The 61,795-nt window shown below is 47.2% G+C and overlaps 3 protein-coding genes across 9 annotated transcripts; 2 read left to right on the plus strand and 1 right to left on the minus strand.

Annotated features, from left to right (window-relative positions):
* Positions 1-12,533: 12,533 nt before the first annotated feature.
* On the minus strand, positions 12,534-29,929 carry GUK1 (guanylate kinase 1). 2 transcript variants are annotated; one of them, XM_083406806.1, is made up of 8 exons: positions 29,780-29,929; positions 20,175-20,292; positions 18,810-18,851; positions 17,633-17,729; positions 16,153-16,291; positions 14,850-14,934; positions 13,527-13,612; positions 12,534-12,719 (listed from the first exon to the last, which is right to left on the minus strand). In XM_083406806.1, the coding sequence occupies exons 2-8, from the start codon at positions 20,206-20,208 to the stop codon at positions 12,684-12,686; spliced, it is 519 nt and encodes a 172-aa protein (XP_083262932.1). In that variant the 5' UTR covers positions 20,209-20,292; positions 29,780-29,929; the 3' UTR covers positions 12,534-12,683. The 2 variants fall into 2 exon arrangements, with proteins under 2 accessions (XP_083262932.1, XP_083262931.1); XM_083406805.1 differs by having other exon boundaries at positions 20,179-20,292; positions 29,780-29,919.
* Positions 29,930-29,950: 21 nt separating this feature from the next.
* MRPL55 (mitochondrial ribosomal protein L55) lies at positions 29,951-38,564 on the plus strand. Of its 5 annotated transcripts, none has more exons than XM_083406836.1 (4): positions 29,951-30,046; positions 31,815-31,979; positions 35,431-35,632; positions 38,317-38,564. In XM_083406836.1, exons 2-4 carry the CDS (start codon positions 31,954-31,956, stop codon positions 38,464-38,466), a joined length of 378 nt encoding a protein of 125 aa, XP_083262962.1. In that variant the 5' UTR covers positions 29,951-30,046; positions 31,815-31,953; the 3' UTR covers positions 38,467-38,564. The 5 variants fall into 5 exon arrangements, with proteins under 5 accessions (XP_083262962.1, XP_083262965.1, XP_083262963.1 ...); XM_083406839.1 differs by having other exon boundaries at positions 31,820-31,979; XM_083406837.1 differs by having other exon boundaries at positions 29,964-30,046; positions 31,801-31,979.
* A 9,176-nt stretch (positions 38,565-47,740) lies between these two features.
* LOC310661015 (multiple myeloma tumor-associated protein 2) lies at positions 47,741-60,529 on the plus strand. Of its 2 annotated transcripts, none has more exons than XM_083406739.1 (9): positions 47,741-47,800; positions 49,999-50,196; positions 50,822-50,972; positions 51,218-51,263; positions 52,928-53,010; positions 55,767-55,839; positions 56,408-56,487; positions 57,557-57,709; positions 60,031-60,529. In XM_083406739.1, the coding sequence occupies exons 2-9, from the start codon at positions 50,103-50,105 to the stop codon at positions 60,371-60,373; spliced, it is 1,023 nt and encodes a 340-aa protein (XP_083262865.1). In that variant the 5' UTR covers positions 47,741-47,800; positions 49,999-50,102; the 3' UTR covers positions 60,374-60,529. The 2 variants fall into 2 exon arrangements, with proteins under 2 accessions (XP_083262865.1, XP_083262864.1); XM_083406738.1 differs by having other exon boundaries at positions 47,790-47,928.
* The last annotated feature ends 1,266 nt before the right edge of the window (positions 60,530-61,795 follow it).

Raw genomic sequence — 61,795 nt, forward strand, 5'->3', positions numbered from 1 at the left:
GGCTACTAAAACAGAAGCGATTGCAGCTGGGATAGAGGATAGGGGTAACAAAACGGAAGAACGACAACCTGGGCAGGTAACAACAGGTGCTTCCCCAGGGACTCCTCACAGTAACAGATTCCACTCCGTGAAAGAGAGCTAGGCTTTCAAACTATTGGTGCTGCCTTTAGAAACATCCTAGAAACATTAGGATCTCAGCTGTGTTCTTAACTAGAAGGGGGCATTTTGATCCTGTTGTTGTTTATTGATTTCACGCATCGCTGTATACAGAAAGTCTCAAAGTGGCACTGTGGTCTAAACCAGAGAGCCTAGGACTTGCCGATCGAAAGGTCGGCAGGTTGAATCCCCGCGATGGGGTGAGCTCCTGTTGCTCGGTCCCAGCTCCTGCCAACCTAGCAGTTCGAAAGCACATCAAGTGCAAGTAGATAAATAGGTACCACTCTGGCGGGAAGGTAAACGGCGTTTCCGTGCGCTGCTCTGGTTCGCCAGAAGTGGCTTAGTCATGCTGGCCACATGACCCGGAAAAACTGTCTGCAGACAAACGCCAGCTCCCTTGGCCTATAGAGCGAGATGAGCACACAACCCCAGAGTCGTCCGCGACTGGACCTAATGGTCAGGGGTACCTTTACCTTTTACCTTTAAAATGCAAAAGCAGGCAGAATAAATTAAAAAACAAAGAACACAACACAAGGAACAAAATTCCCTAAAGTACTCATGCACCAATGCTGTAAGAAAGGACCATCACAATATGAGGTGTATACCGTATTTTTTGCTCTATAAGACTCACTTTTTCCCTCCTAAAAAGTAAGGGGAAATGTGTGTGCGTCTTATGGAACGAATGCAGGCTGCACAGCTATCCCAGAAGCCAGAACAGGAAGAGGGATTGCTGCTTTCACTGCGCAGCGATTCCTCTTGCTGTTCTGGCTTCTGAGATTCAGAATATTTTTTTTCTTGTTTTCCTCCTCTAAAAACTAGGTGCATCTTGTGGTCTGGTGCGTCTTATAGAGCAAAAAATACAGTAAGTGGTTTGCTGGGCGAGGAACACAAGGCTAGCCACGAGGCTGGGTGATGGTTGCCCATCAGGAGAGGGAGAGCTTGAGGTGGCAGAGAAGTGGTGCACTAGCAGAGAGCCCATGTGGCACTCCTAATTCATTTGCACTACCCAGACTATGGGCTGCCTGGCAAACAGCTTCTGATAAGAAAGGTGCCACCCCAGAGGCTCATTTTGACTCATACTTTGGTATGGTTTCAGCAAGTCAAACCCTGGCTGAGCTGGAATGTCTTAGGCAAAGCAGGCAAGGATGACTCCAGGTGTGTTTCCTTTGGGAGAGCATTCCACCGACAGGAAGGAAGTCCATTCTCTCATTGCCACCCATCTCACCCCTGTCAGAGGAGGCTCATGCAGAAGAGCCTAGCTGCACTAGTTCTCAGTCTCGTTCTGGGCCCAGTTGTTATCATCATAATTAATATTGTGAATTGCACTTAGAATGATAGAACTGTAGAGTTGGAAGGGACCACAAGGATCATTTAGTGCAGCCCCCCTGCAATGCAGGTGTGCTGGTCCTGGGGGCTAACCGAGAGGTGAGGTCCGAGTCCAGTCCGAGGTCAATGGTGCAACATGAAGGCAGTCCGTAGAAGTCGAAGCTGGGTCCAAGGCAGGGAGTCGGGCGAGGTCAGGAGCTCCGGCAGGAAAGCAGGTCAGGGATCAGGCAGGAACTAGCAACCAACAATGTTGCTCCCGCAACCTGGGACTGGGGCTGGCTGGCTTTTATCTGCCCCAAGGCATAGGGCAGCCCCAGTCCACAGGTGCCTCGCCTCTCCTGGCCTGGAGGCAAGCACTCCTCCTGCGGGAACTTAGTTCCCTCCGCCTCTCTGCCCTGAGCCTCTGCAGCTCAGGAGAGGCTGGAGGGTTACTGGACCCAGAGGCAACCTCAGCTTCCTCTGACGGGGCTGAGAGTGGAGCACCTGCAGGCAATGGGTCCTCCATCACCTCAGGGGCCAGATCAGACTCACCTGATGCCTGCACCTGAGGATCCAGCACAGGTGAGGACCCTTCAGGCTCAGGCCCCAGCCCCGGCTCAGCTGGTTCTGGAGGCAGGGAATCCTGTGCAGGCTGGGATTCCTCAGGTTCAGCCTCCGAATCCGATTCCCAGGCCTTCACAGCAGGACTCCTTTGCCCAACATGGGGCTCGAACCCACAACCCTGAGATTAAGAGTCGCCTGCTCTACTGACTGAGCCACATGTTGGTCATTTGTTGTCCAAGGTTTCAAAACATTACACACACACACACAAGCTCCATGACAGAACAGCCCCGGGGAGTTTACAGTATCAACAGTAACAACAAAACAGTATCAGCTCAGCTGGTATTGGGGGTTAGTTTTTATCTGGTACCAAAGAGATGTCAGTGAAGGTGCCAAGCAGACTTTGCAGGGGTGGATGACGGGGAGCCACAACTGAAAAGGCCCTTTCTGTTTTCATCACCATCCAAGCCTCCCTCAGAGGGGTGACTCAGAGAAGGGCCTCAGATTAAATTCCAAGTGCCTGCTCAAAGCCCTAAAGAGCTTGGGACCAGGTTAGCTGAAAGATCACTTCCTCCCGCATATACCTGTCTGAATCTTAAGATCCTCTTTGGAAGCCTTGCTCCAGTTGCCCCACCAAAGTCAAGTGAGGCTGCCAGGGTCTTCTCAGTAGTGGCGCCCCTGTTATCAACTAGCTTCTCTGGAAAGGATTTCCTGATGCCCTCTTTAAGGTTCTTTCCTGTGACACCTGAAGACCCAGGCTTTTAAACTGAATTTCGAACTGACTTTGAGCTATTGTGGCCCAACATGGTTTTAACCAGAGCTGTGTGATATTTGTGGTGTTGTCTCAGGGCTCTTTGAGACAACCTATTTGTTGAGCATTTGTCTCAATTCACTTGCCCAAAGCTTACATGGAGGTTCGATGATGTGCAATGTTTATATGAAGCACGGGTTTTGCTTTGTCCGTGGGGAAGTTAAAACATCAGTGAGCAGCCATCATGCGTTCATCCTTACATGCCTTTCCCTCATTCATTCATTCATTCATTCATCCACACTTTTCAATGCATTTCAAACTGCAGAAGGTCCAGGTTTTGCAGATTTTAATATATATTATATATATGCTTTATTCCACTTTAATTGCACAAACTTAATTTTTTGGTATGTTACTGAACCGCTCCTGCAAAATGCTGACAGTCTGGGGGCTTCCATTGTTCCAATACAGTACCGTGGTACCTCGGGTTAAGTACTTAATTTGTTCCAGAGGTCCGTTCTTAACCTAAAACTGTTCTTAACCTGAAGCACCACTTTAGCTAATGGGGCCTCCTGCTGCCGCCGCACCGCCGGAGCCCAATTTCTGTTCTTATCCTGAAGCAAAGTTCTTAACCTAAAGCATTATTTCTGGGTCTGTAATTGGAAGCATATGTAACCTGAAGCGTATGTATCCCGAGGTACCACTGTATGTGCAAAGCATCATGTGCGTTTAGAGAGTGATTTAAATAAGCAAACCTCTCACCTTCTGATACAGTTGTTGTCAGGGGTGGAGGGCAGGTTTACTGCAAGACATACATGCCCTCTTTCTTTTTCCTTTCTCCTCCTTTGAGGAGGCTGCATTTTAATTGTTTTAATGTTGTATTTTAATCTTGTTTTTAAGTTGTATTCATTCAACTCATTTTTATTATTGGTTGTTAGCTGCCCTGAGCCCGGCCTTGGCTGGGGAGGGCGGGGTATTAATAATAATAATAATAATAATAATAATAATAATAATAATAACACCCTTGTTCTTCCTCCCTCTTTTGTCTACTCCAGGGCTGGGGGACCCTCAGGCAGGGGTCCCAAATGCCAAACTTCTCCACCTGGTCCTTGGAGTTCCCCCTCGGCCACACGCCTGGCCCAGGCCACAGCCCCTCGCTGACTCTGATAAGTCTCATGCTTGCCTGGAAAGAGGAGACGGAGGGGCATGTGTGAGGATTAGACAGCTTTGTGGTCATCCTCTTGCTTATCCCTAATATCTGGTAATAAGAGAGATAGGCTCCCTATTAGGATACCTTAGCCAACCCCTTCTCCTCTCCCCGCCGCCTCAACCAACATTGCCATTCTGGATTGTCTTTCCAATATTCAAAACATTGCATTCCTCAGCCGGGATGCAGTCATCCCAGAGCAAAACAGAACATTTTGTCTCTTTCTTGTAAGCCTTCCTCGCTGAAGATGTGATATTTAGGAGCTGATGAGCTGGTCCTTCACCCTGCAGTCGTTTGCTGCCAAAGGCTGTTTGCTGTTCTCGGCAACATGAGATCATTGGGGGAAACCAGCTATGTCATGCCAGCAAGGGGAAAGGTGACCTCTGACCTTGCCTCGGGGGCTTGAACACCAGGGCAGGCTTGTCTCTTGTGCTCACCCGAGATTTCAGCGATGGTGGGGTGTTTGGGGTTTTTTTAAAGCAAATTCTAAAATAAGCCGACTTCCTTGCGTCTGCCTAAAAGCTTCTTGGCTGCTCAAGGCATGTGCCTGTAAGTGCTTCCCAATTTTTTATTTTTATTTTAAGACGGATATTAGCAAGAACATGCCGCTAGTCCTGATCGTGCAAGCACTAATGAACCCATGTGCCAGAAGTAAGAACAGACATGGCGCAGGCACAGCGGAAAACCCCGGAGTGTTGTGACCTCGAATTCCTCTTCTTCCGGGGATGAGGCAAGGACTCAGAGGCAGGAGGGGTCAGCCCCAGAAGCACTTCTACCAGAGGAGCCTGGGGTGGCAATGTCAGGGAAGGTCCGTAGCTTAGTGACAGATCATCTGCTTTGCATGCAGGAGGTTCCAAGTTCAATTCCCAGCATCTCCAGGTACGGCTGAGACAGACTGCCTACCTGAGATCCTGGAGAGCAGCTGCCAGATATGGAGCAAGATGGTCCATTAATAATAATAATAATAATAATAATAATAATAATAATAATAATAAATTTATTTATATCCTGCCCTCCCCAGCCGAAGCCGGGCTCAGGGCGGTTAACAACAATAAAATAGTACAACATTCTAAAACCATTTCATTATAAAATTTTGTTGTTGTTTAGTCGTTCAGTCGTGTCCGACTCTTCATGACCCCATGGACCAGAGCACGCCAGGCACTTCTGTCTTCCACTGCCACCCGCAGTTTGGTCAGATTCATGTTTGTAGCTTCGAGAACACAGTCTAACCATCTCGTCCTCTGTCGTCCCCTTCTCCTTGTGCCTTCCATCTTTCCCAACATCAGGGTCTTTTCCAGGGAGTCTTCTCTTCTCATGAGGTGGCCAAAGTATTAGAGCCTCAGCTTCACGATCTGTCCTTCCAGTGAGCACTCAGGGCTGATTTCCTTAAGAATGGATGCGTTTGATCTTCTTGCAGCCCATGGGACTCTCAAGAGTCTCCTCCAGCACCATAATTCAAAAGCATCAATTCTTCGGCGATCAGCCTTCTTTATGGTCCAGCTCTCACTTCCATACATCACTACTGGGAAAACCATAGCTTTTACTATACGGACCTTTGCTGGCAAGGTGATGTCTCTACTTTTTAGAATGCTATCTAGGTTTGCCATTGCTTTCCTCCCAAGAAGCAGGCGTCTCTTAATTTCGTGGCTGCTGTCACCATCTGCAGTGATCATGGAACCCAAGAAAGTAAAATCTCTCACTGCTTCCATTTCCTCCCCTTCTATTTGCCAGGAGGTGATGGGACCAGTGGCCATGATCTTCGTTTTTTTGATGTTGAGCTTCAGACCATATTTTGTGCTCTCCTCTTTCACCCTCAATAAAAGGTTTTTTAATTCCTCCTCACTTTCTGCCATCAAGGTTGTGTCATCTGCATATCTGAGGTTGTTGATATTTCTTCCGGCAATCTTAATTCCGGCTAGGGATTCATCCAGCCCAGCCTTTCACATGATGAATTCTGCATATAAGTTAAATAAGCAGGGAGACAAAATACAGCCTTGTCGTACTCCTTTCCCAATTTTGAACCAATCAGTTGTTCCATATCCAGTTCTAACTGTAGCTTCTTGTCCCACATAGAGATTTCTCAGGAGAATTAATAAAATTAATTCAACTCAAATTGATGGCAACCATTAGGCTAAAGTTCTGTGAAGGAGGGAGTTAGGCTGTGCCCTGACCAAAGGCCAGGCGGAACAGCTCTGTCTTGCAGGCCCTGCAGAGAGATGTCAAGTCCTGCAGGGCCCTAGTCTCTTGGGACAGAGCGTTCCACCAGATTGGAGCCACAGCCGAAAAAGCCCTGGCTCTGGTTGAGGCCAGCCTAACCTCTCTGTGGCCTGGGACCTTCAGGATGTTTTTGTTTGAAGACCGTAAGTTCCTCTGTGGGACATACCAGGAGAGGCGGTCCCGTAGGTACGAGGGTCCTAGGCCGTATAGGGCTTTAAAGGTTAAAACCAGCACCTTAAACCTGATCCTGTACCCTACCGGGAGCCAGTGCAGCTGGTATAGCACTGGGTGAATGTCAGTGGTATAGCACCGGGTGAATTTCATTTGCTTTAGAAAATGTGCACCCCTGTTTGTAATGGAACTTATAAGCAATGTACAAAAAAAATAAAAATAAGGTTATATCATATTCCAAAATCTGGAAGTAAGAATTGTTGGAGGAAATGTGGAGTGATGGGAACATACAGTCATATGTGGTGGGATTGTCCGTTAGTTAATGAATTCTGGAAACAGATTGGTATAGAAATATCGGGGACTGTGGGTAGGAAGGTGGAAATATCTAAATTAATGGTTCTTATTAGCCTGAGTAGCACCGAGTTAGAAACAAAAGAAGAATGTAAATGGGTAAAACTGATGGTAATTGCAGCCAGACAGGTTATAGCGAGTAATTGGAAAAATGCAGAAGAGCTAGGGGTAAACCAAGGGAGGAAAAACTGAATAATATAATAATCTTAGAATATCTAACTGTGAGGCTACATAAAATGAAAGGGTTTAAGTCAGTGAGGATGAGGAATGGTTTGAGAAGATATTGAATTATTTGGGCAGGTTTGAACAATTTGGGGCAATTAAAACGTTAAAAGTTAAATAAACCTTGTGGAGGGAGGAGTGTTAAGGTATATAGAATTGTACACATGGTTGCTTTGAATATGTTATTATTGATTATGTATACCCAATGTATCAGCCGCCTGGGGTGGGGAGGTTCACTGTTTGTTTTCACTGTTTGTGTTTTGGTTGTTGGTAAAAAAATAAAAAAAAAAATAAAAAATAATTAAAAAAAAATAATTAAAATTAACCATAAAAGAATACAGTGGTGCCTCGCAAGACGAAAAGAATCCGTTCCGCGAGTCTCTTCGTCTTGCGGGTTTTTTCGTCTAGCGAAGCAAGCCCATTAGCGGATTAGTGCTATTAGCGGTTTAGCGGCTATTAGCGGTTTAGCGGCTATTAGCGGCTATTAAAGGTTTAAGGGATTAGCGGATTAGGTGCTAAAAGGCTATTAGCGGCTTAGATCAGCTGATAAGCGGCTTAGATCAGCTGTTAAGTGGCTTAGGGGCTTGGGAAAAAGGCTGGGAGGGGGGGGAAAACCCCAGGAATCGCAAGACATTTTCATCTTGCGAAGCAAGCCCATAGCAAATTCGTTTTGCAAAGCACCTCCAAAACGGAAAACCCTTTCGTCTAGCGGGTTTTCCGTCTTGCGAGGCATTCGTCTTGCGGGGCACCACTGTATTGAAACACGTGGATAGGCTTGCCAAACAAATACATCCCAAGTGCAAGCTGGAAGATGCCTGCCTCATGTCAATATGCAGGGAGTTCCAGAGTTACTTACAACTGCAGGATGAGTATTATGTTGCACCTGGAACACAGTGCCAATTCTGTAGATCCAAGTGGTCGAGTGGGGCATTTACGGGGTAAGGCGATCACACAAGTGAATTGGTCCCAAGCTGTTTATTATTATTATTATTTAATTATTATTATTATTATTATTATTATTATTATTTATTATTATTATTTGTACGCCGTCCATCTGGCTGGGTTTCCCCAGCCACTCTGGGTGGCTTCCAACAAAGATGAAAAATACACTAAAATGTCACATATTAAAAACTTCCCTGAACAGGGCTGCCTTCAGATGTCTTCTGAATGTCAGGTAGTTGTTTATCACTTTGACATCTGCTGGGAGGGTGTTCCACAGGGTGGGCACCACTACCAAGAAGGCCCTCTGCCTGGTTCCCTGTAACTTGGCTTCTCGCAGTGAGGGAACCGCCAGAAGGCCCTCGGAGCTGAACCTCAGTGTCCAGGTAGAACGATGGGGGTGGAGACGCTCCTTCAGATATACTGGGTCGAGGCCGTTTAGGGCTTTAAAGGTCAGCACCAACACTTTGAATTGTGCTCGGAAACGTACTGGGAACCAATGTAGGTCTTTCAAGACCGGTGCTATGTGGTCTCGGCGACCGCTCCCAGTCACCAGTCTAGCTGCCGCATTCTGGATTAGTTGTAGTTTCCGGGTCACCTTCAAAGGCAGCCCCACGTAGAGCGCATTGCAGTAGTCCAAGCGAGAGATAACCAGAGCATGCACCACTCCGGCGAGACGGTCTGTTAAGAGCTCTGGTTGACTGGAAGTGGCTGTCTACATTTTGTTTGGAGGAATATTTCCATAGCTTAAACGCCCCTCTCGCCCACTGTTCTTCGCCCAGCTGCGGTGCTTTCCTGCAGCTTGGTACTAAAATAAGAGAGTCGTCATTGTGGTGTAGAAGACTGGGAAAGCATTGTGTGAGAATCGCCCTGGCTGTGGGTGCCCGATTTGAGCAGCTGAGCAACTGGGAAATTGATAGAGAGCGAGATCCGAGTGTAAACAGCAAACCCAGCTTTCTGAACAGGCTTTGCCTTCGGAGACTTGCCATTGTTGTAAACCTTTGACTCGGGTGTCCCGCAATGTTTACATCTCATGAGAAGGGGGATCTGGCTGGCCACTGCAAGAACACGATTGTTATGTACTGAGTTGAATAGGATCCAAACTGCAGCAGTCTGATTGGCCCTAGAAAAATGCAGCAGTATGATTGGTTGGCAGGAACCACCCAATCATGCTCCAGATATAAGTGAATCCACAACCTGATTGGCTTACAGTAGAATTCCAGAATTAGCCAATCACGTGCAGCCCATTGTGTAAATAATGTATATAAAGCAGATACTTTGAGGGGACTTTCATTCATTCCTCCTCACCACTATGAGCTGAATAAAGAGCATGAAATCACTTTGCGACTCTGAGTATATTTCAACGATGCTGGACCAAATGGGCCTTTGGCCTGGTCCATCAAGATGCAACTCTCCATTGGTACCAAACGATTTTGCAGACACTCTATGTGACATTTGCCCCTGTATCTCTGCTGCTTAGGAGCACAGGAAGCTGTGCTTCACCAAGTCAGGCCACTGGTCCACCCAGCTCAATACTGCCCACACTGACTGGCAGCAGCTCTCCAGGATTGATGACAGGGCTCTCTCCCAGCCCAGACAAGAAATCAAACCAGGTATTTCCTGAATGTAAAGCACATTCCGCTAAGCTTCGGCCCTTCCTCCTTGTCTGCGCTGACGCCCCTCCCCTGGGATTGTCCCATTCAGCCTTCTCTTCCTGTTCCCCAGCTGTCAACAGCCTGTGAGTTTTCCTTTGATCTCTTCCTCAATGTCCTTCCTGGTCTCCAACGTGCCTGTGCTCCCTCTGGTCAAGGCTGTCTGTCCACTACATTGCCTTGGAGGCAGGTGCTGAGAAGCAGCTTGGCAAAAGAATGAATCAAGTGCGTCCCCTGGCCTGTACCACTGCAGGACTGTGCATTGCACATTTTAATGCTGGCTGGAGACTGTTGTTCTAATCCTTTCTAACATTTTGAGGCTTTTGCTTGGCAATTGTGATGCATTTTGCTTTAATGGCTATTGCATTTTTTCCAGCGTGAGTTACAAGATGCATTGAAGTTATTTTGAGGATATAATATCATTAAATAATAAATTCCACCCACCCACCTCCTTACATGCAGAAAACTAGCAGATCAGGGAGATGGGTTTAGTCTGTTGTCCTTCCCAAGGTGTTCTCCCCTGCCACATGTACACAGCCTTCCACCCAGGAGAAGCATTTAAAATTGTGATCCCACCTATCCCTGCAGCCAAAACAAGTACAGTCCAGGAAAAGCTATGCCTTTCACTGGCGTCTGTCTGCCTCGAGAGACAATGGAGTGCACCTCCAGGGGGAGGTCAAACCGCTACGTTAGCAGCAGTGAAGTAACCTCCCGGAGCGAAAGCCTGGACATTGCGTATGGAGGTCCTGGGTTGCCTAGGCAACAACATCCCCCTCTTGGTCTCACTGATGTGGCCCAAAGGAAAGAAGAGCAACATGTTTGGCACCCCTGATCATCTTGGTCGCCTCCTCTGCGAACGTTCCAGCTTCTCAATATCCTCCTTAAATTGTGGTACCCAGAACTGGACACAATATTCCAGGTGTGGCTTGACCAAGGCAGAATAGAGTGGGACTATTCCTTCCCATAGGGACGTGGGTGGCGCTGTGGTCTAAACCACAGAGCCTAGAACTTGCCGATCAGAAGGTTGGCGGTTCGAATCCCCGCGATGGGGTGAGCTCCCGTTGCTCGGTCCCAGCTCCTGCCCACCTAGCAGTTCGAAAGCACATCAAAGTGCAAGTAGATAAATAGGTACAGCTCCGGCGGGAAGGTAAACGGCGTTTCCGTGCGCTGCTCTGGTTCGCCAGAAGCGGCTTGTTCCTGCTGGCCACATGACCCGGAAGCTGTACGCCGGCTCCCTCGGCCAGTAAAGCGAGATGAGCACCGCAACGCCACAGTCGTCCGCGACTGGACCTAGTGGTCAGGGGTCCCTTTACTTTTATTCCTTCCCTTGATCTGGACACTATGCTTCTCTTGCTGCAGCCTAGAGTTAGCTTTTCCTTTTCCTGCTGCATCACACTGTTGATTTGAGTATATAAACTGTTGATTGAATGTATAAACTGAACTCTGGATCTGGCAGCGATCACTTGGGTTTCAACTTAAAACAGCAGCGTGGAAACGGGGCTTTAGAATCACACCAGGGCAGCCACAGGCTCAGCCGTGGATGTGGGGAAACTGAAGAGCTGCTGCTTTTCAACATCTGCAGAGCAATTGCAAGGTTGCATCTGGAATTAGGAGGAAGCGGCTTCCAGTAATTGAGCACTGGTGAGGTCAGCGCCGTCAGCCACCCACTCCCTTGGGTCTTCCCCGTCTATTTTGGACATTGGCATCTGCCTCCCCTTCCTCCCCACAGCACCTAAAGTGAAAGGCTGTCGAGTCAGACACCAACCCCCAGCTGGCTTCCTTCTTCCTTTGTGCTGCATCACCCTGGTGCTGAAACTGTCCTTTTCAATTAGTGCAAGACACTGAAAGCGTCCAAAGTTTGCTAAAAATAACTTACTTAGCTGGGGCGACTTCAAGGAGATCTTGGCACAAGAGGAGGCTTTTGATGGCGCTTGCTGATAGATCAATTAGCAGAATTTCCCTTTTAGCTCCTGTCCTGCGATGTGGAACAGCCTTCTTATGACTGACTTGTTAGACAACTCAGCGTTGTCGAAGCACAAAATTGCCTGCCCGCCCCGTAAGTGACTTCCTGGATCAGGCAAGGCAAAGCTTTTCTGCTCTAAAGTCTGTTAAGGACAAACGTAAGAACATAAACCCAGTGGCCCACCTGGTCCAGTATTCATTTTTATTATTATTAAATATTTTCTTGTTTTACAGAAGTGTAATGTCTCTCGTATTTTTTCCATGTAACATTTTTACAAATCCGTTTCATTTGTTGAGACATTAGGGGGAGGAGAAAATAAAAAGGGGGTGGAGGGGGGGGAAGATGGGTGGGGGTGGGGCCGGGTGGCGGTGTTTCTATTATGCTTAATGTATGTGGGGTTTGGTGTCAGCGCTGCTTGTTCTGTTCACTTCTGTTCCTTTGGTGGTGAGAGAGGTTGGGGTTGGCCTAGGGTGTGGTTGTTTGTTTGTGATTAGCTGTGGTGATCTTTGTTTTCGTGTGTGAGTGGGGTGGGTGGGTGTTTTGGATCAGGTCAGCCATATTGATTTGCTGGTGGATTATTGTCATTGTCTTGTTGGGCTGTGCATGTGATAAAGGGGAGCCATACCGGGGTGAAGGCATCTTCTTCTATTTGTCCCCATGTCAGTTTCAGTTTATTGGTTAATTTTATTAGTAGGGCTGTTTCCCATACTATTTGGTACCATTGGTCCATGCTTACTCCTGACAGGTCTCTCCAGTGTCTGGTTATGGTGTTTCTGGCTGCTGAAAGTCCAGTATGCTGATCTCACAGCGGCCAAACTCTGGCCTCTGGGAAGCCTGCAAGCTGGACCTGAGTGGAAGAACATTCTGCTCACTTGTGATTCCTGGCGACAGGAATTCGGAAGCATTGCTGCCTCTGACAGTGGAGGCAGAACAGTCATTGTGGGACACCAATCTTTGCTACTATTTTCAGAGTAGTGGTTCATGTTGCAGACTTGGAAGCTTGTCTAGATTACACACGGGAAGTATGAAAACGCACAAAGGTTGGGTTTGATATTTTCTTCTTTAATAGAAAGTGCCCTAAAAGAATTCCATTATCAGGCTAAAAGGGAATGTGTGCGTGTCTGTTTCTAACACAGGAGAACAAGCAGCAAAAAGACTTCAGGAATGGTCTGCAAAGGTTCCAGCGGCTATTCATGATTTCTTGGATCCCTGCGCCTTCTGGATTTCCTATGAGGAGAACGAGGAGAAATGGTTACACAGTGATTTGTATGAAACTGCCCTGGCCCTGTGATCCATGTTCTGAGGACTTTCTTCATGTGCCTCCTCCATGAGAGGTCCGGAGGGTGGCAACAGGAGAACAGGGCCTTTTCTGCAGTGGCTCCCCGTTTGTGGGATGCTCTCCCCAGAAAGGTTTGTCTGGCACCTTCATTATACATCTTTAGGTGCCAGGTGAAAACGTTCCTCTTCATCTAGGCCTTGGGCTGATTGACATCAAATGCCTTTTAAAAATTGGTTGGGGAGGAGAGGGGCAATTGGGCTGTTCTTCTTCTTACTTTTATTATGTATTTTGTGTTTTTATATTGTGATTTTATGCTGTAAATTGCATACTGCCCTGAGACTTGCAGGCATAGGCAGTATGATTATTAATAATAATAATAATAATAATTCAGCCATCACATGCTTCAAGCTAAAAGCAGCGAACCCTGCAGAGAAAATAGCCACAGTGAAGGAGTAAGGATGTTGGTTTGGCTGGTGAAGGGGTGGAGAACCTCACACAGGACTTTAAAGCAAGTGAGCTAGGAGCTGCAACCAGGAAACCCTTTTCAAAGGAATAGACAGTGTTTGTCTCTGGCAGCTAAAACAGAAGAGAATCTTGTGGCACCTTGAATACCTGACAAATGTACAAAACATGGACTGTAGCCCATTTCATCAGATGCATGGGCGACAAACAAGGAAACAGATCATTCCACGACCCAGGAAATATCCGTGCAATTCAGACAGAGAACTGTGTTCCCAGGAAGTGAAATAACTTACCTCTGCAAGAATATTTTTCAGCTCGGCATATGCTTCTTCCAAATCATTGTTAATGATGATCAAGTCGAAAAGCCCAGGCTCCTTACCTGGCAAATCGAAACAGATGCGCACATACAACGTTAAACCAGAAGTCAGAAGATCAGAGACGTGCGAACCATACAGACACTCTTCTGTCTTTGCTCCCTTCCACTCTTGCAATAACAAGAGCGACTAAGCAAGTCCAGCATCTCAGAAGTGCCCTTTTCCCAGACACTGGGCAGTATAGATTCTGCCTCTTTGTGAATCAGAGACTGCCTTCTTGCAGCCAACTGCCATGGACTGCTTTCATCGTTTGGTATTTTCCTGAGGAAAGGCACTGCTGTTGCCTAGTAAGACAATTCCAAACCACTTCTGGTGGACCTGTGTTAAGATGTTAAGCCCTTGCAAGGCATCCCCCATTCCCCTCCAGCAGATCCCATAAAAATGTACAGGGGAGGGAGGGATCTGGGGGCACAAGAGCAGCAGTAAGTGGAAGACACAAGAATTACCCACCCTGGAAGAATGGCAGATGAAAATAATGGACTGCATGGAATTGGCTGAAATGACTGGCAGAATCAGAGACCAGGGAGAAGAGACGGTGAAAGAAGATTGGAGGAAGTTTAAAGATTATCTACAGAAACATTATAAAATAATGAATGTTTGACGACATCTGATTGAATGTAAAAGGTTATTAGTAAAAAGTTTAAAAATTAAAAAAAGACCCAATATTCTAAGATACAAGAAAATTAAGTTATATTAAGACACTAAAATTAAGATAAAAATTAATTAAGACAGAGGGAAGGGATTTGTTGTCTGAACGTATGATTTGGAATACAGAGAAGGGAGGTCTGGGGAGGTTGGAGAAATAAGTTAATGCAAGGAATATAATGAGGATAAAATTGTTTTTATTTTTGTTTTTTGACACCTTTTGCTGTTTTGTGTTAGTGTTTTATTGTATTTTTTATTTCTTTCGTGTTGTTTGTTTTCTGTTGTTTCACTCTCTATGTAAAACCTAATAAAATATTTATAAAAAAAAAAAAAAAGGAAGAGCAGCAGTAAGTGAGGTAGGCCCCTATCCACCAAACACAGCTTAACCCCGCCCACATGCCTTCATTACTCTCCCTCTTCCAATCTCTCTCAATCGTTTATGAGCGCCGCTGGTTCAGACTAAAGGCCCATCTAGATCAGCATCCCATATTGGTCAACCAAGGGTGCTGATGGGAAGCACACAAACAGGACACCAGACTAGGACAACAACACACACACACACACACACACACACACACAAAACTCTAGTGTACTCACTAAGTTCCATGTCGATGCGAGCTGCGTTCAGCCGCTTCTGTAAACTATCCTCCGTTTCTGTCTGTCGGTCCCGTAACCGTTTTTCCTAAAGGTTTCCAGAGGGGGAGAAATGAGAACGAAATTTATACCCGCAACATGAACAGGGTGGGTCCCATTCTTCTCGCCTCTCAGGGCTCCGTGTTGGCACAAACCCCTCTAGGTTTTAGGCAGGGAAGAAGCAGTGTCACGGACCCACTGTTTAAATGCCCTATGGTGCATTTCACTGCCCAGTACAGAGCACTTTGGTCCTGTCTTCTGTTTACAGCAGTGGCCTGCCCAGCGCTTCCAGGAACCTTCCAAGCAGAGTACAGAGGCAGCAGATTCCCCCATTGTTGGCTTCCAGTGTCCAGTGATCTTTAGAAGCCCACAGACAAGGAAGTCACTGTCTTAAATCAGTGACCACTAATGGATCAGCCTGCTGTGGTTTAATTTAACAGCCTATGAAAGCTACCCAAGACAGCAGCCCTCACCACATTTTGTCTTTCTTACAGAATTCATAAAAAGGTAGAGACCCTGACCGTTAGGTTCAGTCACGGACGACTCTGGGGTTGCGGTGCTCATCTCGCTTTACTGGCCGAGGGAGCCGGCGTACAGCTTCCGGGTCATGTGGCCAGCATGACTAAGCCACTTCTGGTGAACCAGAGTAGCGCACAGAAATGCCGTTTACCTTCCTGCCAGAGTGGTACCTATTTATCTACTTGCACTTTGGCATGCTTTCAAACTGCTAGGTTGGCAGGAGCTGGGATCGAGCAACGGGAGCTCACCCCATCGCAGGGATTAAAACCGCCGACCTTCTGATCGGCAAGCCCTAGGCTCTGTGGTTTAGACCACAGCGCCACCCGCGTCCCTACTGCAGAATTCATACTAGGATATAAAACCAGAATTCAGAGCCGGCCCTACTATTAGACTGAGTGCTCAGCTTCACTTAACGTTCAATCTCATGCAGAGTTCTATGGAGTGGGCTGCTATTCAGTGACGTTTTGCCTGGCCCTAATAAAGGTACTGGCCAAATGTGGATTTGGGAATTGTTTTGTTGTTGCATATTTTACTATGTAACACTCTGTGCACACGGACATTACATCACATCAGGGGTCACCACTGCAGTGCCTGCCAAATGCTGCTGGACTCCAGCTCCCATCAGCCCCAGCCAGCATTGGCAACACTAAAAGATGGTGGGAGTTGCAGTTTGGAGGGCTTCCTATTGCCGACTCCCTACCATGTATCAGTTGCACAGAACTGTAGCTCACCCCAAAGCCACACTCACCAAGACTTCTATGGACGGGGCTTGGACAGAGATGTAGATGGGATTAAGGTCAGTTTTCTTGATGTTCTTCACACCCTGCATGTCTATGTCCAAAATGCAGATCTGGTTCTGTGCTTGCACAGCCTGAATAGCAGCTTTGCTGAGAGGGAGGGAAAGAAGATGGTTAATGCTCACAAAATGGAGGTGCTCTTTTTTAATCCAAGAACAGTCTTGCAACAAAAGAGGCGGCTTTGAGGACCAGCACCTCAACCTCGTCGGTGTGTTTCAACCATCTCTAAGAGTCTCAAGGACATCTGGCTGCAACGACCATCCTCACATACATTATACAGTGGTGCCTTACAAGACGAAATTAATCCGTTCTGCGAGTCTCTTCGTCTAGCGGTTTTTTCGTCTTGCGAAGCAACCCTATTAGCGGATTAGCGCTATTAGCGGTTTAGCGGCTATTAGCGGCTATTAAAGGCTTAAGGGATTAGCGGATTAGCTGCTAAAAGGCTATTAGCAGCTTAGCGGCTTAGAAAAAGGGGGTGGGGAGCGAAAAAACCCCCTCAAGAATCGCAAGACATTTTTGTCTTGCGAAGCAAGCCCATAGAGAAATTCGTCCTGCGAAGCACCTCTGAAAATGGAAAACCCTTTCGTCTAGCGGGTTTTTCGTCTTGCGAGGCATTCGTCTTGCGGGGCACCACTGTACAGGGTTCTTGTAGGATTAAATGGGACGGGGACGGAGCTTTTTGAAGAATAAGGCGGGATATAAATGCAACTGCAACAACTACAACAACAAGAAGTAGTGAGGGAATAAACATACGGAAGGTGGGGTAATGGGTGGCAGACCCTGTTCACAGATTACTCTTTCTTCTCATGACACTAGTTGAACTCTGAAGCTTTAGCTCCAAATAATAAAATCTGGTTCTTTTCATCACCAGTGCAGGGCAGCCTTCTCCATCTTGCTGCGCCAGGGCTGGTGGGAGTTGTAGTCCAAAACATCTGGTGGGCATCAAGTAGGGGAAGGCTGGTAAAGGTCCTCAGAAATTAGATGACCCTTGGGTGGAGCTTCAGACAGGGGGATTTTGTCAGGAAGAGGCCCAGTCACAGCTCACAGTCCCAATCTTTGCTTTCTGTCTCAACCCACTGGGGACAAGTCATGACGCAGCATTTGACGCATGTGGGATGTCTCCAAAGCCAACCAGATTCCCATCACCATCAGTTTGGACAAGCTGTGAATATCCATCTTGTCCAACAAAAACACTGGTTGCAAGGTTCATTGTGCCCCTTCGGACAAGCTACTTTCACTAGGAATGTGAAAAATAGGCAACAGCAATGGGTTTTTTTTGTTCAGGACACTTGGATCCTTTTTTCTGGTTGCAATTCATAGCTCCTTGTTCTGTTTCTAGCCATTGTGGTTGCAGAAATGCATTTGAAGATAGCAAAGAAGAATGGAAGAACGAAATCTGACAATTGCTCCTGCCCCACCCAAATCACATACCTTGTTCCGTACATGTTCCCAGAAAATTCTGCATTTTCAATGAATCCTCCAGCGTCAATTTGCTTCTGCATCTCTTCCCTGCTCACAAAATGGTAATCTGCGGGGGAGGAGGGGAGAGGAAAAGGAGCTTTCGACATGCCTTTGTGTTAGTGCATGCATGCCTGCCCCCAGAGACGCCACACCCCAAGAAGTGTTAGAAATTAGCCAGGCGCATTTTGTGACTGGCATGGGTCCAATTGTGACCATGGGGAGATCTCTGGGTGGCAGGTTGGCGACTGGGTAAAGCAAAATGTCACTTAGAGAAGGATCTAACATATTTGTTTTATTCTGGATTGTTTTATTTGAGGTTTCAATGCGTTGCAAACCGTTTTTAGATTTGTTCTCCGAAATATAAAGTGGTATAGACATGGACGTGGGTGGCGCTGTGGGTTAAACCACAGAGTCTAGGACTTGCCGATCAGAAGGTCGGCGGTTCCAATCCCCGCGACGGGGTGAGCTCCCGTTGCTCGGTCCCTGCTCCTGCCAACCTAGCAGTTCGAAAGCAGGAAGTGCAAGTAGATAAATAGGTTCCACTCCAGCGGGAAGGTAAACAGCGTTTCTGTGCACTGCTCTGGTTTGCCAGAAGCGGCTTAGTCATGATGGCCACATGACCCGGAAGCTGTATGTCGGCTCCCTCGGCCAATAAAGCGAGATGAGTGCCGCAACCCCAGAGTCGTCTGCGACTGGACCTAATGGTCAGGGGTCGCTGTACCTTTTATAGACATGAAAATCATCATCATCATCATCCCATGGTGGTGGGGGGGAACGGCACCTAGACCTTCCATTATGGCAACCGCAACCTAGGTTTAAGGTGCCATTTGGTGATTGAACTATATACCTGAGTTTCTAATACTGACCCCAAAATGTTCCAAAGATACACTACAAACACCTAACAGTGCATCCATGCACTCACCAACATAACCACCCCTAACTAAGCAGATGTTGCTGGACTACAACTCCCATCATCCTTTGCCATGCTGGCTGGTGCTGATGGGAGATGGAGTCCAACAACCTCTGGTAGGCCTAAGCCCATCCAGTCCCACCCCTAACTAGCCTAGAACCAGTTGTTTCGTTAGAGAAACGCTTTGGCTAATCTACCGCCTCCTGTGATGATGGTGGCTAGGACCTGGGCACTGACCTTTTCCATTCACTTCTCCGGGTCTTGGTTGCCTTGTGGTATCTGCAAGCAATAAATATTTTTTAAAACGCACCATTAACACACGTTGCATGTTTCGCCAAGTGGTTGGGAAACCCAAAAAGAAAGGAACGTGCTTCTCCCTCTCTGGCCCCTGCAATGATTAGAATCATAGAATCATAGAGTTGGAAGAGACCACAAGGGCCATCGAGTCCAACCCCCTGCCAAGCAGGAAACACCATCAGAGCACTCCTGACATATGGTTGTCAAGCCTCTGCTTAAAGACCTCCAAAGAAGGAGACTCCACCACATTCCTTGGCAGGAAATTCCACTGTCGAACAGCTCTTACTGTCAGGAAGTTCTTCCTAATGTTTAGGTGGAATCTTCTTTCTTGTAGTTTGGATCCATTGCTCCGTGTCCGCTTCTCTGGAGCAGCAGAAAACAACCTTTCTCCCTCCTCTAGGTGACATCCTTTTATATATTTGAACATGGCTATCATATCACCCCTTAATCTCCTCTTCTCCAGGCTAAACATGCCCAGCTCCCTTAGCCGTTCCTCATAAGGCATCGTTTCCAGGCCTTTGACCATTTTGGCTGCCCTCCTCTGAAAGAGCCTTCTCTGTTTAACTGAAGGCTTTGACTTCTTTTCAAAATACAAACAGCCAGGCCAAGGGACTGACGTTGCTAGTTCCTCTGCTCTGCTTTGAAAAGCAGATAAACAGGCAGGAGAGCTTCAAAGGAGAAGGCGGTGGGCTCTTTTCATCGGAGATTTTTAAACAGAGGTTGGATGGCCATCTGTCGGGGATTCTTTAGCTGCAATTCCTGCTTTGGAGGAGTTAGAGAAGCTTCCTCTGAAGAACAAAGCGGTACATAAATTACCATAATATTAATCATAATAAGCGCTGGCTTAATTTAGGGGGCAGGGACGCGGGTGGCGCTGTGGGTTAAACCACAAAGACTTGCCGATCAGAAGGTCAGCAGTTCGATTCCCCGCGATGGGGTGAGCTCCCGTTGCTCGGTCCCTGCTCCTGCCAACCTAGCAGTTCAAAAGCACGTCAAAGTGCAAGTAGATAAATAGGTACCACTCCGGCGGGAAGGTAAACGGCGTTTCCGTGCGCTGCTCTGGTTCTCCAGAAGTCCTTAGTCATGCTGGCCACATGACCTGGAAGCTGTACGCCGGCTCCCTCGGCCAGTAAAGCGAGATGAGCGCCGCAACCCCAGAGTCGGCCACGATGGGACCTAATGGTCAGGGGTCCCTTTACCTTTACCTAATTTAGGGGGCAAAGCTCAAGGACCTGCCAGCCTTCCTTGTGACAACCCTGATGCGAACACACTGCTTCACCACCAGCCCAGCAGAAATGAACTCACTCACGGGAGACGCTGAAGCCGAAGACGTTCTCATAATCTTTCAGGAGTTTCTTCAGCAGCGTGCTTTTCCCCGCACCCGACGGCCCGCTCAGGACAACTGGCCTTGGTCCCGTCATAACTGGGGGGAAGTTGTTTCATCGTTAGAAATGTATGCTTTCTGTTACTTGGGAGATTGCTTATGGATGCAACTCGTGGACATCCAAGGAAGCTTAGTGTTAGACACAAGACCTACCCACCCGGGAAGAATGGCAGATGAAGCTGATGGACTATATGGAAATGGCGGAAATGACTGGCAGAATCCGAGACCAGGGAGAAGAGTCGATGGAAGAAGATTGGAAAAAAATTAAAGTATATTTACAGAAATATTGTAAAATTAATGAATGTTAGAAGAATATTGGAATGAAGTTATATGGTTTTAGCAGAAGTGTTATTAAGAATTATATCAAAATTGATTGTTCATGGGCTAAAGTGGAAAATTTAAAGTTAAACTATGTTAAGATAAATTATAGAACAAAAATTGAGAAAGAGGGAAAGGATTTGCTGAATCAGCTAATTTGAACTAGAATACAAAAAAGGGAGGCGTGAGGAAGTCGAGGAAACAAGCACATGAAAGATAAAGAAATGAAATTTGGATGTGTTTTTAAATGTTTTGGTTTTTTTCCCCTTGTTGTTCTGCTGTATTGGTTTTTCTTTTCTTTTTTTTTACTCTTTTTCTTTTTGTAACAATTAAATATTAAATAAATATTATTATTTTTTAAAAAAAGGAAGCTTATTGTTAAAAGATCCAGGACAGAAAAAAGGAAGTCCTTCTTCACACAGCCAATAAACTAGGGAACTAGGCAATGGCCACCATCTTGGATGGCTTTAAAAGAGGACTGGACAAATTCCTGGTGGAAAAGGCTATCAGCCATAATGGCTAAGCTGTCTCCATGGTCAGAGGCAGCAATGCTTCTGAATAGCAGTTGCTGGAACCCACAGGAGGGGACAGCGCTCATGTGCTTGTGGTTTCCTACAGGCATCTTGGTTGGCCATTGTGAGAAAAGGATGCTGGACTAGGTGGGCCACTGGCCTGATCCTGCAGGCTCTTCTTACCTTCTTATGTATTCCTGTAGCCTCCCCGAATGATTATGTAGAAATGTGGGATTATAATGCGCTCTGCGTGGGTCTACCTTTGAAGGTGACTCGGAAGCTACAACTAATCCAGAACGCAGCTGCCAGACTGGTGATTGGGAGCAGCCGCTGGGACCATATAACACTTTGGCTCCCCGTATGTTTCCAAGCACAATTCAAAGTGTTAGTGTTGACCTTTAAACGCCTAAACAGCCTCGGCCCTATATACCTGAAGGAGCGTCCCTACCCAGTCATTAAGCCTGGACACTGAGGTCCAGCTCCAAGGGCCTTCTGGCGGTTCCCTCACTGCGAGAAGTGAAGATTCAGGGAACCAGGCAGAGGGCCTTCTCGATAGTGGTGCCCACCCTGTGGAATGTCCTCTCCTCAGAGATGTCAAAGAGTTAAACAACTATATAATTTTCTGTGGACATGTGTTTTGAGAAGCTTTCAATGTTTGAAGCTCTATTTTTTTGGAAGCCATCTCCCTAGGAACTGCTCTGGGGAATACCCACATGTTATCCAGGCATTGGAGAGCCCACCAGTGCCTTTGGGACCTCAGCAGCCAGCACCCCAACCCCTGCCCTCCCCTCAGACCTATTCTCATGCTTAGCAACCACCAAACTTCATATTCAGGGCAGGAGCAAAAAGGGGAGGGTGGAAGCATACAGAAATGGGAGATTGAGAGGTGTCTTCTGACCAGAACAGTTAGCATCTGGTGAAACACAGCCAAGGGTAGGGCTTGGAGAAGAGGTGAGATGGTCTTGCTCTCTCTCACACACACATACAACTCATTTTTCAAGGCAACTCTCAGGAAAATATAGGAGCTCAAGAACATAAGAGCCCAGCTGCTGCACCAGACCAAAGGCCTATCTCATCTGTCATTCTAATCTCACAGTGGCTAGCCCAGGGGTCTGCAACCCGCGGCTCCGGAGCCGCATGTGGCTCTTTTACACCTTTGCCGCGGCTCCAGGGCGGATACTAGCGAGGGGAGGAGGCGCATTGTGCACCCCGACACTCCCCACTGTGGCGGGCGCTGTACTTGCTGTGACGTCGCATGGGGGCGGTGCGTGCGTTAGTCACGCACCGTCCCAACGTCACCTTCCCGCCTGCTGTCAGATCGCGGCTCCGGAGATATATTTGTTTTAAATGTCGCAATGGTTTTGCGGCTCCCGGTTTTTTTTTTCCTTCGGAAATGGGTCCAAGTGGCTCTTTTTGTCTTAAAGGTTGCAGACCCCTGGGCTAGCCGGATGCCAACATGCTCCCCCCACAACTGGTGGTACCCAGGGGCCAAACGACTGAGCATATATAGACTGTGTTCGTGCTCTTAATTTGCCATTGTACTATCCATCCATGCTCTACAGCCCTTTGCTTACCTGGTGCATTTTTCAAGGAAACACAGATGTCCCAAGAGCTATAGCTTAGCTGATGGAGCTTAAAGTCAAAGTGCATTAGCCTGAACGATTCATCCATAAAGAATGCCCGTCCAGCGCATTCTCCATGCAAAGCCGAAGTCGGAAAGCAAAAAAACAACAACCTCACAGTGCTGCTTTCTGCCTTGCGAACGAACTGGATATTTTTATCTAGCATTTCCAAGGCTTTTTTGCCACCCCCTCGCTTCACTACAAAACTCCCATGAAACAGATTATTAATACCATTAGCGAGATGAGCGCGCAACCCCAGAGTTGTCCACGACTGGACCTAATGGTCAGGGGTAGCTTTACATGTACACTGCTCAAGTGAAAACTGGGATTGGGCTTTTAGCCCACCAATTTTTTAAAACTGCTGTATGAGGACATCTCTACGGTATTACAGGTATCACTACGAGCCTCATTACACCGTAAAGTCTTAACAAATTTATTACAACACAAGCTTTCGTGGATTCAAGACCAGCATATGCCGCAATAAAATATGTTAGTCCTTAAGGCACCACAAGATGCTGTTGCTTTTGCGACAACAGGCTAGCACAGTTACCCCTCTCTCTATATTATTATAGCTTGCAACCTAGAAGCAGAACATGGCAGCATTAAGTAACAGGCACAATATACTCTTATAGCAGAATGTCACGTTCCTAAGCACAAAATTCAGATTGGGGTATTAGAGGGGATTGGGGACTCCGAATACAGACTGCAGAAAACCAGAGTGGGACTCTGCCCTGTATCAGAGCACACCCTTTGCACGTTAACTCTCTTCCCACTGTTGCAAAGAAAGAGGCGTTATCTGCCTTTTCACCCATTTGCTGCACTTTAATATGCATTTAACTGCATGCAGGTGTCCTAATGCTTTCAGAACAGAAAGACAACCTCCCCACAAACAACATTCAGCAAACAGAACTAAGGCTTAACAGCTACCACAATATGGAATATCTGTTTTAACACAGTCTTTCCCAACCTGGTGGCCTCCGGATATTTTGGACTACAATTCCCATCAGCCAGCCAGAGCTTCTCTCTACCCCATTCTACCACACCAAACATACTTTTATAGACCTCTGTCATATCCTTACCTGGGTAATCTTTCCTAATTTTGTTTAACCCACAAGCAAATGCGTTAGCAATTCCTCTTAAAGGGTATGCCCCACATCCTCAATATTTTTGTCGCTTGAGATCAAAGCTATAGGAAAGAGGAAGCACTTGTCTGAACCCCCATCATCCTGGATTATTTTATTTTTTTTAAGAATTCCGTCTTTTAAACTTCAAATTGGCCCTTCACTCAGAAGCCAGACAAAGGTGAATGAAAGTGAGTCAGATGCAGAAGTGTCGCTGCTATTTTTTGGGTAGCAGCTGCAGACATCCACACCACGCCAGCACTCCCAGAGTTTTCTCACATCTTACCTTTTTGCTTTTCTGGGGTCCTCCTAAAATTCCCTGATAGGCTTTTGCTGTTCTTTTTTTTTTTGAGTGCCTAACAAACCGATCCTGACAACACAGGGAAAGGGCAGCGCAGGTAGAGCACCTGTCTATTTGTGAGCGCCTAAAGTCTTACTAATTTCCAGATCTTTCACCTTGAGACAGCCAATGAGAAGCCACCGCCCCCCAAATCCCTAATCACCTCCTGCGGTTTCCTCCACACTCCCTCCTGCTGCTTTACATAGCTTAGAAGATTCAGCCACACCCTGAGCTTAACTCCGTGGAGCGTACCTTCTGCTTCAAAGCAAATGCTGCCCTCGGAAAGAAGGAGTTTTAATTGAATGCATATTTGTCAAATTATTTATAGTATTTCCACCCCACTTTTTCCAGAGCCAGTGGAAAGCAGCAGATGAAGAGCACAAAGCACTCACTTAAACACACACACACAAACCTACAATAAACACTGCATTCATTTAGAATCACAAGTGAGAAACGGTACCCACAAGGGTGCTACTGACATACTGCTCAACTGTCCTTGTTTATCAGGGACAAGACAGCCTCAATGTCCTGGGGTCCCTGCCCCTCAATACACTGTCGTCCCTGTTTTGGCTACTGAGGAAAGTCAGAGACGATAGAACTGACTGCAACACTTCAGCTTGAAGGTGGGAGAACTATAGTTTTAAACTCTCCTCCCCATTTAAAAGCAGCAACAACGAAAACATAACCAGTTCCCTGAGAAACAGAAATCTAGCACAGCAGGGAGAAAGGTTCTGTTCCAGCCCTTCGCCAGATGTGCTTGCTTTCTAGGTACAGGGAGATCTCATGCTGTGTCTCCAAAATGCAGCACAAGGCCAAAGGAAGTCTCTTGCTCTATTAAGCACCATGCAAAACAAGCCCCAGCCCTCCTCTCCATCTTCGGGATCAGAGATAATATGCAAATAAATGTGCAGTGCTGTGTTGGACACCATAGGGTGGTAGTTAAGAGTGCTGGACCTGAGAGATCAGGGTTCAAATCCATACTTAGCCATGAAGTTCTCTGGGTGTCCTTGGGTCAGTCACTCTTTCTCAGCCTAACCTACCTCACTGGGTTGTTGTGAAAATCAAATGGAGAGAGGGAGCACCTCGTGTGCCACCTTGAGTTCTTTGGAGGAATGGTGGGATATAAATGGAATAATAATATTCACAATTCCCAACAGTTGTGCTGGGCATCTGAGGCCCTCTGTGCACCTGAAAAGCCCTGCACAACTGAAGGAGCAATCTTGAGATTTTGCAAAAAAAGAAAGGAAAGGAAAGCTCAACAACTTTTTATATATGGCAACCTTCCCAATCAGATGTGCAGAAGATTTTCTCCACAGCTAAAGTGACAACCACCCTTTCCCACAGAAGATGGACTCCGAGCATTCCACCGCCAAGAGGTCAGAATTTTTGCAGATAACCAGCGTAGGATGCTTCTCTGCCGCAAGTCCAGCACAATGCAGACTGAATAAATTCATCCAAGCTGCTTCTAAGACCCACATTTCTGCATAAGTTCTAGGAAGTGACAGAGAGAAAGGGGAAATGGATGGGAAGATAGCAAGAATTTTGGGTGGGGATTGCGAAATTGACCCATCCAGCGCAGTACTGTCTACACTGACTGGCAGAGTTTCAGGCACGGGTCTCTTCCAGCCCCACCTGGAAAAGCTGGAAGTTGAATCTGAGACCTTCTGCATGCAAGGCAGATGTTCTACCACCAAGTTCCGGCCTTCCTCACAGATTACACTGGCAGGACAGCAAAGAAGGCAAAATATAAACATAGAAAGAGATCAACAAAGCACGTTCTGGGCATCACGCAAGCTTAGAGGAAGAAAAGACGGAGCAGCTTGGCATTGGGAGAAAAGAAGATTAGAGGGTGGTTCTCATTCTAGCCTCAAGAAAGGTTGCGTGATTAGGCACTTTTAATCACCGGTCCTATTTATAGCCTTGTCCTTTTTGTAAAGTGCACCTTCCCCAGAATTTCATAACGTGGGACCAAAGGGCAGCAAAAAAGCACATTCGCTGGTTGAAAGGTTAAAGCCAAACGACAAGAAGAGTAAGAAACCAATGGTTATTTTGAAACTCAATTTGCAACAGACCACCACTGGCCTTCTAAAGGACTTTGCTCCTCTTTGATCTTGTAACAGGAAAACAGTGCATCAGAATCAGGCCTGTGAATAACTGCAGGAAGGCCTGCATCTACTGGTATACCTCTGTATGATTTCAGCAAGGATCTCCAACTCACAAATGCTTAACAGCAGCAGCCGGGTGCACTTGCTGTGGCCTGCAGAGGGCTAAGCCAGCTGGGGAACCCTGCCAGGGGCCTGACAGACTTATGCTGCCTTGCCAAGAATGCCCCGTGTCTCCCAGCCAACCAGGGACTCCTGCCCCAAGCTTCAGACAAGCTCTGTACAGGCCTGGAGTGGGCACATGCGAGTAGTGGGATAGACCACAGGCAGGAATGGGTGTGGCAGCAAGTGCATCATAGAATTGTAGAGTTGGAAGGGATCCTGAGGATCATCTAGTCCAGGCTTTCTCAACCTCGGCCCTCCAGATGTTTTGGTCTACAACTCCCATAAACCCTAGCTAGGAGGACCACTGGTCAGGGATGAAGGGAATTGTAGTCTCGAAACATCTGGAGGGCCAAGGTTGAGGAAGCCCCTGAAATATGAAACTGTTCCATATGGGGATCAAACCTGCAACTTTGGCGTTATCAGCACCACGCTCTAATCCACTGAGTTATCCAGGCTTGGTATAATTGGCTACTTCCTACACACATTCCTCTCTATCCTCCATCTAGGAAAGATTCTTTAGATCTCCCCCCGCCCTGGGTGGTTGAAGCAGTGCGTTTCTGGTCCTCATGGCTTTCTAAGGGAAGCTTGAAAAGGTGAAGGAAAACATGGCAAAAAGGATAAATTCCACGGTTTTAAACTTACAATGCATAAGAAGGTGTCATGCTTATGTATTCATACTGGCCAACAAATCCAAGAGATGCTTTTGCAATCAGATGCTCCCTCCACACCAAGCAATAATCTCTTCCTGTCACCTCACAGCTAAGCCACTCAAGAACACTGCTGGACGTTTCCATAACTGGCTGCCTAAATTTAGTTATCCAAACACAGGTGAGAAGACAAACCAAATCCTGATGAATGGAAGACATGGAAGACAGGAGACTCTCAGTTCTTTGAGAGATCTCTTGTTGGTAAAAGGTATGGAAGAAGCAAGACACAGCAGGAGTCTATCCTGCTGCTCAGAAAGGACCCTGGCCATTTATTACCTGCTCAAAAACTGCAGTGGAAATGACAACACACAGTAACACTCTGTGTGATGCTGGACTCAGTTGCCCCTGGTATGTGGATATGCAGGTGCCTAGTCATTATTACTGACGCATCTGGCTAGAAATCTATCTTATTGCCTTTCTGCCAGCTTTTCTCTTTCATCTTCAATCTCAGCCACTAGCTGAGTTACAGTGACATAATGGAATATTCACAAACATTCCAACTGTGAAGAGAGGAGGCAATAATCAGTTATGGAATGCTTCACATCTGATGTAAGTGAAGAAAAAGAAGCCTGGCTGGAGGAAAAAACACATACATGAAGGGTAAGGCTTCAAGATCTTAGACAGCTAAATGGTCAGGAACCCCAAAAGCCAAATGGTGCAATGTGAAGATTCATAAGTCATACATGATTAGTTATATCCCTGGCAGACAGGAGGGCTGAGAATGAGGGAAGCAAAGGAACTGAGAGATGAAAGCTAACTCTATACCAATTTGAAGCAAACAGCCAAATAATCAGTTCTCTAGTTATACACAAAACTGTTAAGCGTTTTAAAGTTGTGTAAAGATCAGGACAGTGAAGACTACACATTTAAGTAAATTAAGAAGGAGTGAAAACTTGTCTGTTTTTCTACTTGAAGTAGCTGCCAGTGGCACACAGCCAAGGCTCTAGTAATAAATTTGTTCCAGCTTACAAAGGCTGCACATGTTTATAAGCTATGAACTAGCTACTAAGGGAGCAGGTCGTGTGTATTCCCAGCAGAGGGCAGTGGTAATTGGACATTTCCTGCTTCAGTTGTTTTCGTGCAGCGCTTAATGGAGAGTTATATGGAAATAAAAGTCATCCTGTTCAAATCACCAGACATGTGAGTATTAACCACCAACGGCATGCATAAGGTGCTTCACTCAGTTAAGTTTGAAATATAGTATTCTAAGTATTCTAAACTCTATGTGATTTCTTGAAGATAACTGCAGATGCACAAACCTTCAGAAGTACTAATTAATATGCAGATTCACCTCTGGGGGGGGGGGGGGAGGAAGGCTTTTGGTTTTGTTAGCTTTGTTATTTCCTTCCAGGATCCAGTTTATTATGAGCTACTTTGAGCACATGCCAATTTTGTAGACTGGATCCTGTTACTTCCACACCCCTTAGAAGTTTCATTTTCATTATTTGTGCTATACATAGCAGAACTTCTGTTCAAGGAGAAACCAAGTACACAATAATTCCTCTGGATATAGCACAAACTTGAAGATTGGTAACACCCAAGGAAGGCAGATTGCTGCTTCTTCTTTAATTAATTTCAAAACTCTGACCAGTAACCAAGACCATTCCGAAAGCTGTCAGGGGCAGAGAGTCCATGCCTCCAGCTTCTACCCCAAGAAGTGTGTTACAGTACTTCCAAATCCTGCTGCCATAAATATAAACCAATTCATCACAACTCTTCTTTGATCCCTGAATAGTATTAAGGGCAAGGAGATGCAACGTCATGCCAAGGAGCAGATTTGACAAGGAAGTCTATCCCTTGGTCTGTTATTTCAAACATTTAATTACCACTTTAATTCTGTTTTTAAGTGATGGTTTGCACAGGAAAATCTTGCGGCTGATTTGAACAACTCTAAAACCAGGAGTGACATTGGCTCACAGGGCAAAACGCTAGCAGGCATAGGCACCCTCACCCCTGAATCCTCTTGCTAATTATGCGGTTTAAAACGTGCATTTTGCAATGTTTTATTTTGAAACATTTAAGATATCTTAAGTTTCCTGTTAATTATGTTGCTTCGAATGGATACTGCACTTGACTTTCTTCAGTAACGTTTTTATTCTGGGTTGTTTTATTTGATGATTTGATGTAAGCTGCAAAAAAGCGGTTTTTCTCTTAAGAATAGAAAGCGGTGCAGAAATGAAAGGAATGATAACAACACACGGTGGTGGAGGGAGAAGAGGGGTTGAAAGTGATCGTGCAAAGGCAGGGAGATGAGCAGGGTTTCTTTGCAGCAGCAAAGTCCTTGCAGGGGCAGGAAAGCGGCGGGAGCAGCCGCGCGGAGCTCTCCAAAGAGGACCGCAAGGAGGAAGGCGGGCGGGGAACTCTTTAGGGGTGACACCGGGGGTGAAAAGGGATGGGAGCGCCCGACAGCGAGGCCCAGCCGGTCAAGCGACCCCGACACCAAGGAGGCTTTAAAGAGGGGAGAAGAGGCGGCTTGAGGGGCGACGCCCGCGAAGCGCCGGGGAGCGGGAGCGGGGAGGGAGGAACCAAGGCGACGGGTCGCGGGAGCAGGAGGGGAAGTTTTCGGTGAAACACCGCTGAGGACAACGGTTGGGGCGCGTGCGGGGGGGGGGAGGCCGCAAACCGCGCGCCGCACTCACCTGACAGCGCGCGGCAGAGGAAGCGCCGCCAGCGCATGGGGAGAGGCAGCGGAGCCGTTTCCCCCGAATGGTGACTCAAGGAGGGCGGGCCGGGGCAGGGCCGGGCCCTGCCGCCGCCGCCGCCGAGAACAAACCCCGCCCCTTTACTCGGAGCCCGCTTACGTCATCGCTGCCCGCGCCGAGCTTCTCGATGTCGATGGATGATGACGCAAGAAAAGGAAGGGTTCCCAGCGCGCCAGGTCACGTGAGCGGGACTCTTCGGCGTCGGTAAGGAGGAACAATCCATTGGGGACAGAGTAGCGGGGGGGGGTGTTAAAGTATCAATAGGTCAAACCATTCGGAAAGAGGGAGCCGTGGTTTTGGTGAGGGGAGAGGCGCGCGAAGGCAAGTCAGGGAAACAGCGAGGATCGAACCATCTGCAGGCGGAGGCGCGGGGAGAGCAAGGCTAAACCATTGTTGGACCTAATGGGGGGGAGGGAAGCAGTTGAGATTGGGGGCGAACCATTATCGCGAAGTAGGGGGATTCTGAAGTCCAAACCATTTGTGGAGTGGAGGGGGGGAGGCATGGTCTTGTTTGATGTCTGACCTGATGCTCACGTCTGGTCTCGTTTTCCTGCATTTCCCCCTCCAGTAGTGTGTATCTGCCTATTCTATCTATTGTACCTGCATCGCAGGGGGTTGGGCTGAATGACCCTGGGTGGGGGGGATTCCTTCCAATTCTACAATTCTGTGATTCGGGCTCCAGTCGTTGCAAGCAATTGCAGCTGCATGCTCTGTCTCTGCAAAATACCCTATTTTTTGCTCCATAAGACGCACCTAGTTTTCAGGAGGAAAACAAGAAAAAAAATATTCTGGACGAAACAGCGGATGTATGGTTTTTGTGGTTCATGCTGTGGCCACAGACATGTGATTTGATGGTGAGTTTGGGGTAGCCCAATGCAAAAATCCTGAGGATCCAGGTGGATCCGTGCTTTGTAACCACGTTTTTGTGCCATTGCGGCCCCATAAAACAGTGAGTGCGTGATTTTTTTGGTGCAGGCTGTAGCCATGGACATGCTATGTGATCTGATGGTGAATTTGGGGTGACCCAATGCAAATATCCTGAGGATCCATGTGCTTTTACCTCCCCACCTCCCAGGCAGCCTCCTTTATCTCTAGAGTCCCTTATCTCCCTCCCGATCGCTTGCCGATCAGCTGCTCAGCGACTTTGTTTCAACACCCCCTTCGCTCTTGTTTGCCTTAGTGTCTTTTCCTTAGCTGGAGCAGTTTTTTGCTCCTCCTTTTCTTCTAATTTCTCTCCTCGTTGCTTGTTTTAGTATTCCAGTCTCCTCTCCTTGCAAGTTCGCTGTCTTTACCTCCCCCCTCCCAGGCAGCCTCCTTTATCGCTAGAGTCCCTTATCTCCCTCCCGATCGCTTGCCGATCAGCTGCTCAGCGGCTTTGCTTCAATACCCCCTTCCCTCTTTCAAAAAGAAAAAAGGACAATCTGCTTTTTGCCCCTGGGCAATTCGATTCCAGGGACCATGCATTCGCTCCATAAGACGCACAGACATTTCCCCTTACTTTTTAGGAGAAAAAAAGTGTGTCTTATGGAGTGAAAAATACGGTATTTCCATCCCGCGATCCAGGAGGAAAACCCCACCGAGGCTTTGAAGGGGGAAGTACTGGGCATTTGGAAGGCACCCAGGCTGTGTTTCCAAAGCACTGTGAGAAGACCAAAAGTATCTTAATTGCTAACAGCATAAGAACTGTCTTGCTGGATCAGATGCTTTTGGAACACCTCCCTCCAAAACACGATGGTTTTGACGGGAGGCCACATGCTAGATATTTCCTCCCACCTTAAGCACACACCTGTTGTTCAGAGGTTTACTGCTGCCTGTTCTAGACTGTCTTTTTTTAGCTATCTCTGCTAAATCTGTATATTTGATAAGTATTTTATATTGCCTTCCTACTTTGATTCATATTTTTATTAATTAAGCGATATATAAACTTGTCAAATAAGAATAAACTTTTCTCCCTTCAGTCGTTTCCATAAAGAGCAGCTGTGGCCGCTTGGATGATGTTCCGTAGAGATCATTGCAGTCTTTGCTCATTATAAAAGCCGAATCCTGTGCCTCGGAATCGCTGAAGATTGGCGTTTGTTTGCTAGGCTTCAGGGACTGTACATGAGCTCAGAATGACGACCGTAATCCGGACTTTAAGGTATAACTCTGTTTATTTAGTGGGATCATTGTGCCTTGTGCTGTCCAGGATCTAGAACTGATAAGGCCCTTTTTCCACAGTTCTTCTTCCGTTCTTGTACATATTCTATGAAAGTACATTTCATTGTTTTTCAGCAGATCAACAGTAAGCCTGCAGTCTCATGCATGCTTCTGAATACCTTTTGCTGGAAAGTAAAAGGTAAAGGTGTCAGGAGCTCAGCCTACACTCGAGTAGGACCCTGGCAGAGACACATGCCCGACTGGGATGTTCTCTTCCTCCTGGTGGATCGTTCGGGAGCTTCAAAAGCTTTCTTCAGCCCGAACATCACAGCGACCGATGCCAACAGACACTGGCACACTTAGGAATCCGCAGAGTCTTTGCAGCTCGCGTAACAGACCTCAGCAACTCAGCATTTTGGCTAATCTACTTTATTTACATATAAACACACACGGAGCACTGCAACATGGCTCCCTCTCTCTCTAGCATCAGACAGCAAAGAGAAAAAGAACAAAGGACAATAGCCCCACTTCACGGAACACAGGAACACAAACATCCTGTCTCCGTCACTTCCCACTCTGTAGAGTCAAAACATATACCGTCATGTGATAGACAAAAATCCCATGACTGCAATCATAGAGCAGGAATTCTAACAAAAGGACCCCTGGATGGTTAGGTCCAGTCAGATTTGACTATGGGGTGCGGTGCTCATCTCTGCTTTTAGGTCGAGGGAGCCTGCGTTTGTCCTCAAACAGCTTTTCCGGGTCATGTGGCCAGCAGGACGAAACCACTTCGGGTGCAACACGACACCATGATGAGTGCCAGAGCGCACAGAAACACACGGAAACAGCAGGAGGGAAGAGTGTTCTTGCACTCTGGTCCTGTTTGTGAGCTTCTGGTTCGCAGATTCTGGATTAGCTGGGTCACTGGCCTTACACAGCAGGCCTCTTCTTATGTTTTTATGCTTTTCTTATGCTATGAACCAGCCTGCATCATCTGAGGCCCAGTGGCGTAGCGTGGGGGGTGCAGGGGGGGCCGGCCGCACCGGGTGCAACATCTGGGGGGGGGGCGCGCTCGCACTCACAGCTCTCTGCCCCTACCTGGCTCACTCACTCTCTCTCACTGCAGTGCTGGCTGTGCGAATCCGATCCGAGCCGCCGGGTCGCCGCCCACTGTGGAGGGGAGGGTGCCAGGCGTGCGGTGCGGTGCGGAGAGAGAGCCAGGGACTATCTGGGGGAGGGACAGTGCAGCGGGGGGGGGGGCGCAAATTACTTTCCTTGCCCCGGGTGCTGACAACCCACGCTACGCCACTGCTGAGGCCCTTCTTCCTGCGCCTTTATGAGAATTCCAGAGGGTGGCAACACAAGAATAGGCCTTTTCTGTGGTGGCTCCCATTTTTCGGAATGCTCTCCTCAGAGAGGCTTGCCTGGCACCTTCATTTCATACGTTTATATGCCAGGCAAAAGCTTTCCTCTCCTCCCAGGCCTTTGGCTAATTAAACAACCCATGGCCTTTAAAACGGTGCGGAGGCCTTACTGTTTTTGTTTGTTGCTGCGGTATGTATTTTGGTGTTTTTATATTGTAAATCACCCAGTGTTCCTCGGATGAAGGGCTGTATGGAAATTTTGAAAATAAAATAATAAATCGAGAGTAATTAAGTGCTGCACAGGTGTTAATCTGTCTAAAACAGCAGTTCATTTACACATGTTTGATCCCAGGATCTAAGAAACCTCTTAGAGAAAAAAGAGACTGAGGTTTGTTTTCCTCTGTTACTTCAAACAAAACGTGAGCCAGAGTGAATCCGGATAGGTATTGAACCAGCTTCAAAGCCAGGATTAAATCTTCAAAGCTGTGTCCTCTGAGGGCTTTTAATATATATGACTAGAAATTGGCTCCCTTTCTTGTTACTGAATCATCACCCTAAAATGCCAGCCAGGTGCCTGGAAAGCACATTCAATAATAATAATAATAATAATAATTTTATTATTTATACCCCACCCATCTTGCTGGGTTTCCCCAGCCACTCTGAGCCCTTCTGTGTTAGGGCAGGTGGTTGCCAGCTGATAGAGACTACCCCAGGGCTAGGTATTAATTCACATTGTAGCTTATATATTTTTGCAAGGTACATTTTAAAAAGAAACCAAACTATTATTTTGGTAACCTTCATGACAATCTTGCATGAGAGGCTGAATGAGTACAACTTGCAGAAGGCCAGCTTTCAGTGGAGAGAGGAACTAAATCTTGACACAGCTTTGTCTTACCCTTAAGTAACAAATTCTATCCGAAGACACCCTGCAGCCCCAAATCCAAAGTCTGCTTGCATCTGTTTTGTAAGATACCGTATTTTTCGCCCTATAGGACACACTTTTTCCCCTCCAAAAATGAAGGGGAAATGTGTGTGCGTCCTATGGGGCAAATGCAGGCTTGCGCACCGACCCCTCTCGCTCTCCAGGCTTCAGGAAGCTATCCGAAGCCTTGCAAGCCCGGTGGGAGGTCCCGCGGGCTCGCAAGGCTTGCCTGCAACCCACAGCAGCCTGCAGCGCCGCTACCCTGCTATTCCCCGACCTGAACTGGAGGCTGGCGGGGGGGGGGAAGCTTGCTTCTCCCCCCCCCCTGCCAGCCCCACAAGCTCGGGGGATAGCGGGGAGGCGGAGCGCCACCACCCCGCTATTCCCCAACCTGATCTGAAGGCTGGCGGGGGGGGGGGGGAGAAGCAAGCTTGCTTCTCCCCATCGCCAGCCCCACAAGCTCGGGGGACAGCAGGGCAAGCCGCTGCCCCACGGAGGCTAGGGAGGCTGTCCCTGAAGGCAGAAGAGGGAGACGGAGCGCTCCGTCTCCCTCTTCTAGCTTGGGGATGGCTGCGCAAACTGGGGGGGGGGATAAATTTCCCCCCCCTTGATTCCCCCTCCCCCCCAAAAAACTAGCTGCGTCCTATGGGCCGGTGCGTCCTATAGGGCGAAAAATATGGTGCGTATATTGTAAGATATATAGTCATATTTTAATTGCAGAATGACAGTAAATTTAATTAAATAAATAAAGAGGGAAGGGGGAAGAGTACAGCTTATATAAATGAGGCATCTACCCACCCCTTCTGTTATTATCATTTCATCAGTATTTGCTGGCCTTATAATCTTTTCTGGCTTTCTACACACCTGGACTAGCAATCTTAAGAGCTAGCAACTCACTGCATTTTAAAATGAAAGCTGGGACGTCAGAGACGCTGAAATCTGCGGCTGATATAGATTTCCTCTTCCTTATGGTGCTGTTCCTTGCTGCTTGAGGCCAAGCCTAACTGCCTGTTTACTAAATCATAGACTTTTTCTTATCAGAGTTGGGTTCTGCTCAGATATATATATATATTGTTATTTCTGGTATGTATATGTGTTCTTAAAGGGTCTATCTGTGTGTCAGTTTTTGCATGGATTTTACAAGTTCTTCTTTGAATCGGTTTCAGGGCTTTGCGGTTAGAGGCCTTCTCCGGACTCCTTCCCAGGACTTCTGGCTTCCACACATCCACCAGACAGTCCAACTCCAACCGGACATCCATCGCTTGCGTGGCCCGGCAAAAGTATGCCCGGCTCTATCCAGTGTTGCTGGTCAGGCCTGACGGCTCTACATTCTATATCCGTTACAAGGAGCCACGGCAGATCCTCTCGGTTAGAGTTGCTGTTTAATATTCATTCAATTTATAGTCCCACCGTTTATGAGACAGTCCCAGGGCAGGTTACACAGTGGCAGGACAGAACATTAAATGCAACCAGAACATAAGAAGCAGGATCAGGCCAGTGGCCCATCAAGCACAGCATCCTGCTCTTACCATGCAGAACATTTAACAGTATGTAGGCGGCACCATATACAGTGGTACCTCAATGTACAGTGGTACCTCGGCTTACAGACACTTCAGGTTACAGGCGCTTCAGGTTACAGACTCCGCTAACCCAGAAATAGTACCTCGGGTTAAGAGCTTCGCTTCAGGATGAGAACAGAAATTGTGCGGCGGCACTGGGAGGCCCCATTAGCTTAAGTGGTGCTTCAGGTTAAGAACAGTTTCAGGTTAAGAACGGGCCTCCGGAACGAATTAAGTTCTTAACCCGAGGTACCACTGTATTCCTGTTGTGTTTTATGATTTTCCTGATATTGTAAGTGAGCCAGAACTGGTCTGTGACCGTAATAATAAAATTCATCCAGTGGTACCTCTGGTTGCAAACGGGATCCGTTCCGGATGAAACGTTCGCAACATGAAAAAGAACACAACCCGCTCGCAACATGAAAAGAACACAACCCGCAGCGGCGAAACCCGGAAGTAACCCTTTCTAGTACTTCCGGGTCGCCGCGGGACATAACCTGAAAGAACGTAACATGAAGCGAGCGTAACATGAGGTATGACTGTACACAAAACAGAAGCATTAAAACACGAGAAAAACAAGTGACTGCAATTCAGCAAGGTACAGATAGGCAGTAAGCTATGAGGAAAACAAATGACTGGCAGATTAATTCAGCTCCTACCAAAGGTCTGGGCAAATTTAGTTTTTTGATTGGAGAAAGAAAAGGTCTTCCAGGTGTCTGAGAGAGCAACAAATAAATATTCCCGAAATGCATTTAAGAATCCCAGGACTAAAAGGTCCTTTGTTTGACCTGAAATATATTGGATGTCCACTTTCATAGAATCATAGAGTTGGAAGAGACCACATCGAGTCCAACCCCCTGCCAAGCAGGAAACACCATCAGAGCACTCCTGACATATGGTTGTCAAGCCTCTGCTTAAAGACCTCCAAAGAAGGAGACTCCACCACACTCCTTGGCAGCAAATTCCACTGTCAAACAGCTCTTACTGTCAGGAAGTTCTTCCTAATGTTTAGGTGGAATCTTCTTTCTTGTAGTTTGGATCCATTGCTCTGTGTCCGCTTCTCTGGAGCAGCAGAAAACAACCTTTCTCCTTCCTCTATGTGACATCCTTTTATATATTTGAACATGGCTATCATATCACCCCTTAACCTCCTCTTCTCCAGGCTAAACATGCCCACCTCCCTTAGCCGTTCCTCATAAGGCATCGTTTCCAGGCCTTTGACCATTTTGGTTGCCCTGCTCTGGACACGTTCCAGTTTGTCAGTGTCCTTCTTGAACTGTGGTGCCCAGAACTGGACACAGTACTCCAGGTGAGGTCTGACCAGAGCAGAATACAGTGGCACTATTACTTCCCTTGATCTAGATGCTGTGGGGGTAAACACTTTGTATTGTAGGCTTCTCCATGCAAAAATAATTCCCCACACATAGAAAATTAGCATGTCAAGGGGAAGGTTTCTGCCCCCCCCCTTCTGATATGCTAGTTTTTTTCTTACGTGTAGGAAATTATTTTTGCCTGAACCTTAAGCAATTTGATTCCTCCCACCAGCATTCTGAACAGTCCAGATACAGGTTTACCACTCGTATCAGAAGTAAGGTTTCATTAGGGCAGGACTGGTCAGATTTATGGGGCCGTTACAATTATTTATTTAAAAAGTATACCACTTAATATAAAAAAATCTCTAAGCATTTTACATAAAAACAAGAATTTAAAAATTCCTCAAAACTAGATAAGAGCAAAACATAACTACCGTATTTTTTGCTCTATAAGACGCACCAGACCACAAGACGCACCTAGTTTTTGGAGGAGGAAAACAAGAAAAAAAAATATTCTGAATCTCAGAAGCCAGAACAGCAAGAGGGATCGCTGTGCAGTGAAAGCAGCAATCCCTCTTGCTGTTCTGGCTTCTGGGATAGCTGCACAGCCTGCATTTACTCCATAAAACGCACACACATTCCCCCTTACTTTTTAGGAGGGAAAAAGTGAGTCTTATAGAGCAAAAAATACGGTATATATCACAAATGAAACTGAATCGTGTGATACATAAAAATTAAGAGTCAATAAAGTCCAGACACTAGGACACATCTTCACACACTGCGAGAGGAGATCACTAGAGGTGTATAAACTCTGTTCAAAACCTTTTGACCGTTGCATATGCGTCCAAGAAGCTTTATACAGCTTGAAAACCACAGGCATTGATCCTGACCATCCATGAGGGGGCTGAATTGATTGTGCACTATTAACTTAATAATAGAATAGTCTTTTGGTTTCTAAAGGGATTTCTCAATGTCTTTTCCACAAGCTGCAGACTTAACATTTGAAGCAGCGGGCATTAAATACTTCTCTTTCAGTAGCACCCTGAGGCGCTTGCCTCAGTAAGGGTATCCCTGCTGAATTTCTAGAGCTGGTAAAAGGAACAAGACCCTGCCTGTGGGGAAAACATGGTGATTCTAGGGGTGTTTACAAGTTTCTATGTATGCATAATTCCTTTTCCAGATACCTGTGGACATCAACACGCTCCCTGACGCCGAAAGGAGAGCCCGCCTGCGGAAACGGGATACCTCCAAGCTTAAACCAAAAGAGGAGACACGTTTCGAAGATGACTTTAAATTGGACGATTACAGAAAGTTTTGGAAAAAGAAATGAGATCCACCACCCGGGATGGAAAATCTAGTCACAATCAGATACTTAACTTTACATTTTAAGTTGTAAAATTGTCCACAAATAAAGAGATGTCTTCTGTTTTCTTTGTGTTCCTGTTTTATTTTCTGGGCTAGGGATCCGTAACTGGCTAAGTGTGATTATTACCGTGTCTTGTCACCCAGTGGAAGAAATCTTAAGTTGATTGATTAAGGCTGGCTTCAATCCTATGCACAGTTACCTGGGAGAAAATCCCATTGATCTCAGGGCCGGCTTCTGAATGGACATGTATAGGATTTTATTTGTCAACATACATCTGAATGAGGATTTTGGCTATGATTCGGAAGAAAAGGTAAGCACCATCATGCAAGAGGCATCTCCTCCTGTGGGGAAAAGAAAGGGGAAGGTTTATTCTCAAAGAACGTTGCTACTGCTCTTGGCTTTTGCAAATATATCCTTGAAAATCATTAGCAGTGCAATCCTGTGTATGTTTACCCAGATTATGAATTTCCACCAGGGTTATTCTTTAGTAAGCACATTTGTAACTGCAGACTAAGATTACCCTAAAGTCTGCTGTCCAGTTAATTGGGGACACCTTAATCAAAAGGTTTTGAATCATTAAGTTATTCCTTTTTATTATTATTACCATTCATTTAAATGCTTCAATTTTTTCTCCCCCTCAGTATGTACAGTCATTAAGTTAAAAAAAATAATGGGCAGAGGGTCCTTGAATAACTTTCTCAACACCTTTATGGCCGGACTTCACCTGTTGAGTTTGCCTGTAATGCATCTGTTAAAAGCAAAAAAACTTCTTTCCATCGAAGGAGGCGAATCTGGCAAAGAACGTAGGAGATGGTCTTGTTCTGCATGAGATCAGCGGCCCAGTTTGCAGGGCTGTAACAGGACCAGATGCAGAGGAAGACTGCTGCTTTATTAATGGGGTGTCAGAAGAGCTGACCCCTTTTTAGGCTACGAGGGAAGGGACAAGATTTTGCTGAAATTAGGGTTTGGAGGGAAATCTATGCTGGGAATTCTAGAGTTGGAAGTGATCCTGACGGTGATCTAGTCCAACGCCCTGCAATGCATGACAGATGCCCATCCAACCTCTCAGGATTCACTGATTTCATTAAGGCTTCCCCTTTCACTAACCCAAACATTGGCTCCTGTGCATTTAATAATTATACTGAATTTTTCAAAAAATAGGTGTGGGTAGCTTGAGCAGGAGCAACAAAGGTAAAGGTACCCCTGCCCGTACGGGCCAGTCTTGACAGACTCTAGGGTTGTGCGCCCATCTCACTCAAGAGGCCGGGGGCCAGTGCTGTCCGGAGACACTTCCGGGTCACGTGGCCAGCGTGACATCGCTGCTCTGGTGAGCCAGAGCCGCACACGGAAACGCCGTTTACCTTCCCGCTATAAAGTGGTACCTATTTATCTACTTGCACCTGGGAGTGCTTTCGAACTGCTAGGTTGGCAGACGCTGGGACCGAACAACGGGAGCGCACCCCGCCGCGGGGATTTGAACCGCCGACCTTTCGATCGGCAAGCCCTAGGCGCTGAAGCTTTTACCCACAGCGCCACCCGCAACAAAACTCTTACTTAAACGCCTCTTTTCTGCCTTAGATGGAAGATTTGTCAGCTGCTGTGCTGCCACATGCTCTTTTGTAAAAATAGAAAAAGAGATTACTGTATTAGCTACTGCTTGTAATTGCTGCACACTGTTCTTTCACAGAGCAATGCAAACAGATCATAAAGCCTTCGGGAACTTGCAGTTTAAGTTTTAACTAGAGGGAAGGAGGAAGTGTGGATGATGGAACGGGTGAGGCACGAGATCCAATGTTATTTCAGTGGTTTCGGAGTTGTGGCGTTGGAAGGGGCACTGAAGGTCATCTAGCCCAACCCCTGCAAAGCGGGAATCTCAAGACATGGTCCCCCCACCAAATTTGAAACCACACCTTTCTTCATGTGGGGATGAGGGCTTAGGCAAGCATCTGGCTTGTCTGTAAACAAGAATGTTTCTAGCAGGCCTGATTGAAATCAATAGCAGGTGGAGCAGGAACCCCCCCCCCCCCATCATTCAGTTTGTACAAACTTCACACACACTCACTGTTGTGTATTGAGTCAAAGGATTTTATATCTGTATTATTATTGTCTATATTTGCATTAGGGTAAAGTAACTGCCTTTTGGTTTCAGGGGGTACAGCTACTATTGGTTCATTTAAACTGCTGTATTTGGATCCTCTGTCTTATTGGTTTCCTCCAAAAGGCAGGACTGTGATTGCCTGATATTGTTCCCTCCAAAATGTATCCTTTCTAGCTAGTCCCCTGTCCCTATAAATGTAGCTTTCCCCTCCTCAGTCTTCAGTCTTGTTTGCTGTAATAAAGAAGTGTTACTAGAGAACTGTCTCCAGCAGATTATGTCAAGAGAGCTGAAATCACAAACCCCACGTCACAACAACTGGCGACGAGGATGGGATCCGGAATGCTGAGGAGCGGTTAAACGCAGCCCTGCCTCAGAGTCCGGATTGCAGCTAAGAACAAGACTCACTGGCCAGCTGAGAAGACGACCCTGCCACAGGACAATGGAGAGTCCAAGGGTATTGGAGCCCTTCCAGCCATCAGAGCCCCACACGTGGGAAGACTACGTCGAACGCTTCGAGTTCTTCGCAGTGGCTCAAGGGATCACCGATGCCAGCAAAAGAAGGGCCACATTCCTGAGCTACTGTGGGCCTGAGACCTTCAAGCTGGCCAAGGCATTGCTTGCTCCAGCGAAGCTAAGTGAGACATCTCTCAAAGATATTCTTGCCTGCCTAACAAGCCATTTGGCGCCTACTGAGACCAAGATGGCCCGGCGGATGGAGTTTCATGAGAGGCAGCAGCGTGCTGGGGAGTCTGTATCTGCATTTCTAGCTGAACTGCGGAAGCTCGCTCAGCACTGCGACTTCCAAAATCTGGAAGAGACTCTCCTGGATCGGTTTATCGGTGGTCTGAGCAGCAAGAAAGCCAGAAGACGCATCGTGGCTAAAGAAGAGGTTACCCTTGCTTCAGCCTTGAAGGAGGCCACCGCCACGGAGAATTATGAAAGAAAGGAGCTTGATGCCAGTCGCAAGGCCCCTAAGCCACAGATAGAAGTTGCGCATGCCATGGACGAGCTAGAGGCTACTCCGAGCCAGAGCCCAGTCCGTGGGGTCGAGTCAGTGCGTCAGGCCTGCACAGTGCACAAAGATCACCGAGGCAGGTGTCCAGGTTGTGGCGGAAACCATGAGCGGAAGAGTTGTCGTTTCCGGGATGCTATGTGCCGGACGTGCGGGAAGACAGGTCACATCGCCAGGGTCTGTAGATCGGCGGCGTTGGGAGCGACAGGAACACCTAGACTGGAGCATAGCAGACCGCCCACAGCAACCCATTTTCTAAAGGACTGCCACTATGTAACGGAGATCAACGGGAGGGTCGTGCAGTTCCCAGCGCAAGGCAAGGCACACGTCAAGGTGAAGATTGAGGGTCAGCAGTGCGACATGGAGGTGGACTCCGGATCTGGATTCACTATCGTGTCGGACCAGACCGCGAGGACATTCTTCCCCAGGGGTAAGTTGCCCCCTCTGGAGCCCTTCCCGGCAACCTTGCAGTCATACTCAGCGGGCCGCATCCATGTTATGGGAATGTGTGCCGTGAGAGTTCAGTTCCGGGACAAACAGGCTGTACTCAAACTGGTGATTGCGAAGGGCAGTCGCCCCAGTCTCCTGGGCACTGACTGGTTCCCCGCCCTGGGACTGAGTATATCAGGGCTTAATTCAATCCAAACCTGCCCTGAGATGAGCGAGGCATTATGCAAAGAGTTTGCTGGTCTCTTTAATGGAAAACTGGGTTGTTATAAAGGGCCCCCAGTTGACTTCGAGTTGGACCCTGGGGTGGCCCCAATCCGACTCAAACCAAGGCGAGTGCCATTTGCACTGCAACCCAAGATCGAAGCAGAGCTGGATAAATTGGTCAAGCAGGGAGTTCTCTCACCCGTGGACTCTGCTAAGTGGGAGACTCCAATCGTCACGCCCCTTAAAGCAAATGGGGAAGTCAGGATCTGTGCAGATTACAAATGTACTATCAATAAGGCACTCAGGGGAAACTCATACCCCATTCCAGTCGTATCACATCTGTTGGCTAAACTGGCTGGGGGCAAGGTGTTTGCCAAAATTGACCTGGCACAAGCCTACCAACAGCTGCCAGTAACCCCACAATCAGCGGAAGCACAGACTATTGTCACACATAAAGGGGCGTTCAGAGTTAACAGATTACAATTTGGAGTTTGTGTGGCCCCAGGGATTTTTCAAGGGCTCATGGAACGCCTGTTAAGAGGTCTGCCGGGGGTCTTGCCATTTTTTGATGACGTTTTGATTGCTGGAAAAGACCCACAGGAACTGGTTGCGCGTGTCCGTGCAGTGTTGCTCAAGTTCAAGGAGGTGGGGTTGCAACTGAAAAAGGAAAAATGCAGTTTTGGGGTGCCAGCTGTGGATTTCTTGGGGTTTAAAATTGATGCATCAGGCATCCACCCCACAGATGCTAAGATTAAGGCCATCATCGAGGCACCACGACCACAGAACAAGACGGAGTTGCAGTCATTCCTGGGACTTATTAACTTTTATCATTCGTTCTTACCCCATAAAGCTTCGGTAGCTGAACCATTACATAGACTGTTGCAGAAAAAGAATGTGTGGCGATGGGGGCAGGGGCAGCAGAAGGCTTTTGACTCCTTGCGAAGAATGCTGAGTAGCGGGAGCGTCCTTGCTCATTATGATGAGTCAAAGCCGCTGGTCCTGGCATGTGATGCCTCTCAATACGGCCTGGGGGCGGTGCTGAGTCATAGGGAACTGGATGGGTCGGAAAAGCCCATCTCTTTCTATTCCCGTACGTTGTCGCCCACGGAGCGCAACTATGCTCAAATTGACAAAGAGGCGCTTGCAATTGTGGCAGGAATCAAAAAGTTCCATGATTATGTGTACGGTCGCCATTTCTCCATTGAAACGGACCACAAACCACTGTTAGGGTTGTTCAACCCGAACAAACAAACGCCACAAATTCTCTCCCCCAGAATGTTGCGTTGGTCTATATTCCTGAACGGGTTCCAGTACACCTTGACCCATGTGCCGGGGAAACGGTTGTGCCACGCTGATGCGCTGAGTCGATTGCCCCTTCCTGGCGGGAGCAATGAGGATCCCGCTCCAGCGGAGCACATAATGATGCTGGAAACACTTCCGGGGGCTCCTGTAACGGCTACTGATATAGCTGAGAAAACGAGGAAAGATGCTGTTCTCTCCCGTGTGCTCACTTGGGTGGGGAGGGGGTGGCCAGGTGGTCCGCATGAAGACAAATTCAGGCCTTATGCGACAAGGCAGCACGAGTTGTCCATGCATAAGGGTTGTCTCCTGTGGGGAGATAGGGTGATCATCCCAGCACCACTGAGAAACAGGGTGCTTGAGACGCTTCACATGGGACACCCGGGAATGGTCAGGATGAAGTCGCTAGCCCGATGTTATGTGTGGTGGCCTGGAATGGACCAGAACATAGAACAATGGGTACGAACATGTAAGGCATGCCAAGAGGTGCGGCCAGAAGTGGCCAGAGCACCAGTTCACTGGTGGGAGCAGTCCAGATCTCCCTGGAGCCGGCTGCACTTAGATTTTGCTGGGCCATTCCAGGGGAAGGTCTTTTTGGTTGTCGTCGATGCATATTCCAAATGGTTAGAAGTGGCGATGGTCCCTAGCATGGCATCAGCTGCCGTAATCAAGGTGTTGAGGCTGCTGTTTGCAACCCACGGGTTACCTGAGACCATTGTATCAGATAATGGGGCAGCTTTTGTATCCCAAGAATTCAGGGCATTCTTGGCTGATAACTTCATAAGAGGGGTCACATCCGCGCCCTTTCACCCATCCTCCAATGGGCAGGCTGAGCGCATGGTAAGAACAGCCAAAGAATCCATTGCGCGCTTAATGGAGGGTAACTGGTCAGCTCGCATCGCGCGAATGTTATTTTTGCAGCATGCGACGCCGTGTACTGCGACGGGCAAGTCGCCAGCTGAGCTGCTCTTGGGTAGAAGACTGGTAACGGTGCTGGATTATGTCCACCCGGATAAAATGCCAAACCATAATTCAAGAGCAACCCCCCAGGCTGAGACTGACACAACAAGGTATCTCGCCCCTGAAGATCTGGTCTGGGTGAGGAACTATTCACGAGGTTCGCGGTGGGTGGCTGGTGTGGTCACCCGGGCTAGTGGACCTGTGTCCTATTATGTAACCTTGGAAAATGGGCAAGTTTGGAAGAGACATATAGATCAGCTGAGGCGCCGGGCGCTCAGCAGGGAGGAGTCAGATAATTCATCCCTGGCTAACGACGCAGAGCTGCAAGACCAGAGTGAAAATGGCCCAGAGGTGCAGTCACCAGGGGCTTCAGCAAATGAACCAGGGTCTGCTAGTCCTCATGATGACGAGGTACAGGTAGGGAACCCTGAGATGTCTGGGACTCCATCTGTTCCTGAGGAAACCCCTATAGCAGCCCCTCTACCACAGGTAACACCCAATCCAGAACCGGCAACGCCTGTTGTCAGGAGATCAAGTAGAAGTTGTAGGACCCCACAGTACTTGAGAGATTACGTCTGCTGTGCTCACTAGGGGGGGAGGGGTGTTGTGTATTGAGTCAAAGGATTTTATATCTGTATTATTATTGTCTATATTTGCATTAGGGTAAAGTAACTGCCTTTTGGTTTCAGGGGGTACAGCTACTATTGGTTCATTTAAACTGCTGTATTTGGATCCTCTGTCTTATTGGTTTCCTCCAAAAGGCAGGACTGTGATTGCCTGATATTGTTCCCTCCAAAATGTATCCTTTCTAGCTAGTCCCCTGTCCCTATAAATGTAGCTTTCCCCTCCTCAGTCTTCAGTCTTGTTTGCTGTAATAAAGAAGTGTTACTAGAGAACTGTCTCCAGCAGATTATGTCAAGAGAGCTGAAATCACAAACCCCACGTCACAACACTCACACTCACACACTACATACGCTATACTTCTGTTATAAATTCATAGAAAATCAACCATACATCGGATTTGCACTGTTCCACTTTTATTTTACTCCATGAAGGAAAGACTACAAAATGGGGAAGGTTTGATACAGGGCGCCATAATACCGTCACCATACCAGCACATCCACAGGAGCCCTGCCCAGTTGCTATGCCAACCCTGATGATCCCAGACAGAAGACAATCAAAAATCACAAAGAACTTGCATATGGGAGTGGACTCAGCATGATCAGATTTCCTTCAGGGGGCAGGAAACAGCGACTACCTTTTGTCTTCAGGAAATGACTCATGGGAGGGGGGAAAGAGGGGAACCAGCCAGGTGACAGGACACTCAGGTTACCACCACAACTCCTCCCTCAACCCCTCCTTTCTGTAATGTATGCATGATGTTTCTGGGGGTGGGCTTGACCTAGAGGAGGGGAATTTCAAAAGTTTTTATAAGGTCTTGCACACCATTTTCTGGGTCTTTCCTCTCTCCTGCGAGTGAGGGGAACACCCTGCTGCAACAGTTCAATAAAGGCCAAGCCTACAGGCTGCTGATTTGCTCCAATTTACTCTGGTTGGTGTCTTTACTTTTTGTCCAAGGGAGCCCTCGGATTTTTCCGGTAACACAGGGAGTTCCAAAAAGCAGGCTTTCTTTCCCAAGAATGAGGGTTACCCCACGCCTGTCCCATTTCCCCAATGCAGGGCTCCTGTGCCTCGATAAACCTGCAATAAAGGCAGACTTTGAGCCACCAAAGTTTCCCTCACCATCACCGCAGGCCCATGCCCAGAGAGGCTCATCTTACGTAGTTACGATGACTGCACGACCCATCCACAACAGGTCGCAAGGTGGTTAGATTGGTCTCAACTAGGGCCAGGACCTTTTCAGCACTGGCCCCGACTTGGTGGAACGCTCTATCACAGGAGACCAGGGCCCTGCGGGACTTGACATCTTTCCACAGGGCCTGCAAGGCAGAGCTGTTCCGCCTGGCCTTTGGTTTGGACTCAGTCTGACCCTTATGCTTCCCTCCCCTTATGGTCTTGATTAGAATTCATCATGTGAAAGGCTGGGCTGGATGAATCCCAAACCGGAATTAAGATTGCCGGAAGTAATATCAACAACCTCAGATATGCAGATGACACAACCTTGATGGCAGAAAGCGAGGAGGAATTAAAGAACCTTTTAATGAGGGTGAAAGAGGAGAGCGCAAAATATGGTCTGAAGCTCAACATCAAAAAAACGAAGATCATGGCCGCTGGGCCCATCACCTCCTGGCAAATAGAAGGGGAAGAAATGGAGGTAGTGAGAGATTTTACTTTCTTGGGCTCCATGATCACTGCAGATGGTGACAGCAGTCACGAAATTAAAAGACGCCTGCTTCTTGGGAGAAAAGCAATGACAAACCTAGACAGCATCTTAATAAGCAGAGACATCACCTTGCCCGACAAAGGTCCGTATAGTAAAAGCCATGGTTTTCCCAGTAGTGATATATGGAAGTGAGAGCTGGACCATAAAGAAGGCTGATTGCCAAAGAATGGATGCTTTTGAATTCTGGTGGTGGAGGAGACTCTTGAGAGTCCCATGGACTGCAAGAAGATCAAACCTATCCGTTCTGAAGGAAATCAGCCCTGAGTGCTCACTGGAAGGACAGATCCTGATGCTGAGGCTCCAGTACTTTGGCCACCTCAGGAGAAGAGAAGACTTCCTGGAAAAGACCCTGATGTTGGGAAAGATGGAGGGCACAAGGAGAAGGGGACGACAGAAGATGAGATGGTTGGACAGTGTTCTCAAAGCTACCAGCATGAGTTTGACCAAACTGCGGGAGGCAGTGGAAGACAGAAGTGCCTGGCGTGCTCTGGTCCATGGAGTCACGAAGAGTCGGACACGACTACACGACTAAACAACAACAACATGGTCTTGATCTATGGGCTCCTTTTAAAATGAGGCTGCATTTTAAATTGCATTATAACCTGTATTTTAAATTGGGTTTTTTTCTTCCATATTATGTTTTTACTGTAATTTTACTGTTGTTAGCCGCCCTGAGGGGAGGTTGGGGTATAAATAAAATTTGTTGTTGTTGTTGCTGCTTGTTATTATTATTATTATTATTATTATTATTATTATTATTATTATTATTATTATTATTATTATTATTATTATCCTGCGGTTGCTAAGGAGAGTTGGCCACCCCCCTTCCAGCAACTTGGTGCGGCCCGTATCCCCCCACGGACACGCGGCGCGATGGTGTCTCCCAAAGCTTGCGGAAGTTGCTGCAGGAAGCGGGTTCTGCAGGCAGCACGTGAGTCGCGAAGTGGGGGAGGCTTTGGATCGGGGCGGAGGAGTTGCTCTGCTTGCAGAAGTGGGAGGGGGGAGGCTGACAGTTAAGAGCAGCCCCCCCCACGGACAGCATGGCCGGAGTGTGGAAAGGTACGGGGGGCTGTGGAGCGCGTGCATTTATGCACATTTGTCTTATCTGTTACGCCCATAGCTGTCAACTTTTCCCTTTTCTTGCGAGGAATCCTATTCGGAATAAGGGAATTTCCCTTAAAAAGGGGGAAACGTTGACAGCTATGGTGACGCCTGCGTTGCTGGGGGGTTGGGCTAGATGACCACAGGGTCCCTTCCAACGGTACTGTCTGTCTGTCTATCTATCCAGTGGTCTTTTATTCTAAAAAAAATGTTTAGGGGTACTCTCATTTCGACTCAAGAAAACCACAATTTTATAGTTCAGATCGGGGGAAATAAATACAGTGGTACCTCGGGTTACATATGCTTCAGGTTACAGACACTTCAGGATACAGACTACGCTAACCCAGAAATAGAGCTTCAGGTTAAGAACTTTGCTTCAGGATGAGAACAGAAATCGGGCTCTGGTGGCGGCAGCAGCAGGAGGCCCCATTAGCTAAAGTGGTGCTTCAGGTTAAGAACAGTTTCAGGTTAAGTACGGACCTCCGGAATGAATTAAGTACTTAACCCGAGGTACCACTGTACAGTAAATGGACAAAAGTACAAAGATTCACAGAATCTTTAGGGGTATGCGTACCCCCAGAAAAAAGCACTTTATCTATCTATCTATCCATGCAGTCTGCCCGAAATCAAGCCCTGCTGAGTTCAGTGGGACTTACTCCCAGGAAGGCGTGCTGTTAGGCTGTGATGCTACGGATACCAACTTCAGAAGGGGGCCGGTCCACTGTCCCTCAGATTTTTTTGGGGGGCGGACTATATTTTGGGCTCTTTGTAAAGATTTGCTAAAGACACAAGATCCATCTTGCATCATCGTTAGCTGTGGCATGTAGCTTGGCACTTTGTGACACTTGTATTGGGGATTGGAATGCCTGTTGTGTTAATTTATCCAGAGTAAGCGTGTTTTGATTATTGGCCTCCTTGGAAAAACAAACAAACCCAGTTATTCTATGATACATTATTTCATTTACATCATAGAATTGTAGAGTTGGAAGAGACCCCGGGGGTCCTCTAGACTCACCCCCTGCAATGCAGGAATTCTGCCCAAAGCCGTCTCTGGGTGGGCTTGAACTACCAGCCTTCTAGTTAACAGCCATGAATGTATGTAAGGTGTCCTGAACTGTCCAAAGATGGACAGCTATTCTTCTTCAGAGTAGTATTCACCCAAGTGAATGGATCAGGGCTGGGGAATCTCTGGCCTGAGGGGAAGGGGCACAAGTGGCTCCCTGGGTCTCAGGATCTGACCCCTGAGACCCTCCAAGGCTGCAGCCCCTCACCAGATCCACTTGGCACCCTCCTTTGGCATATGGGTCTGGCTGAAATTTGCCCTTGAACTCTGATGACGCCTCTGGCTCGCATGGATGGAGGAAGGTTAAGCACATGGGAGCGAACTAACTTTGGCTGCTCCTCCCATTTTTGCCTCTGATACGCCCCGCCACTGGTATACCTGAAGGAGCGTCTCCACCTCCATCGTTCTACCCGGACACTGAGGTCCAGCACCGAGGGCCTTCTGGCGGTTCCCTCCCTGCGAGAAGCCAAGTTACAGGGAACCAGGCAGAGGGCCTTCTTGGTAGTGGCACCCGCCCTTTGGAATGCCCTCCCACATGATGTCAAAGAGAAAAACAACTACCAGACTTTTAGAAGACATCTGAAGCCAGCCTTGTTTAGGGAAGCTTTTAACGTTTAATAGGTTATTGTATTTTAATATTCTGTTGGAAGCCGCCCAGTGTGGCTGGGGAAACCCAGCCAGATGGGTGGGGTATAAATACCGGTAATAAATTATTATTATTATTTATTATTATGTGACCTCCACCTCCGAAAGATTACTTAGAAGGGAATGTGGCTTTTGGGCTGTCTCTTCCAACCCAGGCAGTATAGAAGTTTTGCAGCTTCGAATTCACAGCTCCCTGGGCTCTGTCACTTAAGTCCACACAAATACAATGAGCAAAGTCACGGCCACTTTTGAAAGCACAACAGAATACTAAAACCGAAACATTTCTTAAGCCTGTTGCGTTCTCCGTTTTCCATGTCCAGGCGCCTGAGGATTGGAATCTTACGCTCCCTGAGGATTGGCGTTCTACTTTAAAAGAAAGGAAGGAAAGAAGACGTTCTGGGCTCGTTCTCTCCTGTCCATCACCATGTTTGGCTCGTCCCGAGGGGGCGTGAGAGGAGGGCAGGACCAGTTTAACTGGGAAGATGTAAAGACGGACAAACAAAGGGAAAACTACCTAGGTAGGGAGATGACCCTCTGCTGTCTTTTGACTACTGAAGGCTGAGCTAGCTCCAACCATCAGCTACGTGCTGAAATGACTATGAGTCTGTGTGAGACGTCCTGTGTTTGAATATCGCCCTCTGTGGCCTTTAGCAGGGCATTATGTCTCTCCCCTCTTCCCTCCTCTGCAATGCAGAGCGGATGACATTCAGTTCCACAATCTGAAGGGTTTTGGTGTGGCAGAGGAGAGGACACATTGCAAAACAGCCAAAATGTGAACAGAGGCAGCCTGGGCTTTGGACCTTCGCATCATCTGGAGCCAGTGTGGTGTAGTGGTTAAGAGCGGTAGACTCGTAATCTGGTGAACCGGGTTCGCATCTCCACTCCTCCACATGCAGCTGCTGGGTGACCTTGGGCCAGTCACACTTCTCTGAAGTCTCTCAGCCTCACTCATCTCACAGAGTGTTTGTTATGGGGGAAGAAGGGAAAGGAGAATGTTAGCCGCTTTGAGACTCCTTCAGGTAGTGATAAGCGGGATGTCAAATCCAAACTCCTCCATCTTGTTAGAGGTCTCTCAGCGCTCACGCACTCTCTAGTCCTGCTCTGAGCTTTGTTTTCGTTTGTCTTTCTCCTTTTAATGTGCAGGGAACTCCTTGATGGCACCCGTAGGCCGGTGGCAGAAGGGGAAGGATCTCACGTGGTACGCCAAGGGGAAGAAAGGTGACGCACCTCTCTCCCGGGAGGATGAGCTGGCTGCTGTCCGGCGAGCAGAAGAGGAGGCCATGATGGCAGCCTTGTAAGTCTTAGACACAGTCGTCTGGCTATGTTTGCTGCCCACGGGTGTAACAGCAGCTGGGTGTGACATGAACATCCCCTTACCCAGTTGAGAAGAGCTGTCCTTCCTTCTATCCCCGTGATCATCAAAGCCGAGATAATATTTTCCCATTTTATACTGATGCATATATTTCTCCAAATAATTTTTATTGGTTTTCTAGTCCACCTCTGCCAGATTTTGTAACACTCATTTGTATTTCTTTTAAGGGGTTATAAGAACGTGAAGAAGCAGCCGACAGGACTAAGCAAAGAGGTATTTATATATATATATATTTAAAATATTTGTTTGTGTGGAAAATATATGTGTCTGTGTGTGCATATAAACACAGTTGATCACAAAGCTCAGAGTATACATATATGAAAACGAGGATTGTTAACTTATCTAAGTCCTTTCGGTTAATTAGTCAACAGCTAGTTAATCAGTTAATGGATTGTATTTCAATAAAAGTGCTTAATACTAAAACCTCAGTATGTTCCTTTGAAGACGATGAAGGAAGGGCATGTTACAAAATCTAGAGAGCGATAATATTTATAATTTAAAAAATACAAATATAGAAGGAATAGTGTATTTTGATATATTGCATCAACTTGGAAATTTGGAAAAGAAAAAAAAAAGAACGATGGTGTTTACTCATTAGAATGGATGGGCTTTATTGGTGTAAGGCTTCGTTAACCAGGTGGCAGTTCTAATTAAAGCAGAGTGACTTAACAATGAGGAAACGGTCCCAGCGTCTTCTCCCTCGCTTCGCCCTCTTCCCAAAGCAGCTTAACTCCCGGCATTAAATGCCAGCCTTGGCTGTCTCAGATATTTTGCAGGTCAGAAGAGGGGTTATGGGGAGGAGCCAGCTTGAGTTCCCCCACAGGTACTCTCTCTATAGCAGAGGTTCTCTTTTTTAAAAAAATGATAATATTTATTAGAAGTTTTATAGTTACAAAAAAAGGTTTGAGAGGGGGAAAAAAGAAAAAGAAAAAAAAACAATAAAAAATTTAACAAACAATACATCAAAAGTAAAAAGAAAAAACAATACATCAAAACAACCAGAAAAAGCAAAAACATTTAAAAACACATCCAATTTCCATATCTTTATCTTTCATTTACTTATTTCCTCGACTTCCTCACACCTCCCTTTTTTGTATTCTAGTTCAAATTAGCTAATTCAGCAAATCCTTTCCCTCCTTCTCAATTTTTTGTTCTATAATTTATCTTAACACGATCTAACTTTACATTTTCCACTTTAGCCGATTAACAGTCAGTTTTTGCATAATTCTTAATAACATTTCTGCTAAAACCATATAACTTCATTCCAGTATCTATAGAAGAGGTTCTCAAGCATTTTTCTTTGGGCCACACTTTCAGAATAAAAATTTGCTCGTGCCACACCGAATTTCTGATGAGAAATACAATGGAAAACAAATGGCCCCCAGCAGTTCTTGGATTTACAGCACAGAACACAGCTACTTTGTAACATGATCGTGGGACATCCTTAAAACAATGCAGCTACATAAGAACGTGAATCATTCCCGAAATATAATTACAAACGAGCCGCTTACATATGTACCTTAAGTATGCATACAAAGTCAGTGAGAGGTGTGAGCTTGCTTTTGCCAGATAATCTAATTTATATTACGTCTAATTTGAGATTTGAGACAAACTAGAATCATAGAATCCTAGAGTTGGAAGAGACCACAAGGGCCATCGAGTCCAACCCCCTGCCAAGCAGGAAACACCATCAGACCACTCCTGACATATGGTTGTCAAGCCTCTGCTTAAAGACCTCCAAAGAAGGAGACTCCACCACACTATGATTCATTAGTGTTTTATTTATATTATTAGATTTGTACGCCACCCTTCACCTGGAGATCCCAGGGCGTTTCACGAGGTGTCCTCTAATACCTTGTCTGCAAATATCTTTGCAGGATCTTGCCGAGGTCTGCAAACGTGATGGAGCAGAGCGTGACGAGAAGGCGGTGGATCGTGTGTTGGGCCTGGGGAGTTCGAGGTAGCTGCTGCTGCTGCTGCAATGGACTCGTGGCCCTCCCAAAGGACCAATTATTTGTCTGTCTTGTGTTTGGAAGCAGACTCAATAAACACACGAGATGTAACCGGCTGTGTTCTTAGATAAATAAGGTATACTATTCATAGTATCAAACTATAAATTTCAACGGAAGTAACTCATAAAGTTCAACAAACAAAGCAGAAGACCCAGTGGAAAGGTTGTTACAGTTCCACAAAATCCTTACATAGTGTCTAGACAAGGATTTCCGGAATATTGGCCTTGTTTCGCTGTCCTGGCCTTCATCAGTACTTAAAGCTCATATGTGATATTACAGGACAGTGGATCTTATGCCATAGTAGTAGCTGCTACTATTATGCCATAAGATCCACTAACCTGTAATCCTTGTCTAGACTCTGTGTAAGGATTTTGTAGAACCTTTCACGAGGGACGCGGGTGGTGCTGTGGGTTAAACCACAGAGCCTAGGACTTGCCGATCAGAAGGTCGGCGGTTCGAATCCCTGCGACGGGGTAAGCTCCTGTTGCTCGGTCCCAGCTCCTGCCAACCTAGCAGTTCGAAAGCACGTCAAAGTGCAAGTAGATAAACAGGTACCGCTGCAGCGGGAAGGTAAACGGTGTTTCCGTGCGCTGCTCTTGTTCGCCAGAAGCGGCTTAGTCATGCTGGCCACATGACCCGGAAGCTGTACGCCGGCTCCCTCGGCCAATAAAGCAAGATAAGCGCTGCAACCCCAGAGTCAGCCACGACTGGACCTAATGGTCAAGGGTCCCTTTACCTTTACCTAACAACCTTTCATGTGGATTTTTTGGACTCTACAAACAGACAGATGGAATAGAAACCATTACACGGATGGACCTTATACATGAACTGTCTAAAAAATGATCTGATCCACTGGGTCTTTGTTCGTTTGTTGAACCTTATGAGTTACTTCCGTTGAAATTTATAATTTGATACTATGAATAGTATACCTTATTTATCTAAGAACACAGCCGGTTACGTCTCGTGTGTTTATTGTGTTTGGAAGCGGCTTGGCTATTCCTGCAAACTTTACCTCATGTCCATGTCTTGTTCTGTGTACATCTCCATTAGTCTTTAAACCAGATCTTTCCAAACTGTGTGTCACAACATGTTAGTGTGTCAGCTGCAGTGTGTAGGTTTCTTATGCAAACACTCCCCTCGTTTTTCTCGGGGCTGGAAAGGGGCTAGTTCAACCTCTCGTTTGACAGTAAAACTGAATTACTGTGTGGTGCATGCCTAAAAAGTGTGAAAAATTTGGAAAGCTCCATTTTAAACCCTTGAGGTCCCTTCCAACTCTGCAGTTCTGATTCTGTTTACAGTGGTACCTTGGTTCTCAAACTTAATTCGTTCCGGAAGTCCGTTCCAAAACCAAAGCGTTCCAAATGCGAGAGCCAGTGTGGTTAAGAGCGGTGGACTCGTAATCTGGTGAACTGGGTTTGCGTCTCCGCTCCTCCACATGCAGCTGCTGGGTGACCTTGGGCCAGTCACACTTCTCTGAAGTCTCTCAGCCCCACTCACCTCACAGAGTGTTTGTTGTGGGGGAGGAAGGGAAAGGAGATTGTTAGCCGCTTTGAGACTCCTTCGGGTAGTGATAAAGCGGGATGTCAAATCCAAACTCTTCTTCCAAAACCAAGGTGCGCTTTCCCATAGAAAGTAATGCAAAACGGATTAATCCATTCCAGACTTTTAAAAACAACCCCTAAAACAGAAATTTTACATGAATTTTACTATCTAACGAGACCATTGATCCTCAAAATGAAAGCATTAATCAATGGACTGTGCTAGAAAATAAATAAGACAGTATTGTAGATGATAAAAATTAAAATTATATATATTTTTCTTACCTGCACTGATGATACAGTGGTACCTCGGGTTACATATGCTTCAGGTTACATATACTTCAGGTTACAGACTCTGCTAACCCAGAAATAGTACCTCAGGTTAAGAACTTTGCTTCAGGATGAGAACAGAAATCGCACGGCAGCGGGACACCCCATTAGCTAAAGTGGTGCTTCAGGTTAAGAACAGTTTCAGGTTAAGTACGGACCTCCGGAATGAATTAAGTACTTAACCCGAGGTACCACTGTAGTCATTGTTTGGATGGGGTTAGGGTTATAGTCACAAAAACAAATTGAGAAAGCCTCAAAAACAAAAAGGCAAAATAAAAACCAAAAACAAAAGAGCCAAACTTAATCAGTTCTGGAAGTCGGTTTGACTTCTGAAATGTTCGAAAACTAAGGTGCGGCTTCTGATTGGAGCAGGTGCCCTGGAAACAATAGCCGACAGCCGCATCGGATGTACGGCTTCTGGAAAATGTTTGAAAACTGGAACACTTACTTCCGGGTTTTCGGCGTTTGGGAACCAAGGTACCACTGTATTTATTTTTTATTTATTAGAGTTATTACCCTGCAGCTCCCTCCAAAAGAGCCCAGGGCAGTTACATGTAGAAGTCACAAGAGGTTTACCCTTTTTTAGCTACTGTTGATTTCAATCATCTTTTGAATGCATTTAAGTAATCAGTTTTTAACTTTTATATATATAGAGAGAGAGAGAGAGAGAATTTTAATGTTTTTTAAAAAATATTTTTTGTAAACCACTTAGAGCTTTTCTTAACATTAGAGCGATATATAAATTTTGTTAAATAAATGAAATTATATTGCTTCATAGGAACCGATTAAGCAGCGAGAAACAACAATAATATCCCACTCTTAACTCTTCCTTTCAGGTGTGACGCGAGCAGGATGATGTTTTCCAAAGAAGACAAAGAAGCTGCCAAAATGGGCCTTTCAGTCTTCACGGTAAGTTATTGACATTCCCTCTCCACCTCTGGAAAGTGAGGCAGGCCTTAAAGGTGTCAGGTGCCACTGGCCAGCACTCCATTCTACAGTGGCCCTGACCTCGCCACTGTGATCCACGCGACGGTCACCTCCAGACTGGATTATCGCTCTACATGGGGCTGCCCTTGAGACTGACCCAGAAACTCCAGCGGGTGCAGAATGCTGCAGCGAGACTCCTTACAGGGTCCTCGCTGTGAGATCACATTCACCCGGTGCTATACCAGCTGCACTGGCTCCCGGTGGAGTACAGGATCGGGTTTAAGGTGCTGGTTTTAACCTTTCAAGCCCTATATGGCCCAGGACCCTCGTACCTACAGGACCGCCTCTCCTGGTATGTCCCACAGAGGACCTTACGGTCTTCAAATAAAAACATCTTGGAGATCCTGGGCCACAGGGAGGTTAGGCTGGCCTTGACCAGGGCCAGGGCTTTTTCGGCCATGGTCCCGATCTGGTGGAACACTCTGTCCCAAGAGACCAGGGCCCTGCGGGACTTGACATCTTGTGTCTTGTTTTCTCTCTGAAACCCCAGCACCATCGAACTGCAAGCAGTCCAGAGGCTTCAGCTACCAAAAAGAAACCGGAAAAAGAAGAGGAAACAGGAACTGCAGAGTAAGAAACCTCCCAGGTGTCCTCTTGTCTCTTGGGCCTAGGGAGATAATAGAATTGTAGAGCTGGAAGAGACCCCAAGGGCCTTCTCGGTGGTGCCTGCCCTGTGGAATGCCCTCCCACCAGATGTCAAAGAGAAAAACAACTACCAGACTTTTAGAAGATATCTGAAGGCAGCCCTCTTTAGGGAAGCTTTTAATGTTTAATAGGTTATTGTATTTTAGTTTTCTGTTGGAAGCCGCCCAGGGTGGCTGGGGAAACCCAGCCAGATGGGCGGGGTATAAATAAATTATTATTATTATTATTATTATTATTATTATTATTATTATTATTATCATTATCATCCAACCCCTCAATGTAGGAAGGGCAGCTGTTTTTCTGAATTGAAGGAGGAGGCCCTCAAACTGGGTAGGATTCTGAGGAGAATGAAAGATGGGGTTGTATCCAGTGTAAAAAGAGAAGGCTGGACTCCACACCTCCCCCCTAGCATATGAACTGTCCATGGGGTAGCTCAGTTGGTAAAACATGAGACTCGTAATCTCTTGAGTCACGAGTTCAAGTCCCACATTGGGCAAAACATTCCGGTATTGCAGGGGGTTGGACTACAGTCATACCTCGGGTTGAAGTTGCTTCAGGTTGAGCGTTTTCGGGTTGCGCTCCGCTGTGACCTGGAAGTAACGCAATGTGTTACTTCCGGGTTTCGCCGCTCGCGCATGCGCAGACGCTCAAAATGACATCACGCACATGCGCAGAAGCGGCGAATCGCAGATGCGGGTTTGCTTCAGGATGCGAACGGGGCTCCGGAACGGATCCCGTTCGTATCCAGAGGTACCACTGTAGGTCTTGAGGTCCTTCCAGCTCTACAATTCTATGAATCATGCGCAAGGAGCTTTTGGCATGTAAGCGGGTATCAAATGGGTGGTATAGTCCTATTGGGAGTGTACCATGAACTCACCTGCCGCCGATTGAGGGTTGGAGCGTGATCCAGTTCTGGAAGCTGCTCAAATTCTGTATCTTGAGATGGTTGGAGGGGGGGGAGAGATATTCTGTCTATTACTCTCTTGCCATGCAGGCCCGAGCCCAGCAAGAAACCCAAAAGGAAGAAAGAGAAGAAGAAGAAAAAGCACAAGAAAGAAAAGAAAAAAGAGAAGGAGAAGGAGAAGCATCGTAGAAAAAGAGAAGATTCTGCCTCCTCCACCTCCTCTTCTCCAGATAACAGAGAGAGGTAAATCAGTGTGTCTTGTCGGCAACAGCTGCGAGTCTTCCATAAACAGCTAGGTTAGGAGAAGTTGGCAACACAGAGGAAGTTGCCCTTTTCTGAATCAGGCGCCTGGTCCACCTCGCTCGGCGTTGTCTACACTGAGTGGCAGGATTTCAGGCAGGGTATCTTTGCCCAAGGGACGCGGGTGGCGCTGTGGGTTAAACCACAGTGCCTAGGACTTGCCGATCAGAAGGTCGGCGGTTCGAATCCCTGCGACGGGGTGAGCTCCCTTTGCTCGGTCCCTGCTCCTGCCAACCTAGCAGTTTGAAAGCACGTCAAAGTGCAAGTAGATAAATAGGTACCACTCCGGCGGGAAGGTAAACGGCGTTTCCGTGCGCTGCTCTGGTTTGCCAGAAGTGGCTAAAGCAAGATGAGCGCCACAACCCCAGAGTCGGCCACGACTGGACCTAATGCTCAGGGGTCCCTTTACCTTTCCTTTATTTTTGCCCAGCCCTACCTGGAGCTGCCATGGCTTGAGCAGGCGCTCTACCCACTGAGCTGCACTCTTCCCCTTTACTGATAAATCTTGTAGGAGGAATTGGGGCCACCCCAAATGGCTAGAAAGCCACAAGGAAAATCTGGGGAGCTAGCGAGCGATAACTCCTTTTTTAGCCACTGTAATGTTGCACTTTTATAAAAAACTAAATAAAACAGTGACAGGCTCAAGGTCACCCAGTGAGCTTGTTGGCTGAGCAGGGATTCGAACCCTGACCTCCCAGTTCCTGGCCCAACACCTTAACCACTGCACCACCCTGGCTCTTTCCTTGAAAGGTGTGTTGGTAAGCATTTTTCCATTGCAGAATCGACCTGGCCCATGGCATGAGATATTCTGTCTTAGTACAGGTTGTAAGAGCAGGGGAACATCTGGGATAACTTCCTCTTCCATAGCTCAGGGGTTGGAGCATCTGCTTGGCATGCAGAGGGTCACAGGTTCAATGCCTGGCCTCGCTAAGAAGGGCTGGGAATGTCCTCTTCCTGAAACCCTGGAGAGATGCTGCCAGTCAGTGTGGGCAGTATTAAGCTACTTGACTCAGTTTAATTAATAATAATAATAATAATAATAATAATAATAATAATAATTCATTATTTATACCCCGCCCATCTGGCTGAGTTTCCCCAGCCACTCTGGGTGGCTCCCAATCAAGTCTTAAAAACAATACAGCATTAAATATTAAAAGTTTCCCTAAACAGGGCTGCCTTCAGATGTCTTTTAAAAATAAGATAGCTGCTTATTTTCTTGACATCTGATGGGAGGGCGTTCCACTGGGTGAGAAGGCCCTCTGCCTGGTTCCCTGGTTCCATTTACGGCTTTAAAGGTCAGCACCAACACGTTGAATTGTGCTTGGAAACGTACTGGGAGCCAATGCAGGACCAGTGTTATGTGGTCTCGGTGGCCACTCCCAGTTACCAGTCTAGCTGCCGCATTTTGGATTAATTGCCGTTTCCGGGTCACCTTCAACGGTAGCCCCACGTAGAGCGCATTGCAGTAGTCCAAGCGGGAGATAACTAGAGCATGCACCACTCTGGCGAGACAGTCTGCGGGCAGATAGGGTCTCATCCTGCATACCAGATGGAGCTGGTAGACAGCCGCCCTGGACACAGAATTAACCTGCGCCTCTATGAACAGCTGTGAGTCCAAAATGACTCCCAGGCTGCGCACCTGGTCTTTCAGGGGCACAGTCACCCCATTCAGGACCAGGGAATCCTCCACACCTGCCCACCTCCTGTCCCCCAAAAACAGTACTTCTGTCTTGTCAGGATTCAACCTCAATCTGTTAGCCACCATCCATCCTCCAAATGCCTCCAGACACTCACACAGGACCTTCACCGCCTTCACTGGTTCTGATTTAAAAGAGAGGTAGAGCTGGGTATCATCCGCATCCTGATGAACACCCAGCCCAAACCCCCTGATGATCTCTCCCAGCGGCTTCATAGAGATGTTAAAAAGCATGGGGGGAGGACGGAGCCCTGAGGCACCCCACAAGTGAGAGCCCAGGGGTCTGAACACTCATCCCCCCCAACACCACTTTCTGGACACGGCCCAGGAGGAAGGAGCGGAATCACTGTATGGCAGTGCCCCCGGTTTAAGGCAGCTTCCTGTTTTTCTTGCAACCTAGGAAGCAGGGTGCATGTTTTTAATTCATTGCAAATAGTACCTGCAAGCACGCTGCTTGCAGACTGAAGTTTTTCTCCCTCTCCCTCTCCTGCTCCTGACCCTTTCTGTGCTTCCCTGGGAACTGCTGGGCGTCCCGATGATCTGACCCGGCTCTCCTCTGTGCTTGCAGACAGAGACGACCCACCTCGCCTCCCGAGCGCCATCCATCATCCTCCCGGCAGGCTGGAGCCAGCCGCCGTGACAGCCATTCATCACCCGCCCAGGAAGAACAGAAACCACCCAGCAGGTGGCGCCGCAGCCCAGCCTCCTCCAGCAGCATCAGGGAAGGGACACCCGGCAGCCGACCAGCCACAAAGACACAGGCCCCCAGCCGCGGAAGGAGGGAGTGTCGGAGCGGCAGCCGGTCCCCGTCTCCTAGGGGCAAAAGCACCGGGCCCCACAAGCGGCGGAGGAGCAGGTCCCCCACATCTCGGGGAGCCAAGAGGAGGCACGACACGGATTCCGACGACTGAGACTTCGTCTGAAACCAAAGAGGCTGCAGCCTTTGATTTTGGCCCCCTCTCCTTGGCTGCTAACTGGATCGAAGTCACGGCTATTGCAAATGTCCCAGAGGTCCTTCTGGAGTCTAGCAGGAAGCCACCCCCACAAATAAATGTTTGTACCTTAAATGGCTTTGTGAGGAACGCACCTCAGAGTTTAGGCAGCTGCCTAAACTTTGAAAAAAGTAGCGCAGTTGAATTGATAACTCTTCCGACAAGGGTTTTAAAACGCTAGGGTTTTTCGGACATGGTTTTTTTTCGAAAGGAGGGCGATTAATGTCCAGAGCAGCTCATGTGTGCTAAACCATAGGAGAAATGTAAAAAGCAGACATTGTATTGATGTGTTACACACACATACACTCAGTCCAAAAACAACAACAACAACAACTGTTAGGAGGGTTGTGTGGGGTAGATCAGAATGCTTTATCAAAGTCAGAAGAGTTAAGTACATCTCAGAGGCTGTACTGCTGCAGAAACACCCCTCTCAAGTTCATGAAGCCTAGTTTGCAGTGCTTTTATTATGTTGGAAGCAGACCAGAGTGGCTGGGGCAGACCAGTAAGAAGGGCAGGGTATAGATAATAAAATTATTATTATTAGTAGTATATGACATAAAAAAGTAGGATTCTAAGCCACCCAAGTTCCTTTTTGTTGATGCATACGGATCGCTTCCTTATGCATCAGTAATAAAGAATCTTGTGCTGGCTTGAAGACTAAAGGCATTTATTGCGGCTGAAACCTTTGTCAGGTGTGTGAAATGGCCCCCTCAACATGTGGGCTACGTACTTGCATCCGAAAAAGGCACACCCACTGATGCAATCCCTTTGTATAACTCTTGACAAAGGGGGCTCTGTCCCACAAGCCCCCAACACACCACACAATAAAGGTGTTAACGACAGATCCACAGCCTGCATTTAAAGTGCACATGGTGCGCATTTAAAGCGCATGTCTTCCCCCCAAAGAATCCTGGGAACTAGCTTGTTAAGGATGCCGGGAATTGTAGCAGCTCTGTGAGTGGGGGAACTACGGTTCCCAGGAGTCGGGGAAAGACATGTACAGTAGTTATCATTATAATAAAAACAAATAGACACGTACAGTACTTTAAATGTGCATTGGGTGTCCTTTAAATGTTTGGTGCGGATCTGCAATTGGTCTTTAAAGGAGCAGGTAGTCCTTGGTTTTGCTGCAGCAGGGTTACTCGGTTACCCGCCCCAGCCCAAAGCGTGTTGTCTCCTTTCACTTACATGGCAAAGTACTCTAAAGAGGGTCTTGCCTAATGTTTGTTCCCTAAGGTTTGCAAAAGACCACTGGATCACCAGCTCCTGCAGCTGTGCATGTATTGGGGATGAGCCACCCTCCCACACTGCCATCATGACTGCTTAACTTGGGCAGAGCTG

This window comes from Podarcis tiliguerta (genome assembly GCF_965153285.1).
Source record: "Podarcis tiliguerta genome assembly, chromosome: 12".
Lineage (NCBI taxonomy): Eukaryota > Metazoa > Chordata > Lepidosauria > Squamata > Lacertidae > Podarcis > Podarcis tiliguerta.

What these genes read in the sequence shown, in the direction of transcription:
- MRPL55 (XM_083406836.1), top strand. Translation starts at nt 31,954, where the DNA reads ATGACGACCGTAATCCGGACTTTAAG. An exon ending in ACCGTAATCCGGACTTTAAG is followed by an intron (nt 31,980 to 35,430) that starts GTATAACTCTGT and finishes AATCGGTTTCAG; the next exon opens with GGCTTTGCGGTTAGAGGCCT. An exon ending in AGCCACGGCAGATCCTCTCG is followed by an intron (nt 35,633 to 38,316) that starts GTTAGAGTTGCT and finishes TTCCTTTTCCAG; the next exon opens with ATACCTGTGGACATCAACAC.
- GUK1 (XM_083406805.1), bottom strand. Translation starts at nt 29,816, where the DNA reads ATGCGCTGGCGGCGCTTCCTCTGCCGCGCGCTGTCAG. An exon ending in CCCCGTCCATAGAAGTCTTG is followed by an intron (nt 14,935 to 16,152) that starts GTGAGTGTGGCT and finishes GGAAACCTTTAG; the next exon opens with GAAAAACGGTTACGGGACCG. An exon ending in TGAAAAATATTCTTGCAGAG is followed by an intron (nt 12,720 to 13,526) that starts GTAAGTTATTTC and finishes TTCTCCTCATAG; the next exon opens with GAAATCCAGAAGGCGCAGGG.
- LOC310661015 (XM_083406739.1), top strand. Translation starts at nt 50,103, where the DNA reads ATGTTTGGCTCGTCCCGAGGGGGCGTGAGAGGAGGGCAGGACCAGTTT. An exon ending in GAGGCCATGATGGCAGCCTT is followed by an intron (nt 50,973 to 51,217) that starts GTAAGTCTTAGA and finishes ATTTCTTTTAAG; the next exon opens with GGGTTATAAGAACGTGAAGA. An exon ending in GAGGAAACAGGAACTGCAGA is followed by an intron (nt 56,488 to 57,556) that starts GTAAGAAACCTC and finishes CTTGCCATGCAG; the next exon opens with GCCCGAGCCCAGCAAGAAAC.